The 71,444-nt window shown below is 48.1% G+C and overlaps 4 protein-coding genes across 4 annotated transcripts; 1 reads left to right on the forward strand and 3 right to left on the reverse strand.

Annotated features, from left to right (window-relative positions):
• Nucleotides 1-7,772: 7,772 nt before the first annotated feature.
• On the reverse strand, nt 7,773-10,526 carry LOC117851813 (cytochrome P450 734A4). Its single transcript, XM_034733713.2, has 5 exons — nt 10,050-10,526; nt 9,725-9,948; nt 9,347-9,594; nt 8,859-9,252; nt 7,773-8,684 (listed from the first exon to the last, which is right to left on the reverse strand). Exons 1-5 carry the CDS (start codon nt 10,366-10,368, stop codon nt 8,232-8,234), a joined length of 1,638 nt encoding a protein of 545 aa, XP_034589604.1. The 5' UTR covers nt 10,369-10,526; the 3' UTR covers nt 7,773-8,231.
• Nucleotides 10,527-32,108: 21,582 nt separating this feature from the next.
• Nucleotides 32,109-34,818, reverse strand: LOC117851723 (GTP-binding nuclear protein Ran-3). Its single transcript, XM_034733600.2, has 8 exons — nt 34,590-34,818; nt 34,315-34,384; nt 34,161-34,217; nt 33,888-34,005; nt 33,028-33,117; nt 32,749-32,928; nt 32,563-32,640; nt 32,109-32,443 (listed from the first exon to the last, which is right to left on the reverse strand). Exons 1-8 carry the CDS (start codon nt 34,590-34,592, stop codon nt 32,374-32,376), a joined length of 666 nt encoding a protein of 221 aa, XP_034589491.1. The 5' UTR covers nt 34,593-34,818; the 3' UTR covers nt 32,109-32,373.
• Nucleotides 34,819-35,458: 640 nt separating this feature from the next.
• Nucleotides 35,459-38,960, reverse strand: LOC117851749 (26S proteasome regulatory subunit 8 homolog A). Its single transcript, XM_034733639.2, has 8 exons — nt 38,650-38,960; nt 37,939-38,036; nt 37,186-37,410; nt 37,041-37,103; nt 36,800-36,963; nt 36,411-36,666; nt 36,192-36,302; nt 35,459-35,812 (listed from the first exon to the last, which is right to left on the reverse strand). Exons 1-8 carry the CDS (start codon nt 38,852-38,854, stop codon nt 35,672-35,674), a joined length of 1,263 nt encoding a protein of 420 aa, XP_034589530.1. The 5' UTR covers nt 38,855-38,960; the 3' UTR covers nt 35,459-35,671.
• A 4,140-nt stretch (nt 38,961-43,100) lies between these two features.
• LOC117853666 (putative cyclin-dependent kinase F-2) lies at nt 43,101-43,496 on the forward strand. Its single transcript, XM_034735966.1, has one exon. The coding sequence runs from the start codon at nt 43,101-43,103 to the stop codon at nt 43,494-43,496; it is 396 nt and encodes a 131-aa protein (XP_034591857.1).
• The last annotated feature ends 27,948 nt before the right edge of the window (nt 43,497-71,444 follow it).

The raw sequence follows: 71,444 nt of genomic DNA on the forward strand, positions 1-71,444 counted from the left end.
CAATTATTTTTTCTATACTACATTTCCTGTTAGAAAATAAATGTAGGATTTTTTTAAATTGTGAGAAAATCAATGTTCAATTATTCTTTTTAATCACATCCTGAAATCCAAAATTTTCAGGGTGTGACACCTAAATCCTAAAATTGAAGAAATTTTAAAAAAAGGATGACGTCAGTGCGGCCGCGGGCTGACGTCAGCAGAGTCGTCGCCCGCGACCGTGTGTGAGGGGTGGTGGGTGCTGGAGGAGGGCGTCCGACATCGGTGGAGATGGGGTGGTGGCCGGTGGAGGAGGGGTGCGCGGCGTCGGTGGAGGGTTGGCGCCGGACGGCGAAGAAGGCAGCGGCAGCCGGTTTGGAAAGGAGGGGGCACGCCGCGTCGGTGGAGTAGGGGCGTGCGGCGTCAGGATCATCGGTGCTGGCGTTGGGAGTGCGGGGCGTCGGAGAAGGAGGCGGAGGCGCGATGGGGTGGGGATGTATAGACGTACAGTGCGGCGCCTGGCGCAGGCGGCGGGCCAACAGGGTTGGGGGTCGTGGGGTGCGCCGCGGCATCGGGGCATGCGGCGTAGGGGCGCGCAACAATGGGGATGATGGCGGCGTGGAGGACGGGGCGGCGGCGGTGGACGATTTGGCCGGGGGAGGGGACGGTGGCGGCGCGATGCAGGTGTGTCCGTGGGGACGACGGCACGGCGGCGTGGCACGAGGACGACGGCGCAGGGACAACAGTGCGGCGGCGTGGCGCGGGGATGACGGCGGGGATGAGGAGTGGCTAAGTGTCTGGGGAATGAGGGAGGAAGACGATGGGGTTTTATCCCCCTAGTACAGGGTGTAGCCTTCACCCGGTACTAAAGGCCTATCACCCACCCTACTAAAGGGGGCCTTTAGCTCATATTTGTAAAGGACTAAACTATGAAAATATTCCTCTAACCTCATATCAATTTTTTCTTTGACTAATACAAAACATAGCATCCAAAAAATTGTAGTTTATTCTAAAAATCACAAATATGAGCTCTAAATAACACATGCATATAAATGAAAAATTTCTCCATTGTACCTTATTCTAAAAATCATAAATTACTCTATCCCTAAAGCATAAAACTTAGTATACTAACCATGTATCAAGGGAGGATGAAGTTTCTAACCTTTAGAACACTTGAATGAGTGAAATCCCCGCAAAATGGTCAAAAATCCGGCAGCACCTCCCCTATTTCACCATGAATGGATGGAGCCCGAGCTGGAGGAAATGGCTCAGGTAGGAGGAAGAAGACGTCTAATTTATAGGAGGGAAGTTAATACCGGTTGGGGGCTCCAACCGGTACTAAAGGTCACCCATTAGTACTGGGTGGAGCCTTCTCCCAGTACTAAAAGCCCTCAGGCACAGGGTGGAGGCTCCACCCGGTACTAATGGGTTACCGATTGGAGCTCCCAACCGGTACTAAAGGGGATCACGGGGGCTCCTAAAGAACTAACCGTTAGACCTAGTACTAATGCTCATATTAGTACCGGGTCAAAAACCAACCGGTACTAAGAGTTAGGACCAATACTGAGTTTTCCAGTAGCGTAAGATTTGCTGAGCATACTACATTGTTGTGAGTCTTGAGTCTTGGCAATGCATTATTACAGAATTGAGTCACATGGGCTCCCTCCCTATTCTATGGATAGGAAGCACTGTTGCGGAGACTTGCAGCGAATGCTACGCCCAGGACGAAACAAAGAACTTGTCCTATTTCTACAGTAGCACATGCCTCTCTAAGTCCTTTTGGAACCATAGCAATTGAAGTACACATGCCGAGGAAACACCGCTGCCCATCTTGTGACCTACCTAAGCTAAAACCAGTTGTAGAATAGAATGATTGGATAACCTCCAGAGGAGAGAGGCCTAGCTTTTTTTGATAAGAGGCCTAGCTTTGCTGCATGTTATTACAACTGAACAATGCCTTGCCAATTAATACACAAGATGTTCATGCACGCTGAAACAAACAACTGAACGATGCCTTGCCAATTAATACACAAGATGTTCATGCACGCTGAAACAAAAATGACTCCATGCAGATTTACATGAATTTTCGAGCACTTTTAGGTATTATTATTATTATTACCAGTATATCTATAAATATAAGTGACGATTATCCATAGCAAACCTTTGACTCTTTCATATTTTTTTAGGATATGATCCTATCTAGGACACGTGTCCTTACATACTATTTCTATAGGATTTTTTAAGAATTATTTTACATACTGTAGTTCAAATTGGACTTACTGAGAATAAGTACCTAGAAACTCATTTAATCGTTAGAAAATAACAAATCATTCAAAAAAAATTGAAACAAGTTGGTGATGTGTATCCTTCAAAATTCTTAAGTTTCCATGATCAAAATTGAGAAAAATGGCAACAATGGTGGAGGAGTGGTGGTGGGCGTTAGGTTGGAGAAGAAAGGGGAAGGGCGTTTAATGCCGGACGATTATCACCAGCGGTTCATGTTACAAACCAGCAGCGGAAACTATTTTTACAACGGTTTTCACCGCCCTCTCCAGTGGCCACCGAGCTCGGTCACTTCCAACCAGGTGGTGAAAATCCTTCTGCAGCGGTGATATTGCGGCGCTGAAATCTTTACCTTAACCGGCGTGATATTGCCGGCGCGGAAGACATTTTCTGTACTAGTGGCAGCTAATATGAGAGTCGCTCGAAAAAAAATATATCCGAAAGTCACCTATATCTCGTCGTGCTTCCTGCATTGCTGCACCTGCACATCGTGCTGAATTGCATATTTGCATGGGATGCATGCACGGCACGGGCGCCGGATGAGCACTGACGCGGTGAGCGAGCTTTTGATCAGTGAAAAAAGGCCAGCGCGTGTTATAAAAGCCTCGTTGCTGATGAGTGTTCCTTTGTTGCAGTGCCAGTGGCGCCACGCTGCGGTACTCTTCCTTTGCACTGCATGTACAGTGGCCGGGCACAGTGCTCTAGCCTGCCGCCTGTCAATCATATTGATGCCTGGATGGATGGACCAGTGATCGATCTGGCGAGTCGCAGCGCCAATGCGATCGAGGACGTGCGCCTTTTCCGTGCACTGCTGCTAGCTTCTACTACTACTACTCCGGCGGGTCAGGCTTGGACGCTTGGTGTTTTGCTGGCGCCGGCATGCATGCTCGTATGTCTTGGGACCGTCCGTCTTTTAGCAACCTACTCTGCGTTCTAATGCCGTAGCGTCCTGTAGTAGTCGAGTCGGAGATCTGGATCGATGTATAAGATAAGAGTAGCTTTTGCAAACAACTAATAAACTTCGTCGATCTCCTCCTATAGTGGCTGGTACACGTTGTTAGGTAGCTGTTTGAATGCAAGAGAGCCCTTTGCTAGCAGTCTACTCTATCTTCTTTTCTAAACAAAACATCTCTAGTAAACATTAATTCTTTGGGGTAACAAGTGACTACTAGACCTAGAAACGAAGGTGACGACGTACGACGCTCCTTATCATCATATCAGTACATTCTTTAATTTTATCGTTGTGTGTCGTTAACTATTTTTGCAGATTGTTATTTTCCATGCATCAACGACGTAAATACTCATTCGTCGATCGATCAGTCGCGGAATGTGACGCGCGCCAAGAGTTTCTCCCCAGCATTGACTTGTACGAGCAGAAACTAGAAACCGAAAGGCCGCAACCCGTCGCGTTCAGCATCGACTTTCTTTTTCTGAGACCACTCTCTCTCATCAGCATCGACTTGGGGTAGAACTAACTCGGTCTGCACTCTACACTGCAGAAGCGACAGAATTTTTCAACGGCTGTCGCAACGAACCCGGACTAATCGTGGAGTACTGGCGTCATGTCACTGCCGTCACCCCCATCGGGATTAGCGGCCGGCCGGGTCCATCCCGGCCCCCTCGATCACGCGCCGTTCCCGCGTCGTCGCTCGCTGCTGCACTAACTGGCGGGTCAACACTGAGCGTCAGCCACTTCTGCTTTTGCGTCGGCTTCCAGCTCGTTTTCTGGACGTTCTTCTCGTTCGTTTGAATAATTCGTTTCTCCCAACTTTCCACCATATCGCGGGCGTCTACCGTCGGCGCACCACCGCATGCCGATCTTCAGATCGAAATACAGCCTCGGAAAGTCCGACGAGCGATCAGTCACGGCGGCGACCAGACCAGCGAGTGACAGCGACCCTTCGTTCACTATCATCGCAGGTCTCATCATCAGCGGTCGTCAGTCGATCGTCGTCACCATCGACAAGTACACGTTCAATCATACTATCATTCTACCGAAGCCAGAAACCTGCACGCCCCGCGCGGCGGAGAGGAACACCACCGTGCGGCGCCACCCGTGCCTGCGATGCATGCATGCGACGACCCGCGCGAACGCCCCCCCCCCCCCCCCACCCCCCCCCCCCCCCCCCCCCCCCCCCCCCCCCACACACACACCCACACCCACACACACACACGGACGCCCGAGATCGGGATCGGCCACTAGCCGCCAGCGCCCAGCAGCCGCGGGCTGCGACAAGTACGGGGCGGGGCCATCCGTTGGGTACGCGGCGATCAACTGGGGACGAGACCAGCAGGCCGGTATAGGCCACCACTCCCGGGTCAGGGCGGGTCACGCACGCATGCCGTATGCGGAACACATGCCCCCGCGTTCCCGGCTTCCTCCTCCCGGGCACGCGAGGGGAACCCGGCGCGTGTCTCACACCGTGCCGAGCCCACCGCGGGACTCTGCCGCACCGCGCGCGCGGGCACAGCCACACCCCGGAGCGCCGGCCAGCCAGCGGCCCGCGCCCCCGCCGGATTTTGTGGTTTCTCGCGTCGCGGCTGCCGCCTGCCCGCCGAACCGCGCGTCGGCCAGGCCACCCACATGTCTGCTCGCGCGCGCCTCGCCTTGGCTCCTAGCGCGCGCCGTCGCGTCCCGTCCCGTCGGAGCCGCCGTCTCGTTACGCCATCGACCAAAGGCTGGCGCGCGCAGCTGGGGCCGGCTGGTTTTTGGATGGCCGGGGCAGGACGGCCACCGGTCCGTGACCGCGGCCGGCCTGCGGATTTTACCGGTCACGGCAGCGTGTCAGGCTGGCTGTCCGATCCGGGGGGATTCCAGAACCGATCTGGCGCCCCGCCGTACGTGACGTCCTTTTCGTGCGCTGCAGCCTGCCAGCCTCCATCTCTCGACCTTTTCTGGTGGGAATGAAGGGACGGATCGGGAACGGAGCTTGTTTCTTTGCTTGTGCTCGCATAAAACTTGGATATTTCGGGAGTGATTGGATCCCTATTTTTAATTTTTAGTTCAGGTCATATCGACTATTTGGTATAAAACTAATTGCATAAGTCGTGGTTAATTCGCGAGACGAATCTATTAAGCTTAATTAGTCTACGATAGTAAATATGTGTTAATCATGAATTAATTAGGTTTAATAGATTTGTCTCGCGAATTAGCCTTCATTTATGCAATTGATTTTGTAATTAACCTATATTTTATACTCCTAATTAGTATGTAAATATTTAATATGATAAGGATTAACCTTTAGTCCCTATCTCCAAACAGGATCTTCACATTGGCACATCCGTTTCGGACGTACTCCGTAGGTACTACCACATAACTGCCGTGGAAATCCGTAAAAGTTCTCATCAGGTGCCAAAAGGATGAGAGAAATGCTTAGGTGTATTTAGCGTTCCCGTAGATTTTAAACTCCTTTTCATTATCTTTTTTTTGCCTAACACGAATCTAGATTTAAACACGCAAAACCCCAATACCTTGATGCTCCACGAATGCACGGATTTCGTGACGCACGAATTGCACCGTCTCAAGTTTGAGTACTGTTTTCTTACATCACTCTTTGTTTTTTTAAACGTTTGTCGTAATTTTTATTAGAAGAAGGAAAAAATCACAAAACCAAAGGCAAAAAGAAAAAAGAAGAGAGAAATAGTCGACTAGGCCTCTCCCCCACCTACTAAAGCCAGCACAAAAGCCTGATCAGCTAAGACGAGAGACTAGGGAGGGCAACAACTCAAAGAACCAAAAGGAAAAAAAACAGACGCAACTAGATCAGAGCATTTGACGTAGTCGTTTGTCCATTCTGAATTTTGCATTATGTTAAGATTTGCGTAAAAGAGAGATGGATGGAACAAAAGTGAGCATCGACCATGTGGAGAGAGAAGAGCACTAGGAGAATGTGAAAAAAGCCATCAAAACTTGCGTGCGTTATCACAATAGCTGATCTGGCCACTCCAATCCAAAAGATATAGTAACAAGACTAACTAACGGAACATTTGGTGACAAAGAATCACTTATTAAGAACATGTTGATAGAGAACCAACTTGTGTTAAAAAATTGCTAGCACATCATATATTTGATAGCACGGTAACATCTTGGGTAACCTTGCAAACTGACAACCAAATAATGCGTGGGAACACAAGAGGCAAATATGGGGAACTGATCTGCAGCTCACCCAAATGGAGAGAAAATGGAACATGCACAACATGCATAATACTGGAATCTAAGGAACTGGTTCACCATTTAATTTCTTGCTTATAGCACTCATTCTGGGTTTTGCTCTATGTTAAGGTTTGTGCAAAGGAGAGACGAACAAGATAAAGATGAGCATCGGCCATGACTGAGGGTGGATCTAGTAGTGGGGATGGGGCTCAACCCCCCCCCCCCCCCCCCCAAGCATCCCAAAGCGTGCGGTACCAATGCACCATGGAGACCATAAGAGAGAGATGATGAGGATTGGAGGAAGAAGAAATAAGCCCCCTAGCTAACTATCCTACTTTCGTCACTGCCAAAGATGAAGTGAAGAGAAAGGAATGGAAATTTGTTTCACACTATAATACGGAGTTTCCTAAATAGGGGAGATGTGTGCATAAACTAGTACATCTGTGTGCTAATTTTGTGATCGGGTTCAATCCTTGGTGGAAAAGAGATGTGAGCACATGTGTTAGGTTGGTTCTCAAATTTTAGCTGTCTTGGTGACTCCAAGTTGTCACCTTTCCCTTTTTTAAAAGAAATTAAGGTCTTTGTTGGGGAGATGAATAATAGAATTTTGACTCGTGTGACGTGTGTTTTATCTCGTGACGTGCTCCATGGTCCATGTTTTTGTTAGACCCGCTCTTCTTCCTTATCTTAGCGAAGTCTCCACCTAAATTAGTATTCGGGGGTAAAGGGTTCACCGGAGTCGGGCCGGCTAAACAAGCCTACGGCCGATAAAACTGCTTGGAGATAGTGGTGGTAAGTGGATGCAAGGAATAACGCAGAAGGGCGCGTTAGCAATACTCTTTTGTAGTTGACGGTGAAGGATTCAATGGCGTTAGCTGTTGAAGATGGGGAAGAAGATCGATCGGAGCGAGAGCCAGCTACGGTAGAGCGTGCCAGAAGGAATGAGACTTTGCTGAGAGTGCTTATCCGCGTCAGCGATGATGTCGGCGACAAGGGACCCGACTCCGTGGCATACGGATACACACTAGCCGCAACAGGAGAGTTCAGTTAGAATCTAATAACGTGTATCTGCAAAACCCAGCAGCTGAGGCTGAGAATGCACAAAGGGCGGTCAGGGCGCCGTGTGCCGCTGTGGCACGCTGCAGATTCCCCATCGAACTGTCACGGGAGAGCCACACCCGACACGCGCCGGAACGCCGCCGAGACGGCCGACCACACGCAAAAAGTAGAGGAGCACAGGCCTGCTGGCCGGAATGGGAATACCGTGTGCAACGCAACACGAACACACATCGATCGATCCCGTCCCCATTTCCTTTTGCGCTGGTTCTTGGACTTTCCCCTTCCAATCAATCCCCATCTGTACACTACAAAAACTTTTTTGTAGATATATAAATAAACGAACAAATAAACCTGTACACACACACACACACACACACACGTCTTGCATACACGCACAGTCACGCACGGGGTAAAGGAAGAATCCGTGGAAGGAGAAGCCAACAAATGGAACCGACCCGACAGCAGATGTGGGGTTGGTTTGTTGGTGCTGTTCCACGCCATCGTCAAGTCCAAAAGGCGCTGCCACTCTCTGCTCCGGTCTAGCTAGTCTACCAACGGGGGGCATTTCCGGCAACAAACCGGCGCCGGCCCACAAAGCAGGGAGGTCCGGCCACACCGGCCCCCGGCCAGGCGACGCCACGACAGGACTGGCCTTAGTGGTTTTCCTTGGCTGTTCTATTGCTCTATCACTATTCACTAGCCACTGCTACTACAGTATGGACATCAGGGTCGTCGTTGTCGCCATCTTCGTCGTCGCCGGTCAGTCGGACGGTGGGAATGACGAGACCGACCGGAAGATCACCGGCGCGCCGTACTGCGGGTACAGCAGCATCAGCACCGTCGGCGCGTGCACGTAGTTTGGCGACCGCGCGAGCTCGAACCGCTGGAGCAGGATCGCCAGCGTGATTTTGGCCTCGAGGAGCGCCAGGTTCTGCCCGATGCACATCCGGGGGCCGAGGCCGAAGGGGATGAACGCCAGCGGGTGCGCCGCCGCCCTGGACGCGCCGCCGGCGAACCGGGCCGGGTTGAACTCCGTGGCGTCGTGGCCCCAGAGCGCTGCGTCGTGGTGCATCGCCATGATCGGGATGAGCAGCTCGGTGTCGCGCGGGACGGATACGCCGCCGTCGCCGAGGGTGACGTCGCGCCTCGCGCGGCGGATGGTGGCCACCGCCGGCGGGTACAGGCGGAGCGTCTCGTTCAGGATCATGCCCAGCTGCAGGGAGAGAGAACAGGAACAGGGAGGAACAAACAAAGTGAGACTTTTTGTCGTTGCGGAGTTACCGAAATGCCCATGGGAAAGGGACTGCAGATGTCTGGTTTGGTGGTTTGGATTTGGGAGGAAAAAAAATGTGGAGGGGAAGGGAAGGAGTTCTGGGAGTTGGTGTACCGTCTTGAGCTTGGGGAGGTGGTCCTTGGACGGGAGCTCGTCGGCGCCGCACACGGCGAGGACCTCCCGCCGTGCGCGCTCCTGCCAGTCCGGGTGCATGGCGAGGAGCACGGTGGCCCAGGTGAGGAGGTTGGTGGTCGTCTGCTTGCCGGCGAAGAAGAAGGTCTTGCATTCCTCCAGCATGTCGGCCACGGGTATCGCCGGCGCCTTCTTGCCCCCGGCATTGATCATGAGCCCCAGCAGGTCCCGGAAGCCGTTGCTCCCCTTGTCGTTGAGCTCCGCGCCTCCGCCTTCCTCGGCCTCGTCGCTGCGGTGGCCGATGAGCGTGACGAGCCCCCGCCTGATCTCTCTGTCCAGGCTCCACGACAGCCGGTTCTTCTTGGTCGGCAAGAACCTGCGAATCGATTCAAATCAAATCCCAGCGCAAACTAAACAGATTGAGAAGAATCGTCTTCTGATTCCGATTGCAGCTGGTGGCGTTGACGTACCGGTACCCGGGGACGAGGACCTTGCGGAAGGCCTCAGAGGCGAAGGCCATGAGGCGAGCCTGCATGCGGAAGACGACGCGGCCGGAGTCGTAGCTGCGGCCGAACGTGGCGCGCGTGATGGCCTCCTCGGCCACCGCCTGGAACCACTCCGCCACGTCCACCTCCACCTCGCCGCCGGCGGCGGAGGCCATGGCGCGCCACCGCTCCGCCAGCGCCGCCACCGACCTGCCGACGTGCGGCGCCAGTCGCTGCAACGGAGAACGAAGGACACGGCACGTGTCAGTGTCGCGCTCCCATTGATTGGATTGCCGACAGAGCGATCGGATTAAAACTTAAAAGCAGCCGAGAGGCGGGCGAGACAGCGCGGCGTGCGCGTACGTTGAGGTTGTCGGGGAAGAAGGCCGGGGTGAGGACGCGGCGGTGGAGCGCCCACTTGCCGTCGTGGAGGCTGACGAGGCCGTCGCCCTCGAGCTGCCGGACGACGGGGTGCGCCTCGTAGCGGTCGAACGCGTCGGCGTTCGTCAGGAGGATCTCGCGGACCAGCTCCGGGTCCGCCACCGTCAGCCGCGGCGTCGGCCCGAACCATATCAAAAACATCGGCCCTGCACCGTACCGCCGCCATTAATCAGCACTACTCCGGCGAGAGTTCAACAAGCGAATCAACGGCGACCTCGGACAAGAAACACGGCGAACGCGCGCGTACCGTAGATCTTCCTCCAGTAGTGGTAGAAGGCGAGCACCCGGGGCAGCGCGTCGTGCGAGTCCGGCGGCGACATGGGCTTGGCGGCGGCGTCCGCCATGAGCGCGACCATCTCCGTGACGCAGCCGAGGAGGAAGCGGTACGGCGGGCCCCGCACGCCCTGGCGCGCGAAGTGCGCCTCCAGCCGCCGCGGGCGCCACCAGAGCGCGTCCGCCACCCGCGCTGCCACGTGCAGGAGGACGAGCAGGCACGCCGCCGCCGCCGCCGCCCTCCACGCCCACCACGAAGAACCCGCCTCCTCCACCGCCACCACCCCCATCATCGATCTCGCGACTCCCCTGCTTCCGGAAAACAGAGAGGTGTGGGTGACGATGGGGACGGACGGAAGGAAACACGGCGCCTGCTTTCCCGGTGCGTGTCCCCGGCCACTGGAGCAAGCGGTTTGTTCGGAAGCGAGATGAGATGAGTAGTCAAGGAGGAGGGCGGGAAGCGGAGGCCATTATATAGCAGAGCTGCCGGCGGCGGCGGGCCCCACCGCCCCCAGGCTCTCCCCCACACAGAGGAGTCAACGATGTGGGTTTGAGCCTGCTGGGCACCTTCCTCACTTCCTGCATGCACTTGACCATGTCAGCTTGGTGACGTGGCATTTAGCCTGACCAGACGACGAAGCTGTGTGCAAAGCAGGTGGTGATGACCTGCCATGGACAAGTTGTCTTCCTCCTCCAAGGGCCTCCAAGGGCACGTCCAACGGGCCGGTAAGCCTTACTATAAGGTATCCACGTTGGAGAGAGAAAGAGAAGAGAGAGAAAATCGTTGACTAAGCCAGAGGGTCCCACCGAAGCCGATTGCCGCGCTGAGCGGAGGGATGCGAGGAGCGGGTGAGGCGGAGCTCGGCTTCGTGGGATCCATCGTAGTTGAGCTCGCTAGCAGTCGACGTGTAGCTGGAGCGGGCGGACGCGAGCTCACGACGGTCGACGCGGGCCCAGGCGGAGCAGACCCCAGCCCTGCCTCGCCATGCCGGGCGTGAGCCCCACCCTCCTCTATATAGATACGCGGGCAGGCGCCGTCACAGGCTAGCGTTGGATGCCACCGGTGCTGTGGAGAAGCAGTAGCACTAGCTTCGAGGGCGCGGGGGGCGAGGCGCAGCTGCTGGCACAAGTAGAGACGGCTTGGCCGCCGCCGCGTGGGTAGGCAAGGTGTGGCCCTCCGACGCGGTTTGGCTCCCGGTGAAGGGCAGAATAGGTGCGCGAGGCTGGTGTAGGAAGGATGGGCAAGCGCAGCCGGCGAGGCCGGTGTAGGATGAGGCCTGGAAGGGCCACCGACAAGGGCGGAGGCGAGGCCGCGAGGAACATGAAGACCCTTGAGCATGGGGCAGGGGTGGAGGCGAGGCAGCGTAAGGCTGGGTCACCAACGTGGGGGCGGGGCTGACGACAGCCACGGGGGTGAGGAGCCGTGCCGGCTCCGACGGCCAGTGAGCCTGGAGAAGGGCGGGTGGCGAGTGCCGGTTAGCGAGCGCAGAGGCGGGCTCGGGCCCAACGGTGCGCGAGCAGGGACGACGCACCTGGGGAGGAAGACGCTCGGAGGGCCGGAAGGGCCCGTTGGCTCATGTGGGTCCCATGAAACTTGGTAAACCGTGTCAAAAGATAAATTGTTGGATGGGTAATCTATTGTGCTATCTATACTAGACTTACTTTACCATTGCAGGTGCCCTAACCTACCTATCTTGGCGTGGTTTGTCAAGGCGACTAATGATTGTCATCACCTGCTAATGATAAAAGGGGGTCTGAATTAGTGTGTGTGGGTTGGGAACGCCCGGACCTGACCGTTTATTTCGTTGAAATCAAGAGAGCCGGTTAGTTGTACTTGGACGCTGATACGCAACCGATTTTTAGAATGTCCAGATGTTTGCGTCTGAGCCATGTCCATCAGTTGGTCGACATCTGACAAAGAAACATGACAACGTGTCATTTATGTTTGTATATAGCCAAAGCGTGACCCTGATTAGCCTATGATTTTTATAGTATGATTTTGATGAAATATATAGAAAAGTGGATTTTAATTTGAGAATAACTGGAATATACATTAATTAAGCTTGTAAATACATGATTTATTTTTGCATTTGTTACATTGAACTAGGATTTGTGTTTTAGTGTATATATACATTAAATCAAGAGATGCCCAAGAGACCGAATTTCCTTGTAGTTCCTCACAAAACAAAGAAGGGAAAAAAAAAACACCGAAAGTCGTAGTATCCTTTTCCTCTAAATTGTCACTGAAAGTCCTTGATACTGATGAAACCTTTTGTACGTCCTTTTTGCTGTGGTACAAGTGTTCCACTACGAGGAAAAAAGGTGGTAAACTTGAAGACAAAGGGCAGAGGCATCGTTATATTCGCAGCTCTTTTGTCTGGCTAGCCAAGTACTGCTAGAATATACATGTCAATTGCCGACTTTTGGGTAAAAGACGAACAAATCTTTGTCAAAAGTCAGAAGTACCAACAAGCAATCCCTGCGAGAGCCCACACATTTCCACTTCGTTATGTCGTCCAAGTCACGCTAAGCTCGTAGTACGTTGGCCTTTTGCTTTCTCGCGGTCAGAAACGGGGAGAAATTAATCTTGAGCCGCTGCTGTCGTGTGGTACGCTCTACTTATTTTGTTTCAAAATTGTACGCTACAACTTGGCATTATTGGTAGTAGTTGTAAGCCAAATTTCCTCAACTGTCAAATACGCGAAATTTCAACATAATTTTTTTAAAAAAATTAAAATAGAACTACTAAAAGAGATACCAAAATTTCGGCATGCATGTGTTCGTTTTTTCCTGGATATATGATGAATCGAGGTTTTGTTGGTCTAATCATATGACAATATCTCCCAAGCTTGATTTTGTGATCGTGCGAGAAAACTCTCTTATTAGGCGACAAAGCCTTACGTAACCGAGGTGGCATGTCCAGGTCCAAGTACGAAATCTAAGGGAAAACAAGTACACACACTGCGACAGGGAGAACCGAACGGTAGGTTTTTCCGGTTGGGCCGGCCGGACAGGTGCACGGCGGTTGCGGCGGCAGATGGCGACCGGCCGGTGTGCCGCTGCCGCGCCACATGGAGTCCGCGTTGGCACAGCGCCCAACCGCCGGGATCACGTTCCATCCATAATGTAGATCATTGCACTTGCTAAGCTAGTGTAGTAGTGTAGTATACTGGTGCAGTATCACCACTCCCCCAAGCTTGATTAGCCTACAAATTGGATCGGAGGCATCACTGATGATGATGAAGATGCGTCGTCTCTGTTTGGGCTCTGAAGTGTCTGATGCGTGATGGCCTCGCGCAGAGCAGTCAACGTACGTGGGGGGACGCAGGTGGGCCCGTGACACGTCGTGCGTGCTGCTGCTACCACCTGCCAGCCAGCTGACGTGGCGCGTGGCCACGCTGAGTGCATGCACGTTGCACGGTGATGCACGGCACGGAGCAGCCGCGAACCCGGCGGGAAACGAGGTGGGCGCACGGAAAGACAGGCCGGCCGGCCGGGACAGGCGCGCCTGTGTCGTCGCCGGCTCTCGTTCTCGTGGAAACGGCAGCGAGGGCCGCGGGACGGTGCCGGGCGCGGGCGGAGCACGATGCTCGGGGTCCGCGGCCTCGGCCGGTCTCGGCGCGCGGAGCCCGGTGACGGTTGCTTGCCGCTGCCGCTGCCGCTGGCCTGCCTGCGCGGAACATTCCTGGCCTCTGTTCGTTCGTTAGCACGCAGGACGATGGGGCTTCTGGACGTACACGGCCTTGGATGGAGTTAAGTACAGGTGTTTTTAGCTAGGGTTCATGCATGTTGATCGATGTTGGGGGCCCCGCGGATCACTGGAGAGTATTTCGCGATCGGTCGGTGTGCCACTGTGTCTGCCAGGGAATTGCTAACCATATCCGGCTCTCAACATCGGCGACAGGGAGGTCTCGATCGAATTCATCTTGTTAACAATGGAGTCGATCTCGGCCGTGTCGTGCGCACACATCATGTACGTTGCCTCGCGTCCACAACCTTGGCCAGCCGAACACGCATCTCGTCGCCAACGAGGCCGCCATCGTGCTCACCGCGCCGCCACGCCCGGCGGCCATGTTGCTTCCTACGGCAAGGAACCTGTCCCGGTGACGCCTCGAACGGTGGGTTGAATCATCGACAGGTACAATTATTACTTTCGAATGGTTCAGGTAAAAGTTCACCACTTTAACTGAAATGAGCCTTCAACATCGTTTTAAGTTCTTTTTATCCATTGAAAAGTGGAAGGCCACAACCTGCAGAACTGAGTAAAAGAAATGTCAATTTAACTACACTGAGCAATCCAACTTACCCGCCTAAAGCTCTGAACAAAATTTGGCTTAAACCACCCGTCCACAAACTATTTTAAAATTTGGTTCGATAATCTAACCCCTGATGGGATTTGCCCTTTTTATTTACAAGTTGAATTTTAAGCTAGCTTTTGTCTAAGCATGATAGCCTATGCTAGAAAATACTTTAAAGCTTTTCCATCTTTACTATTTGTGCAACTTTGTATCTCCAGGGTTAATATGTATTAAATGTTCATAACACACGAAGTGTTCATAAAAATTCTTGATGTGTTTTTAATATAACTTATAGCGTCCTCCGCAACTCGCCAAATTTGAACTTATAATTCAATGAGTATGTGAAAAAAGAAAAAAAAGAGAAAAATCCCATTAGAGGGACTACCATTATATATTTATAGCGAATTGGAAGCAAAATGTTTAAGTTATAGATTTTTCCTGTAATTTTAAAGATAAATCTCAAATTTGAACTTAGCGCCCTCCGCAACCTAGCAATTTTTTTTGTAATGGTAAACATGGAAAATTTTGAAGCAAATCAAGTATACTTTGGTTAATTTTCTCATAATGGCATATGTGTAATTTATAACCAAATTAGAACCTGTGTTTACAATCCTTAATGATGACTGAGTTCATCAAATCGATGGCCGTATCTACCATTTTCTGTTGGAATTTGTATCACTCCTCTTTTTTCCTAACACGCTTCATGTGAGGATATAGTAAAAGTAAAGATAAGGTGCAACAAATCCAAGGCATGGCTTCGATCCGAGTGCGTTTCTTCAAGCAATTTCCTCAAGCAACTTTCAGAAAGGCCGCAAACTTTCGGTTACATACAGAGTAGGAACCAGTCTTGTGGTAAAACAACTAATCGTGCATCTTGGAGGATTAGCTAAGCAAAGTACACTGACAAAGTAAGCGATGGATCTCTGCTGGCTCCGGACGGCACTCAGCTGGGTCAAGCTGCAAGTGTGTGTGCCTACGCGATTTCGCGTCTGCTTTCAGTTTCAGGGCCGGCCGGCAGACCGCCCTAGCTTCGTGTAAAGCGAAAAGAGAGGTGGTGGTTGGCGGGTTGCTTGCTGGGTTTTTTTCTCCCCTGCGTGATGCAAGCTCTTGGAGCACCTGAAATCAGTCAAAATGCGACGCCTTTTCAGACTAAAAAACTCCCGTAAAGAGTGCGCCCAACCAAACCACTGTGTCGTCTTGTCATGCACCGCCGGAAGACTGAAGGAGATCGTCACAAGGCAACACGCTGAAGGAACCGTAACGCGCACAGTACAACTATAGACCGATGCATGCCAGCTAGGCGAAACAATGCAGTATGTGTTTTTCTTCTTCCTTTTTTTGCGTCAGACATAGCAGGAAACAGTTTCTTTTTCGAGGCTGATGTAAGGACAATCGTCAGAATGATGGCAGCGTTCATGGCTCGAATTGATCTGCGTGCATGAGACCTGAAGTTTTCTGAACCATTGCAAAGGAACCACCTGACGAGAGGAACAGCCTGGCCGATCGATCGACAGGGTCCAAAAATTTACATGTGCATCGTCTGATCGGTCTCCAAATGGCGACGACGACGCCGATCCATCGTCTACGCGTCGCTGTGGTGGGCGGGTCACGATCCAGAGCTGCTAGCTAGCACACTCCCAACGAAAGTGCATGCGTGCAGGGAGCTCGTCGTCGTTACTCCTGGACGTAACTTCGCCTGTGGCTGAGCCAGGACAGACAGAAAAACACTGCGCGTTACACTAGCAGCTCGGCGACAACAAAATGCCAGGGGCTTTAGGGGACAGCGACGCGACAGGCGTGTCCTAGATCATATGCAGAAACCGGTGGCCATGCATGCAGAGAGGTGTGTGCTCCTCGTGGATCACTACTTTTTCCCTTGATCTTGTTGAATAAGCGGTCAGCTAGAGGGTTTGAATTAAGCAACAGGTGCGATGTCAAAGCCATGTTAGTTCGGTTCGTACTTTGGCACGAGCTGAAGATGGGTACTTTACGGCTCAGTGCATGCATGATTGAGATTTGATCGCTCGTGTTGCAGCGAGGTGATGCGAGGAGTTGATGAGGCTTTGCAGCGGGTGGATCGTGTGTCGTAGGTGGTTTACTACGCGGTGACCCACATGGCGGTGTGATCAGGATGCTTGGCTAATGAAGTTCGGAATAATTTGGAATGGGAAAAAATATACATATGGCGTGTTTTTCTTTCTTTTTTCCGTCACCTATAACCTAAAAAGCCCCCTAAATAGTGACAGTCTCGCTGCTAGTTCATCGTGTCCTAGATAATTCGCCACTAAAGATTGGTTCATGTCTCATTATCATCCTGGATCTGCTAGATAACTGTAATCCAGCATCTACTGCCTAGGATACATCAGTCATGGACTGAACTTTTTAAAAAATGAAGGCACGTACGTGTAACATATCGAATTAAAAAAGGATGTGCGAAATCGTACATACACCAGATCTAAGATCGAGTCAGGTATTGTGCTTTGAGGACCCGAAATCAACCTTTTCTAGAAGACCGTACCGTCAGCTGGTTCCATCCAGATGTTCTTATCTACCTTTGCTTCATCACCTTACCGTATAAGGCCTTTTCTCCTATTGCATCAAGTACGGACTCAAATGATGGTTGAGAGACGGGCAAATCTAATTTCAACAACTGAAAGCTCCAAATGATACTTACATCTAATTTCAACAACTGAAAGCTCCAAATGATACTTACATTATAATTTGAATTTAAACTTTAACTTTCTTGATATATGTTCCCTCTTAGTTGAATTGTAATGAAAGTACATATGAGGCTTTAATGGCAGGGATTAGATTTTTCCGATCATCATCAAAAATTGCTACACCATGCAGGATGATTAAAGACCATGCACGGAAAGAAACGAAGAAAGAAGAAGAAATGGAGAAAAGCATCTAGATGTATTTGGTTGCATTTGTAATCAAATATACTCTATAATGATCCTAAATTTATAACCACAAATAATATAAATATAAGATAAATGAATAGTCAAAGTATAATTTGGAAGACTGTGCCAAGTCATACCATGCCTATAAATAAAAACGGAGGTAAGTCATACCATCACTGCTGGGGAATGCGCCTTTAGTACCGGGTCCAAACCCCCCTTTAGTACCGGTTGTGCAACCAGTATTGCTATTTTTTACTAAAGGTCCCCCCTTTAGTACCGAGTCAAATAACTGGTACTAAAGGGGTATTAAAAAATAGAAAAAGAAATCCACCGACCGGAGCCCCGGCCGCACCCCGCCATCGTCTGCTCGAGCACCAGAGCCCCGGCCGCACCCCGCCGCCGTCCGCCTGAGCGCCGGAGCCCGGTGGCATAGCACCTGAGCCCCACACCAGAGAGAGAGAGGAGGGGAGGGAGGGAGGGAGGCGGCGTACTTACGCTGCTCAACCACCACCGCCGGTTGCCGCCACCGCCGCTCCTCAGCCCGCTGATTGCTGCCGTCGTCGGATCTGAGGGAGAGATGGCCGCTACTCCAAGATCCACGCGCTTTTTGGTCTGCCACGCCTGCCGACGCTCTGCCACCGCGCCCTCCCGCCAGAGCTCCGCCGCTCCTTGCTCCACCACGCCCTACTGACGCTCCGTTGCCTCGCTGCGTCCTCCCTTCTTGCCTCCGCCGCTCCTTTCCCTACTGCCACTTCTCGCCACATGTAAGAGGTGAGGGGCGAGCGGAGGGGGAAGGAGAGAGGCGGCGATGGGAGGGGCAGCGATGGGATATGTGTGGGGAAGAGAGGGAGGGGATTCAGCTGGGGAGAGAGAGGGGATTCGGTGGGGAGAAGAAGAGAGAGAGACGCGGGTGAGAGGCCGGATGAGGGGGACGAGCGGATAAGTGCGGGGAGGGGGGTGAGCGTGGGGTGAGAGAGATAAGGGGGGCTGACACATGAGGGGAGGTACCCCTTTAGTACCAGGTGGATGCTTCACTTGGTACTAAAGGTCACCCATTAGTACCAGGTGATGCCTCCACCCGGTACTAAAGGCCATTAGGCACATTAGTACCGGTTGGAGGCTTCAGCCGGTACTGATGGGTGACCTTTAGTACTGGGTGAAGCCTCCACCCGGTACTAAAGGGGTTCATGGGGAGCTCCTCGGGGACTAACCATTAGGCCTGGTACTAATGCTCATATTAGTACCGGGTCAAAATGCAACCGGGAGGTTAACATACCCTAGGAGCAGTCGATGAAGTGTAGCTCTAAAGGGTAATTCCCATTGAGAGGCGTACACAAATAAGTGATAGTCAGCGCATTGGCCAATCATGTTGAAAACAAGTCAGAGAAAAAATAATTATTAAAAAAGTGACTTAGCTTGATTCATGGATGATTGTCAATGAAGCCGTGGCGGTCGTTGATGAAGTTGCGACAATTGTTGATGAAGCTGACTAGTCGGAGTCGATTCCCACTAGTTGTCGATGGTGTGAAGCCCACTCTCGACTAGTTTCTAATCGAGACGAGGAGTCGAGGTAGTCATCGGCGTTGCCAATTGTTGGTGTTGCTGTGAAGCACTAGAAGTCTTGTAGTAGCCTTCTTGTGCGTGTAGTAAAATTGCGTTGAATTCCCCAAAGGATCAGCGGTGTTGGCCTTGGCTTGTACGCTTCTAGATGCGCGTGTAGCAATCAATTTTTCTTTTGAACATCGCATGTGCCACGACCTAGTGCAATAGACTAGGGTCTTTTGTTTTTTATTTGTAGATATGAACAACACTCGCTGACTCGGATTTGACCACAGCAAATCCGCATGGAGACAGGGTGATGACTTCAACTCGACGACTTCGGATTGGCTCTGAATTAGATGAGAATATTGAATCCAATCCGGCTAGGACTTGAGTACTTGATGCATGTTGAGTTGTTGACCGATCCGAATAGGAAAGAACAACCTCGCCGCGCCAAATATTTTGATCTCGATGATGAGGTCCTTCAAGCTTGCCTGATGATCTCGACGATCACCCTACCTAGCGCATCAGATGTCGGTGTTTTATACCTGGCAACTTACCGAGGGGTATCCCGAGGTAGTAGATTGGTTGGTGGAAAATTGTCGGACCTGAAACTTGAAGGTAAAAGCAAGGACACAAGACACAGATTTATATAGGTTTGGGCTTCCAGAGTAGCGTAATACCCTACGTCCTGTTTGGGGTGTTGTGTATTGCGCCCTGCGCTTGGGTGTTGTTTGGTGTTGAAGATTTTGTCCTCTGTTGTGGTTTTATGAGGTCTTCGCCTACCAATCTAGGGACCCTTGCTCTGCTTTATATACTCAGGGAGTGGGATTACTAGTCGGTTACAAGAAGTTCTAGTAGGATGATAGGGTATGAGTCCTAGTAGGATTACAGGGGAATCTTAGTAGGAGTCCATCTTCTTCCTTCCTTGCAGGTACTAGGGATCTATTCCCGACACACCTTGAGGTCCTTCCATGAGTCGATGGAGTTCTTGTCCAATGATTCAAGCCATGTGAGTGGTGCTACCTCCATGTAGATGGGGAAGTAGAAAATTTTGGTGTCATCATTTCCGCTAGCTGATTGTACTGACAGCAAATAGCACCGGAGCCATGGCACTGGGTCTTGCTTGCCGTCATACTTGGTGATGCCCGGGGGTTTGAACTTTTCGGGTACCTCCTCACACATGTGGAGAAGGTAGGGAACCCATCAGTATCATCCCCTGGGTATTCGACTTCTTGCTCGCGCTTGCGGTGCCATCCTTCAATGATGGTATGGGCGTCATGGCTAGCATTGATCTTACTGCGGTGGTCTCCTACTAGGCGTTCAGACTCTGGGGTGCCACCATGGTGGCTGCGGCCTCCCGAGGGTCTTGCCCGACTATCTTCAACTCTAGCTTGGCTTGGTCTGGTGCCTCCGAGTTGACTTGGTCTGGCACCTCCGACTTGGCTTGGTCTGGGCGGGGGCCTCTATGGCTACCGCCATGTTGACTTTGCTACAATGCAGAATGTTGGACTGACTGTATCGAGTTCTGCTGATCGAGTTATTCGTACTTTAGTTCTGCCAGCTCAGCCAATTGTTGGGTGTAATTGTTCTGGGGCATCGCTCATGTGATGAGATCAATAGATGCAACGGTAGCCAGAGGAATATGATGGTGACGCATTTGAACTGCTTCAAAGGCGTTATCCAGATTCTGGATTGGTAGATTTGTTGCGAGGTAGTGACGGCGCTCTACTCTTGAGGCATTTCTTGCTCGTCGTCGAGTTGTTTGAGCTTCAGTTTCTTCTCCGACAACATCAACGGCTCACTCATCTTGCGAGACGTCATCTGGGTGACGTTCGTGGTGTGGGTTCCTATCCTATCGCTCTTCTTCTTCGTATTCTTGGCTAACAATGACGGTGAAGAGTTTTCGTTCTGGTGAGAAACTTCCTGAGCTGGAGGTGATGACTTCCATGGTGCCTCCCTCTTCGTAGATGGATGATAGAGGAGCTCCCTCTTGGTACAAGAAAGTTTCAAGGTAGGCGATAAGGCATGAGACATCATCCTTGGTGAGAGCTGGTGGCTTCAAGTTGGGCCAATAGACGAATCTGTCTTGCGGAGTTGATGTAATTACCAGGCCCTACTGCGGACCTGGTAAAGGAGTCTCCTCATCCAGATCCGAGTAGTAGTCGAGATCCTCGATCTCATCCGCATCGGATTGTGATTTGGACAAGACCGCTTGGTAGACAGTGGCCATGTTGCGGAGTCTGAACGAGAATCGACTCTAGGGGCAGTCCGACTCGCACGATGGCTTATGCGTTGGCTCATGCGAATCAATCCGACTGGTGGAGAAGTCGAGTTGTACTCAGACTCGTCCCCCCAGCCTTTGACTAGGTCAGAAATTTAAAATCCGCTAAAATTCTTGACGTGATCCTCCAGAGCTTGGCGCTAGAGCTTCATGGTTTGCTGCTTTACCTCAGGGGCCGGCGCAATGTGGTGTTCGAAATTTCCAGCGCTGTCTGTGATGCAAACCCAGGAGCTGAAGATGCTTTGAACACGACGATTGACTTGATGATGACTTGTGGCATCGAGTTCACTAGTGGATTGTCGGCGAGTTCCCCTACCTGACGTGCTAGCTGTCGGTATTTAGACCCAGCAACCTATCGAGGGGGTGCCCGAGGTAGTGTTTTGGTTGGTAGGGCTCATTGAGATCAGAAAGTCGAAGGTAAACACAGACAAACAATTTAGATAGGTTTGGGCCGTTAGATTGTACAATACCCTACATCCTGTGTGTTGATTAGATTGAATTGCTTTGGAGGAGGTCCCTACCTCGCCTTATATAGTCGGGGGCAGGGTTATAGGTCGGTTGGTTACAGGAATACTAGTCGAATACGACTAGACAAATTCTACTCTATTACAACAAGTACTTTCCTAATACTCGACTAGTTCCTATCTTTCCATGTAGACTACGCCGCCCTACGCTATGGTCTCCATGTCAGATGCGTCCCGTGTCCAGCCCCATATCTGGGACCGTCCAAACCTTCCGGTGAGCCCATAGATGTATATACGGCAGACATGCCTATCAATAGCAGAGGGATGTAGTTACTCTATCAATCTCAAAATATGTCATCTTAGTCTAGTTAGAATCTAATGCCCTTGATTATGTGCAGCAACCATTGGATCAAGAAAGAATACGGTGAGTACAATATGACCTTGCACCATAACAAGAATTATGTACATGAACCTCATAGAAAACCCTAGATGATGGAGTTCAAGCAACCACGAAAAATATGAATTTTGGCGAAGTCGACAGCAAAATAGATGAACCTCCTAGTACTGGAATGCAAAGAAGGTGCCAAGCTCAAGCTCCATAGATTTGCCATGTGGAGGACTGATGGATCAAGATCCATGGCCTGCTGACATGGCATGGACTACTTGGAAAACAGATAGAACATCCTAGGGGGGATGGAAGCTACGGTGCAGGATGGCATAGCTGACCAATCATGAGAGAACTAATGAGATAATAACAAAGTACTTGTTTGTAACTAGACTGACTCTTTATGTCTTAACCGACTGGGATTCATGTACAGATGACATGAAATCCTGCCTCCAAATATATAAGGTGAGGCAGGCTCCCCTCCAAAACATATCCAATACCAAGACAAGGAAATACTTCAAACATGATGTAGGGTATTACACTATTCTAGTGGTCCAAACCTGTCTAAACCGTGTCTCGCTATCATGCTCAAGTTCCTGACCTCAATGAAATCCCTCTGACCAGTCTACTAGACAAGGTTTCTGGTCTCAAGACAAGTTTACCAAGTGGATTGAAAACCTTTGGTCAAGTGCATAAGTGACAGGGTTGTCAATTTCATCTGCGACATCATACTGCCTTGTTGTTCGACATTGACACCTATGTGTGCAGTTCAACCACCGTAAACGTCTGTGCCCCTCTCCATTCCTCCCAACAAGCGGCAATCTGTTCCCGACAAATGTTGTCCAGCTGAAGCCCCTTGTTGACCTCATCCCCTTCTGCCCCAAACGTTCCTCTCTTGAACTCGGCCACTGGTGAGACCCGCCCTATGCCTAGCCATTCACTGAGCATTGTGGGATCTGTCTGCGCATTTGCCCCACGAGAATAGATGGCCAGATGGGCCAGGCACGATGGGTAGCCCGGGGCATGGCCTGGCCCAAAAAAGCCTAGCCCTAGCAAAGCTTGGCTCGAGGTGGATCGACCCCGGGCCAGCCTAGCCCAAGGCATCATATGTGCCTAGACCACCACTCCAGCCCATAGTGCTGGCCCCGGCATGGCATGAATTTTGGGCCGGCACGAAGGCAGCCTGGCCTGCCAGACCCCCCCCCCTCTGCCGACCGTTGAATGTGCCCCCTCGCAACCATTGGATCCGCCCGTTGGGAGGCGGCGTATATAAGACACGGCTAGCCTCCCACATCTCTTGCCCAAAACCCTAGCCCCCATTCGCTCGCCCTCTCATCTCTCTATCATCTCACCTCTCTAGTGATCGAGTTGAGGCTCACTCTCATCTCGCCACCCTCTCAACTCTCATCTTCTCCCTCTCCGACGACGGCGAGTGCCACTCCGTGGCTCCATCGTCGCAGGTCGGCATGGCACGACATGGTTCTTGATCTCTACTCCATCTCTCCCTGACTCTCTTCCTTGTCCTCTCCTTCATCATCCTCGCTGGCTTCGATCTTTGTTCGTGGTCCTCACCAGCCACTCTGGTGTCATCTCGTCATCCCCTAGACTAGATCCGTGGTTCATCAACATCACCGGCCACTCTTGTTGGTTCTTCTCTGTTTCTCACATCTTCTTCTACCTTGTGCAGGTCGTCGGCCATCGTGAAGCCATTGAGGAATGAGCGGGGTCGAATCCATCGTTCGCCGGCCGCTTTGGTGCTCTGGATTCGTAGCAGGTAAGCCTCTCTGGCTCTTTGTATCTCCCTCTTGTTTCTGGTCCTTTGTCTCTAATTCTCATCTCACCTCTGACCTCTCTACTTCTCTCTATGTGCAGGCAAGAGAGATGACCTTCGGATGTGCGGCCTGCGTGGAGATGATGAGAGTGACATCGAAGCCGATCAGCAAGTGTTGTTGGGTAGCGCAGCCGATCCTATTGATGTTAGTGATGGCGAGGACAATCATGCTGCCACTGTGAGCACCGGTGGCAAGAAGCGCCGAACGACTACATCTGAAGCATGGAACCACTTTGAAAAGCTCTACGAGGACATCAATGGTAAGAGGGTAAAAACCGGTGCCAAATGCTTTCATTGCGACCATGTTTACGCTCCTCGTTCTGCTATTGGCACTAGCCATCTCTAGCAGCATGTCAAGGTACGCCGAGCGAGAAAGGCAAACCAACTCCAATCTCAATCTTTGCTTCAATTCAATGCTGATGGTAGTGTACATCACTGGGAGTACAGTGCCGATGTAGGTCGTACTCAGCTATGTTGTTTGATTGCTAGACTAGATCTCCCTATTTATTTTGGTGAATATGATGCTTTTGAAGAGTACATGAAGGTCGCTCATAATCCTAGATTTTCTGCTGTCTCTAGACAAACCACAACTTGAGATTTCACCAAGTACTTTACTGCTTGCCATGCTAAGCTTATTGATTCTTTGGCTGATGTTTGTTCTGTTGCTCTTACTTCTGATATATGGTCTGGCAATGCTAAGGAGGATTACCTTACCTAACTGCCAACTAGAGAAGATGATCATTGGGTTTAGGCTCATTGATGAATCTCATAATGGTCAAAACATTGCTGATCGTGTGACTACTGTTCTAGAGGAGTATGGTTTAATGGCTAAGGTTTTTTCTATCACTTTGGACAATACTTTTTCTAATACCAATGCCATTACCAAATTGACTCCTAAATTGTCTGGTTATGTTGGTAATCTGTTCTTGCATCAGTGTTGTGCTTCTCATATTATTAATCTTATGATTAAATCTACTTTGAATGTGATCAGGGCATATGTTGAAGCATTTAGAACTGCAATTTCTTTCATAAATTCCTCTAACCAGCGCATTGCTGCATTTAAGACGTATTGCATTGCTGTGAATTTTCATCCGAAAAAGTTTGGTTTGGATATGGATGTGAGGTGGAACTCTACATACCTCATGCTTAAGCATCTGATCCCTTACAAGTAGACATTTAATGTGTTCATTGAGGCTAACAATCCCAGAGGTGAGGATGAGCCTTTACTTTTAACAGATGACCACTGGACTGTTGTAGAGAATGTATTATCATTTCTTGAACTGTTTTATGATTCTACTATTGCACTTTTTGGTGTTTATTATCCTAGTACTCCACTTATGTTGCATCATCTCATTTTGATATGTAAGCACTTGAAGTGTTATGAGAAAGATAAATTGCTTAGGCATGTGGTTGTTCCTATGCAAGATGTCTATCTTAAGTATTGGAGGGACATTCCTATGATTTACTTTTTTGCATTCATCTTGGATCCTAGAGCTAAATTAAAGGATTTTCACAATATCCTTAGGTTGTTATCTAAGCTTACTAGTACTGATTATTCTTCTTACCTAACTGAGGTAAGAGCTCAACTTTCTACCATATTTAAGCAATATGATGACAAGTTTGGTATAGTTAAGTTGCGAAGGCCTTCAGAACCACCCAGTTCTGGTAAGAAAAAAGTGCTTGGGATGAAATTTTTCAAGTGCAAGAGATGATGATGATACATCTGACATTTTCTCAAGTCCTGGTAACTCTTTCTGCACCCTCCCCCCTCTCCCTCTGTCTAGAAGAACATCTACGAGTGCCTTGCTGCAAGCAGCAAGCACTAGTGCAGTTGCTGGAGCTTCTATGGGTGTTGGTTCTGAACTCTCTACCTACTTGGACAGTGATATTGTCACCCAATTTGCTAATAGCTTCAGCATCATCAACTGGTGGCATGAACACAAACTTACTTATCCATTACTTTCAATCTTAGCTAGAGATGTTTTGACTGTGCCTGCTTCTACCATATCTCAAAGTCTGCTTTTAGTACATCTGGAAGGATTACCGAGGAGCGGCACGTCGATTGAGCCCGGAGATGGTGGAGATGCTCACCTACACCAAGGACTGGGAGGCTGCAAAAGCAAGGCTTCAGCAATAGGTGGAGGACAAGGAACTTGAAGAATCTTTTATTGATTTGTATCTAGATGCTCCTTCTGATTCAACTGTGTAACTGGATGTAACTGGAACTTGGACTGTAATAACTTTGAACTATTTCATATTTGAATTGATTGAGTTGGGCTGCACTCTTTTTTCCTATCTAGGGTTTCTCACGAGGTGTGAGTTTTACCTACATATGTTTTTAATGAGGCTGTCATTGCACTAGCTCAAACTTTTGAAAATGTGTGTTCTCTCTTGTCTCTGACTCTGGTGTGAATGTGTGATCTATCTGAGTTCTTTTGAATGATAAATTTACGGTTCTTTTGAACTTTTCAATGAAATTGTTGAAATATTGTGCATGTACAAGTATTTCTGAGTTGAATGAGATGTTATTTGTCTAGCTGCTTGTTCGTGCCTGATCCGGCACAAGCACGTTAGTGCCTGCCGTGCCACCGTGCTAGCCCGGCACGAAGAAGAGGTCGTAGTGCCAGGCCTGGGCTGCTTAGTTAGGCACGACAGTCCAACACGGCACGGCACGGCACGGATAAGTCGTCGTGCCTGATAGGGCCGGTCCATTTCGTGCTAGAGCCGGGCTAGGACCAGGCAGCCCATCTGACCATCTATACCCACAAGCGGCGACACTAGCGTGGGAGAGGGAGAGGTGGGAGATCCCTACAGAAAGAGGAGAGAAGAATTGACGTAAGGACACTCCATATGGTAGTGTGTGTGCAGAACTTTTTTGGGAATTGGATTTTTGAGGAACTAAAAAAAGTATCTCCCTTAATAACCATAAAACTGTTATTGGGACAGCCCCACTAACTACTTATTGAGGATGGGATATTGGGGGGAACTGCTAGAGATGCAAGAGTCCACCACCCCGATCGGTAGCATCTCACCGAATTGATCGAGCAACAAAACCAGCAATAGAGCACGGATATTATAGCAGAAAGCGACAGCAGCATACAATTTGCCAATATTTGTTTCCCTTGATTCTGAGATTATTAGTAAAACACAGCAATGATTATTGATTTAACGCCCGCCCTTCCACATCTGTTTCGTCAGGGGGGGCATTTAGGGTCGCAGGTGAGGCAGTTTCGTTGGCAATCTGATTGTGTTGGCCAACACCTTTCGGGCTTCAAACAGCAGTAGCACTCGAGGAAACAATCACCCAGTTGTCTTCTGCAAAAGGCCACTATGAACTTTTTCTCATGTAATGTCGAGTTGGCTGCAGTAGCATTCGTACTTGTATTGGCAAGACTACTAGGAGAATCACTTCTTGTACCTCCGGCCTTGAGCAGCTGTCGGCGACCTGTTAATTGTAACATTTTGAGTTTTTCAGTATGACAATCCATGTAAAAAAATTCATTGTAAAGGTAGTGAGACAAGCTAGGTTTGCGAGGAGACTAGATGGTGGTGGGTACTTACACTGTGTTGGCAAAGAGAGGCATCCACAGAGCACAAGGAACAAGACGGTCACCTTGCATGATAGACTGCCACTGCCTATACTCCTCATATTGAATCGCAATGTACCAGCCTCTCACTCGATTAGTGTCTAGATGTGAGCAATGGCCTTGTGCCACAACATACGCAGAGGAGAGTAAAATCTTCTACGTGAGATCTTTTGAGATTTACTTGTTTATGGACATTATCAAACGAGATATATTTGTAGGATTTGGTTGATAATTGGAGATTACACACTAATAATAGTAGTATATGCTTTGCACAAAATGAGGCTTTCATATGTACCTTTTATAGCCCAATATAAGATGAGCTATTTAAGGTAGTGACTTTGTATTTGTATACAGGTGACACTTTGACCATTAATTTTTGTAAAAAAATATTATATTTCAAATAAATGTTTATATGTCATGAAAGCCAGTTTATGGACTAGCACCGCCAATTTTAGGCTGCCAACTGTCATAATTATTTATATAACAATGACCAAAACTTAAAATGTTTGACCAACAAAATTGCAGCAAGGACTTGAACTTTGGAATCGGGCATAACATTTACAATCTAGTCCCTTTGTTTTTAAATATATATGTAATACTAATGATAAGATAATGAGATCATTTCAAACTAATTAGATTTTGACCTTATCAAACACATAGTTTGTCCGGTTTCGGTCAGGTTGAAAAAACATATGGCACGGTCCTGACGTGAGGCCAAAAATTTAGGCACTGCCTCATGGATGCATCAGGCGAGGTTTCTTCAACTAAGGCTGACCATAGCCCGAAGTATTGGGTTAGGTTGTTTTTGGGGCAGGTCGAGTCGGGTTCGTCGTCTCAAGCAGCTCGAGCCTAATTAACTAGTCCTGAACGTCATAGTTTGAAAACAGGGGAATTAGAATACATGTTACTGACAATCCAAACATGACCAATGAGCTAGATAATTTAATCAATATATGGCGGGTATAAGACTTTTTTTTTGCATGGTTACTATATTTAAGACATTTACTCCTCCAAATTGTAGGTCGTTTTGGAGTCCTTAATGGCGACACCATAGTCAGCTTGGAGCTATGGTGGTGCCCGATCTGTTTGCGTGGTAGAGATCGACTCTGTGCGGTTTCTAGATGACAAGGATTACCAGATAGTACATGACCATCAACGATCCTTATATCAAAAGTTTCTAAGAAGACAACTGATGTAAGACGTTTGTTACAGGGACCGAAGCACGTAAAAGAAGTTCGAAACTTAGTCTTTCAAACTTTCTTTCTTAATTTTTTTTCTTTCTTTTCTTTTGTGTTCCTCAATTGGATGTTTGGAGTCTAAGTACTCGTGTAGCTTCTGGCCATGTGGCCGGATTTGTTTCTTTATGGTCGTAGACATTCACATGTGAATGTTCAAGACTGGATGTTTTTCCTTAATTAAAAAAAGATACATAGATTTTTCTATGTATCTAAATATAATATATATAAATCATGTATCTACAAAAGGTAAAACGACCTGCAATTTGAAACAGAGGTAGTATATAATTTCTCCATGTAAACAAATAAAAATATGTGGATGTGCCTTACATATCTACTAGTATGGATTCGGTATCATAGGAAACACCCTTTTTTACTTAAAAAATTGGTTAAAACATTCAAGCATGTACTGCAATAGAAAAAGGTCTAATCTGGTTAAATATGTGCTACTTCTTCTTTTGAGGAAACGTACTCTCTACCCTCTTTTTCAGGGCCTATTTGGCTCACTAGTGTTAAAGTTTAACATCCGTCACATCGGATGTTTGAATGCTAATTAGAAGTATTAAACATAGGCTAATTACAAAACTAATTGCACAGATGGAGTGTAATTCGCGAGATGAATCTATTAAGCTTAATTAGTCCATGATTTGATAATGTGGTGCTACAATAACCATTTGCTAATGATGGATTAATTAGGCTTAATAGATTCGTCTCGCGAATTAGCACAGGGTTCTGCAATTAGTTTTATAATTAGCTCATGTTTAGTTCTCCTAATTAGCATCCGAACATCCGATATGACACCGTTAAAGTTTAGCACCTCGTATCCAAACACTCCCTTAATATAAGAGGGAATGAGCTTTGCATTAAGGCACCGGTATAAGCTGCGCGTGCCTTATAAGTGACCATGCACTTGGACATATACACCGTACGATCACCCCGTTGGCAGCCATCATGTGCATGGCCGGTCCTTAAACTTATCTTGCTGTATCACTTAGATCCCCGTACTCTTAAAATGTATATATGGCTCCCTAAACTTAGGCTCAGAATGCAGATCTCACTCCTTAAATTTGGCTTCGAGTGTCATATAGGTCCCTAAACTCTTAAAATGTAGTGTCATCCTACTAATAAAACATGATAAAACCAAAAATTTATACTTTCAAGCAAGCCATTACTTTCATTGGCACATTTCTAGACTTGTTTTTTTGCCCCGTTAGCTTCTCCCAATATTTGATCAGGAATTTATCTTATAAAACCCTGATTTTAGTTTAGTAAGTGCAACAAGTTATTTAAATTTGAACAATCTTCCAAGAATAACAGAGTATGCGTATAATGCGCACCTAAAAGATCATCAACCTTTCTAGGTTTACCACATCAATATTCTCCACATACGTTGAGCTGAAATTCACTTTAATTATTTGACTATAATTAAATTATATCTGTGTAAAATTAAGTTTTTATCAATTTAATTGAGACGACAATGCTTCTAGAGAGTATATGGATCTAGATGACACTCGAAGCCAAATTTAGGGGGCTAGATCTGCATTCTGAGAGTATATATGGATCTAAATGACACCTGAGTCTAAGTTTAGGGAGTCATATATGCATTTTGAGAATACAGGGATCCAAGTGACAGAACGAGACAAGTTTAAGGATCGATCATGTACTTTACCCCTTACCAAATTGATCGAGCAACAAAACTAGCAACAAAGAACGGATCTTATAGAGCAGGAGGAGACGTTATAACAATAACGAAATTGCTTGATCCTGAGATCATTCATCTAACCTCTTAGTATACATTGCATCAATTATTGATGTAATGGCTGACTTTCCATAGCTGTTTGGGGTGGGCATTTAGGGTCGCAAACGAGGCAAGTTTTGCTTGCAGTCGGATTCCGATGCCGGACATTTTTCAGGCTTCAGACAGCAGAATTAAGCACAAACAATGGAGAAAACAATCACCCGATTCTCTTTTGCAAAATACTAGTTTTAACTTTCTCTAATCTAATGAGTAGTTTATTGCGGTATCATCACTACTTGTGTAGGTAAGATTATCCGAAGAACTCCTCCTTGTGCCTCCTCCGGCTTTGAGCGGCTGTGGACGACCTATTATTGTCATGTTTACCGATGTGATAATCCATTTAAAAATTTATCATAAATTTAAACACACAAACTACACCCTTTATATTGAACCTTAATTTACCTCTTACTGCTCGATTAGTGAGGAAATGTCCAAGAATCAGATAGGATGGGAGAAATAACCTTGTGTCACATATGAGGAGTAAAATATTGTATGCAAGATCTGTTGATTGACATTCTTATAAACATTGTCAAACGTGATAGATTTGTAAGATATATGGAGATAAGTGGAGATTACACATTAGTAGCAGAATATGCATGCATGATATGGTAGATAATGGCATGACATGAGGCTTTCGTATGTACTTACTCTGGTCCAACATAATTGGGTCATTTAACACATATAGTATTACCAAATATTTTTTGTAAAAATATGTATTTCAAATAAAAAAGAAACTTTGGACGAGAGGGGAGAGGAATTACAATCTAGAAGGCTGGAACATATGTTATGGACCTTCCGGACATGGTCAGCCAATCAGATACAGTAAAATCAATTTCGAGAAAGCACAATTAATACTGGAAGATACATTCATTCTCTAAGATATTTTTTTATCATAGTTATTATTTGCAAGACTTCTAATAATTTCTTCAGGTAAGCAAATAAAAAGATATTGATGCGTCTAACCGTAGGGATTTCTATTAAAGATAATCATTTTTTTACTTCAAAAAATGCTCAAAAGCTTTCAGACTGCAATATGCTAAAGTTCACTGCAATTAGAAAAACTAGGAATGTCATTTTCAAATGCTCACACTCAATGCATAAAAAGATAATTTACGATAAACAAGTTTAGATTGTTTGAATTGAATGCAGGTAACCCAAAACGTGACCTTCACTTATAGAGGGACGTGATCAAATAAGAAACAACATGACTTGTTTTTTATAGCGATACAAGGGCCTCCGCGAGGATATGTAGCTCATAGATGAACAAAAACACCTTTTGCCTCAATCTTTTGGAGGGGCGCATTCAAGACTTGATTATGAAACAGGTAGAGCTTTTGTTTCTTTTCTTGTTTTGTTTGTGGATCATTCGGATAAATGAAGCAACACAGGCACAAAATGCATTCAAAAGTTAACAGTATAATTTCGTAGTGTCTGAAAACTCAACAAAAAATTTATCTTGGTGTTTACCATTCCCCTTCAGGTCTTGTCCTCAGCTAAGTTTCTGACTGCCTAACAAGCTGCTCAAAAGCTCTTCGGAAGAGTCTTCAGGCGGTGGTAGTACGCGGACTATGCACTTGTTGGTCCTACACTTGTCTACTGATCGACGCCGGTTGTCTGTGCTTCAGGAAATAGAGGGTACTCGGTACTTAGCACTAAGGCATGCCGAGACAACGCATGTGGCCATGCTTGCAAGAACGGCCTCAACCGAGTGCCAAGTAGAACTACCACATATATATATTTCTCCAGAATATACCAAGAAATAGCTTGACCATCCAAATACAGTAGATCCTTGAGACGGAATTCACATCGGCAACCACTGAAACTGACGATAGCTAGCTAGTACAGAATTAAACCAGCTTCACCTGACGCTACGACTAAAATTCTGAAACGGAGATAGATGTCTCTCTTAAAACCACCAACTAGTAGACCTAGAACTAAACTATGGCAGCCTGACAGCATCTTGCTGAGCTCAGCTCAGTCCATGATATCTTCGTCCTCGTCCGGCAGGGGCATCGACGCTGCAGCTGTAATCTCTTCCTCAATCCTGCATGCCACGAAAACCATTCCAGATTCAGAAGGCGCTCAGCATTATATAAACTGTATATTCAGCAAGGGGAGTCACTATCAGCGTCGGATAAACATAATGATCGATTGCTCACTTACTTCTTCTGTGCAGCAAGGTCAATGGTCACGTCGGCAGGGACGAGCGCGATCTCCGCCTCGAACCTGAGGTCCATGTTCCTGCATTTACAGCCATCAGTCATGCATTGGATTGTTAATCGTTTGGTCTCGGTATAACATTGCGATCAAGAGGAAGCCAGGCATGTATAGAATGATGACAATACCCACCCTGCGAGCTTCCTTGCAAGGTAGAGGAAAGGCTTCTCGAAGTTGTAGTTGCTCTTGGCGGAGATCTCATAGTACTGAAGGTTCTTCTTCCTATGGTAGGTCACCATCTTGGCCTTCACCTGCCGGTTCTTCACGTCCACCTTGTTGCCACACAGGACAACCGGGATGTTCTCACAGACCCTAATATGAACCAATGGAGCAATTATTAAAAGATGCATTCAGACCAATTAAGGACACTGAAACAAGTGGCAGGTGAGCAATTCAAAGCATATTTTTTACCTGCTGATGTCCCTGTGCCAGGTGGGAACATTCTTGTAAGTGAGCCTTGAGGTGACATCGAACATGATGATGGCACACTGGCCATTGATACTGCACAATTGAAACATATAAGCAAAAACCTTTGATGATGGCATCTATCTGTACTGACACACGCCTGACAAATCCTTAGTAAATCATCTAGTCTTAGTTCTTGCAGACATCTCTACCAGCTCTAGTACAATGTCACTCTATGGTTACCACAATGGACTTGGACCTACTCCAGCTGTCAAGGCTGCTCTACACATTAATTTATATCATCAATTTTTACTTGTACTAGCTTGTTTAAACACCTTTTTTTCTGAGCTTATTAGAAAGAAAAATCAGGGATCAACCCACTGAATTTCAAATTACATCAGCCAGTATGGTTTGAATTCAAGAAAATCACTTAATGACAAGTCCCTCCAGGGATTTCTACCACTTCGTGCAGCATTGTCTACCAGCATTGGATCATTTGAAGCTATCCAAGCTGGTCTCCACGTTGACCTTTCTGAGTATGAGTGATGCTACTGAATGATTGATTTTTGTTGTTGATAAGACCAGACAATGTGAACCAAAAGATTCTAATGCAGTCATTTGGATAATTACTTATAAATACCGGTGCATTACTTGTTACTCCCTCCGTCCGAAATTACTATTCGTTTTAGCTTTTTTATGTACATGGCTTTTCTAGGTATCTAGACATAGCATATATCTAGGTGCATAGCAAAAGCAATGAATCTAGAAAAACTAAAACGAATAGTAATTTGGGACGGAGGAAGTACTAGCTACAAAAATCAGGATAGCAACATCTGAATCAAGAACTAAGGTTACAAGGATCTTACTAGTATCCATCGCGGAGGCCACCAAACTTCTCCTGGCCGGCCGTATCCCAGCAGTAGAATCTCAGCTTGCCATGGCTCGTGGTGAAGTCCAACGGCCGCACCTCCACACCAATGGTTGCTGCAAAATGTCAAGCACATCAAGAACGACCAACTCAATCAGACAACTGGCGCACATCTTTAACAGCAAAAGGAACAGGTTCTTCTATTCCCTTCATGAAGAACCCGAAATATCACTATGCAAACGAGAACAATGCGGAAAATTCTGCGGCTCACGTTCGTATCGCTTCTCGAACTCCCCACTGATGTGCCTCTTCACGAAGGTCGTCTTCCCTGCAAGAACAAACAAGCACAGATTAACAAAAGTTCAGACACAGGCAACATTGTGGTGTGATTGATACGCGGCCCGCAACAAGGTCAAGCGTCTCACCGGTGCCGCCGTCGCCGACGAGGACGAGCTTGAAGCTGGGGTAGTCCACGGGCTGGGTGTTCGGCAGCGCCTGCGTCCGTACACAAAGACAAACTAATTAATCAGCACGTACGAGAGAAAGATGTCGCGACGAACTCGACGATTCCGAAGAGCGAAACGGATCATCAGGTATCCAAGAACGACGTCGATCTCGCTTGCACACTAAATAAACCGAAACCCTCGAGGGAGACCGAGACGAACAAACAATCAGCAAAGGTTCAAGAGCGGAAACGCACCATCGGGGTCGTCGAATCCTTGGGCCTGGGGTTCGAGGCGCGAGGCAGCGAGGTCTCGGAGACGGCTGGTGGGCGAGGGGATCGGACCGGATCGCCGGCGACGGGGGGTGCTCGGGTTGGGAGGATGCGGCGGTGCGGCCGTGGCTGGGTGGCGACCGCCTTATATGAGCGTCGGCTGCTTGGGTTCGACGCGACCGCCTGCGCCCCGGTTGCCCGGTGCCGGTGGCCGCCGATGACTTTCTAGGCCGTCGGATGGGGTAGCGTGTTACCAACTCTGCCGTCCACGTGTCCCCGGGAAAGCTAGCTTCCTTCCGACGCGGTGCCGTCGCGTAGGATTCACGCAGGGGAAATCGGAGCCCGACTGACTTGAAATTCATGTGTACATTGATTCACGTGCTTAGTTCAATTTTTGCTTCTTTTCTATGTAATCCTTTGATCAAACACTTGTAACGTTGCATACTTGCATTCATATGGACCTTTTTCTAGGAAACATTCGTATGCGCATGTATAGTTTGTTTTTTTTTTGTTTTTTGCATGATGATGAAAATAGGTAGGGTCACCCTACCAATTTCCTCCAAAAAGAAAGAGCTTCTGAAGGGGAAAAGAGATCCAGGTCCGGCTCCAGCTTTTTTTCAGGCCTAGTCAGATAACGCAGGCTTCATTCCAGCCTCAGCGGCAATTTGGCAATTCATATGGTAATATTTGGCAAAAAAAAAAATGATTAAATGTATTCAAAAGGCATTCTTAGCACGACTCATTTTGACAATGGCACACTGGCGATTCCCAAACCCGCATGATATTTGGGCGAAGGATGGCAAAACAGGGGGGGGCGATTATGCGACACGATAAAGCACAACACGAGAAGCATCTGAAAAACTGATTTTTCATCCCCCACACCTCTTTGATGAACCAATGAACGAAATTTAACTTATAAAGCTGTTACACGAGTACACGTCATCGACAGGTTTGACAAACATTTTCAGAATCTCACAACAGTTAATCCGACAACGCACGGCCATTCGCTTCAGCCCTTCAGCTGTCTCAGCACGGAAGCATTGGCCCTGGCACGAGAGGTGACCACCTCACTTCCAGAGTTTCCGCAGTGACATGTTCTTCTCCGTATCCTTCTTCATCACCTTTGCCACTGCCATATCAAAATCCTCCTGGGTGACGTGCACTCTTCTCTCGCGAAGGGCAAACATTCCCGCTTCTGTGCAAATAGCCTGCAAAACCCAGAATCAACTTGGGAAATTCATGTATACACACTACAGTATCTGTAGATGTCAGACTTCCAGTACACAAATGACAGAGCAATACTGGGGACACGGAACTAAAGTTTTGCCTAATTGTACAGCTAAAATCGTGAGGGTGAATCAGGACAACTGCTAATTTTTGCACTCGCTATCCGGGCTGAGTCTTGCGTAGATGACATTTTAACTACATGGACTAAAATGGTGCTAATAACTGAACCTGGAACTGCTTAAAGTAGTTTTTGTGTTCACTGATCACTGTGCACTGTCCAATTCTGAATGTTTTTTTATTCTTACTTAAGACACATTTTCTAAAGTAGAATGTTGGCATATCAGTGGAACCAATACACACCTTCAACTCTGCTCCTGATGCTCCATTCATCTTCGCAGCGATCTTCTTCAGGTCAATGTCACGCATCAAGTTCATTCTTCTGGAGTGGATCTTCAAAATATCAAAGCGAGACTACAAGAGAAAATGATTAAAGGTAAGTCAAAATTAGCAGCAGATAATTAGGCAGTACTACGAACATAATTGATAAAAAACTAGTGTGCTTAGTACTGCACCACTTACAGTTTCATTCGGATTTGGAAATTCAATCTTCCTGTCAATGCGGCCAGGCCTCAGGAGGGCTTGATCCAATATGTCTATCCTGTTTGTTGCCATAAGAACCTTAATCTTGTGTGTTGCCTCAAAACCATCAAGTTGGTTTAGAAGCTCAAGCATGGTTCGCTGAACCTCACTGTCACCACGACCACCTCCTGACCCCATCCTAGCAGATCCTATGGAGTCTATTTCGTCCATAAATATAATGGATGGTGCATGTTCCCTGTCAAAATAAAATGAGGTACTAATACCTTAGACTACGTACAGTATGCACACATTTATCTCAAATCTTAGAATCCCATTGAAGTAACACTGACAGTGATGATTTGATTGCAACATAAACTGAGAGTGTTTACCTAGCCATCACAAAAAGTTCGCGAACCATCCGGGAGCCCTCTCCAATGTACTTCTGAACCAGCTCAGAACCTGAGACCCTAATGAAGGTGCAGTCCGTGTGATGAGCAACCGCACGTGCAAGTAATGTTTTTCCTGTACCTGGAGGGCCATAGAGAATGACACCCTGAAAGATGAAAAGGTAAATATTAGTATATCATCCACTTGATTGATGGCATAAAGGGGTAGTAAACAAATCCTAACCTTTGGTTGGGCAATTCCAAGACTCTCAAACAACTCAGGATGCTTAATTGGAAGCTCGATCACCTGAAGATTGAGTTTTTAAGCCAGAGTGCTAACAGTAGTATGAAACAACAAAATGTACTGTGCCATGAAACTCCTTACACACCTCTTTGATCTCTTTAATTTGCTGATCAAGACCACCAATCATATCGTATGTAGAATCAGGAACCTTCTCAACCTTCATAAGATTAACCAATGGATCGACTTTACTGGGCAGGATAACATGAAGCATATAGCTGCCGCTTCGAAGAGCAACTCTTGTGGAAGGCATGAGCTTTGCAATATCTATGCTTTTATCAACATCTACGATGTATTTGCCTTCTGGATGCACCTGAGAGATTGCGATAACCAATTAAATACAGTAGGATGAATGGAAAACTCAGTCTCGTTCAAAGCATACATGCCAATACAAATACATCTGCTTCAATACGTACTTTGAGCCACCCTATGAAAAAATAACAGGAAAAGAAAGGGAGAATCGAAACAGAAATAATTTTAATAAAATCTCTTGGCATTCTGCAACTATGTATCATCTTTAAAACTATGGATATTTTTCCACAGAAATCATTAGTATGCTGTGTCAAATGAGGAGTGCCTGGCTCTGAAATCTAAGATGAATTCTATAGATAAAACATCATTTCAGTTTTTATTCTATTCCCAATTTAGACTCATCACCAAGTACTACTAGATATTTGCATAGCATTAGAAATAGAAGTCCACATATATTAGTTCGCATGTAGTTTTTTAACAGCATACTTTTGGAAGTTGCAGAAAGGACATAATTGTTCCTCTCCACGAAAAGGTAATGCTCCATCAAGTACAGCACTTTAGAAAAGCAAAGCAAAGAAAGGAGATGTACCTTCACTAGAACCTTTGATTTGCTCATCACCTTCACAACCTCACCAACATGTGAAGCCGGTTCTTGAAGCAGACGCAACTCATCCCGGCAAAATTTGACTGCAATGCAAAATTTCGCAAGACAGAAAAGAGTGATCAACAATAGTAAGAACAAACATAGTTCATTCCAAAATACCCATTGCCAATTTATCTACACAATAGCATCTAGCATCAGCACCTCATCTAAAGCAGACTCCATGGATGCCCTACACAGAATGCATAATACATGCTAATGTCTAGATACAATGTAACATTGAAATTTAACCATGGAAGCCGCAGCGAATTGTTAAAGTTAGAAATTTTCAGCAGTTAATTAGACCAGGGTACTAGAAAATAGGCAACTTTCAATTCTGAAAAGAGATGCTAGCATCTTCAGGACTACACGCACAACAAAACTCATCAATCCCCAGCATGAAACACAAAGAACAAAACAGGACCAGAAAATTCCCTGCGGCAAGCGAGACCTGAATCTAAAACCTAACCGATGAGGCCTTGGATTAAATATGAAAAATTCCGAACACAATTCTATGTTTTTCCTAAAAAAGAACGAAAGCATAACTCAGCGGATCGTCTTTTGGGTACACTCCACACGCCCGAATTAAACCAAACAAGGAGTCCGGCCTACTGCGAGACCAGGGTTTAGGGTTTGGGGGAACCGGCGGCGCTTTGATACCTCGGGAGTTGATGACGTTGCGCTGGGCCTCCTGGCGGCGGAGGTCTTTGATCTTCTGCAGGAGCCCGAGGTCCACGTCGTGGATCTGCTGCTTGTAGTACCGCTCCAGCCCCTTCCCCACGCCACTCCCCTTCGCCGCCGCCGCCTTGTCTCCGTCCGCCGGCAGCGCCGACGGCTGCGAGACGTCCATCGCCACCGTCGCCATCGCGCGATTCGCTTCGCCGCTTCCCTCCCCGCGGCTGGATTTTGTTTGTTCGCGTTCGGTTTCGACGAGGAGCTCTGCTGCTTTCGTGGGCTGGTGGGCTTCGATTCTGCTCTGGAGCCTGGGCCCGTGCGGGAATATATATAGGACTGAAGAAGGAGCCGCCTCGGATGCCCACACGATCTTCTTGTGGCTGAAGTTGAAGTCTCGGGCCCACCGGATTCGATTCAAATAGAATTTGAATACGGATCGGATTAATCTCGAAGCTGCCTTGCCTCTTGGTCTCTTGGAGGAGCTCGAGATTCAAGCTGTCAGGGCCTAGGTTGTTCTGAATGCCACCATAGGTCTCAACCGCAACAAGTTTTTTTCTATTTCGTTTTCATAGGCTAGATTACATTTAACTCTTGCATAACTTAGTATTTAGTGCTACAATTCATTGATTATCTCCAGCAATTCTTCAATAAAATTTCTTAATAACTAGTTAACGAGGATATCTCAATATCTCTTTTATTATTACTGGGAGAGTTACTTTTGCAGTCTCCCAATAATCTCATCCCAATCCAACTACCGTTTTAGGAGAGTCACAACTTCTCCTTTATTTAGGGAGAGTTAGGGTGAATTATTGGATTGTCCCAATAATTATTGGCAAAAGGGAAAGTAGAGTCTGCTGCAGCACTATTGTTTCAACGACTCTCCTAATATGGTAGTTTAATTGGGGACTGGGGTTCCGCTGGAGATGCTCTTAGTGTATATTTTCATTATTAGACCCCTATGGTTGGGTGAAACCCACTTTCTTAATATATATCTATATACCTATTATTAAAGCAAGCAACGTCTCTGCCAGCTTTTTTTCGTCCGTCGTGGTCATTTTGCAAAAAAGTCCCTTGACTTTTTAGTAATCAATCCGCAGTCCAAATGCTGAAAAGAGGGGAGCTCGGGTGGAAAAGAAGGGAAGGGAGGGGGTTAAAGGGAAAAAGACTTCTCCTTTCTTCACAACAGAGAGGCGGAGGGAGATTGGGCGCGGGCGGTCGGCAGCGTCGGTGGTGCGGCGGCCGGCGGCCTGGGCTCAGCCACGGCCGTGGAGAGGGGGAGGAGAGAGAGTGTGAAGGGCGGTCCGACCGCGGGTGCGGACTGCGAAGACGAGGTCAAGCGAGCTCCGGCGGCACGCGATGGACGGGGCGGCCGTGCTGCGCCGCTACCCCAGAAGCCATTTTCTCCGACCGAGCTCCCTTGCAGGGTCGCCGTACATGTAGGGCTGCGGGCGGCCGGAGCCATGATGGCCATCTACAGCATGAGCCGGAACGTGTCGCGGATGTTGTTGGCGCTGAACTCCTTGAAGCTCTTGGCGTAGTCGCCGCCCTGCAAGAGGAACACCCGGCCCAAGGCCGCCTCCCTGAGCCGCTCCTCCAGCTTCCGCGTCTCTCCCGCGGACACCAGCGGCAGGAACGGCTCCAGCGCGCACTCCGTGGCCTCCAGCGTGACGGAGTGGCAGCCGGAGCGTCGCGCGCTCGGAGGCGGCGGGGATTGCAAGCCGCCCACCAGGTATAATCCCACCTCGCCAATTTACACCCAAAATCGTGGGCTTAAAACCCGGGATGCGGTTACAGGTAATATCTCCAATTAATTATGGGCTTAAAATCCGGGATGCGGATACAGGTAATGTCTCCAATTAATTGACACCCGATGCGGGAGCGAGGAGGCCGAGGAGCAGGATGAGCGCGGGCGGCGGAAGTGGCAGCGTAGGATGGGGGAGCGGACGCATCGGGAGCGGGCGGAGGCCGTGGTGGCATGGAGTGGCGGCCAGAGAGGGGCGACGGCGGGAGGCATGGCAGCTGGCCGGAGCCGGCGGCGGTGATGCCGACTCGGCAGGGGGAGAGAGGCTGGGGTTAGATATGGCAAGTTGGTGTTCGCCGTCCAACGCCGACCAGCGCTAGCGCTCGAGGCGTGAAGCAGCGGACTCCCACGCGGCAGCGCTTGGCCCCTCAAGGCCATTCGAAGCCACCACGGACAGGGATACAACAGCTCCTACAGCAGCCCAGGTAGCCGGCTAAGTGAATCTTGATGCTATTGTTGATTTGGTTGAACGGCCTTGACTGTTATGTGATGTAACATGCACTGCAAATTTCAAGCGTGTATCAAGCAGCTGATAGCATCATTTCTTAGTGCTGTGTGCCTAACCAATTCAGTGAGATTGACAGGCTCTAGAGAATGATTAACAGAGCTAGGCTGTAGATGCTCTTGGTTGTACCTCTACCGAGTATGCTGTACCGGCATTAATTAGTAGCATAAGCGTTTTGGTTGTTGCAGGATTGACAGTAAGCAAACGAACCTGGGGAGATTGATGGAAGCAAATGGACCGAAGCTGTTAAAATCATCATGGCACTTTTACAGGTTTTCAGTAGAAAATCAAGAGGTCAGTTGCTCTAAATTAATAAGATAAAATGCTCCATGTATGAGTCAACAGACAAAAAACGACACTTCAGAAGTTCTCCCTTCTTTATTTTGGATCCAACAGTATGATCCTAGCCTCCTGGTGATTCCCTTTTCAGGTCTACTGGTCAATGGTGCTAAAGCAGCTCGCACTCAATTTGTATAATCTTGATAAGCTGGATTGGTTCCTAACCGAACGGACCCTAAGCCAGCCTAGCTAGAAACGCCTAGTTCACGCCAATCACGCGCAGAGAGGCACTTGCTGCAATGGCTTTCCCGCGTGTAATCCGCTACCTCCGGCGTCCCGCCGGCCGTCAGGCCGGGTTGGACGGCCGCATCCCCGCGAGGCCGCGATTGGTCGCCACCAGCAGCCGCTGCTCATCGACTCCGGGCGCGTCCTGATGCTACTCGGCGCCGTCGTTCTCGTGCATCTCAGCTGCTCGGCGAGGCGGTCGCCATGCTGACGCTCGCCGCCCGCGGCGATTTCCCGGACTCGTGGCCGCCGTCGCGGCCGTCGCACTGGCGCTCCGCGTCTACTGCTTGTTTGGTGGCGTCTAATCTAACGTCTAAGCCTCCATGAATAGCGGTGTAGTGCCATTTTCTCCTGCCTTACGTGTTGAATGTTGTTGTCGCTGCTAAGAAGGCTATCTAGTACTCCATCCGTGGTTCATCAGCGGTTCCCCAGCTAGTGAGCTACATCCCGACTACCTCGTTTCTCATTGTGTGGCCGTCCTGTAAATTGTACCCTCCGTTCCAAAATGTAATAAGTTTTATGCTAACTCAAGCGTTTTTTTTTACTTTGAGGAAATTTATAGAAAAATACATTATATAAGCTTGAACAAAATTTGATAAATTTGGCTTAAGACAAAATAAAACATCATACATTTTGTAAACGAAGGAAGGAGTAATAGCTACGTACTGAATGCAAGTCTGTTCTCCATTCTTCTCTGAGTAGTGCTACTTTTGAATAATGAACTTCAATATGAGATGCATTATTGTGATATTGTTGTCATTTTGTCACAGCTTTGCCTTTAGAATGAATCATACTAGCGAAGATTAGTTCGCGAAAAGTGGATCACAAACTAGTAACAAGAGTCAAGAGCCTGACAAAGCTAGATCATACGGCTGATCACTAACTATAAAGTCTTGAGGACACGCGCGCAGGCCGCCCAAATCATCCCAATCTGCAGTGCTCTCTCGTTCTCCACTTTCCCTAGGACTCCATCCCGCTCAGCTTTTCGATCGATGATGGCGGCGGCGTTCGCAGCACACAAGCGTCCGGCGGCGGATGAAGCTTGAAGGCCGGCAAGAAGCGGGCGCGCTACCAGTCCGACGACGAGACGCTCGAGGAGATCGGGGAGGGCACGTCCGGCGTGGTGGCCGAGGAGCGGGATCGCCGCACGGGGGGAGACGGTCGCCGTCAAGCGGATCCGCGGCGGCGAGGGTGACGGCGGCGGCGGCGCCACTCCGAGCCTTCCCGCGGCCGCGGGCGAGGCTGCCGCGTGCCCGCCGCGGGCACCCCGCCGTCGTGCAGATCAAAAACGTCGCCACGTTCCAGACGACCGGCCATCTGGCGGACATCGTCACGGAGCTCGCCTTCGGTCCCAGCCTCTGCAGCCGGCTCACGCGGCCCTTCTCCGAGGACGAGACGCGCGGTTCCATGAGGTAGCTCCTGCGGGCGGCGGATGAGCTGCACGCCACCGGGACAGTCCACGGCGACACAAACCCCGGCAGCATCCTCGTCGGCCCCGACGGCAACGGCGCGCTCAAGATCCGCGGCTTCGGGTGCGCGTGGACGGTGAGGAGCGTCGGGAAGACGATGCGCCCGGAGGATCCCGTGGGCACATTACGGGACCGCTCGCCGGAGCAGCTGATACGCAGCAGCGGGTGCTACGGGCCCGAGGTGGACATCTGGGCCCTGGGGTGCGTGATGGCCGAGCTCCTCACCGGCGGCGAGCCCCTGTTCACGGCGACCACGGAGGAGGACATGATCACGATGGGGGTGGAGGCGTTCCACGGGATGGTGGAGCTGTCGGTTGCCGGGCGCGAGGTCCTTGCTGGACTTCTGGCCTTCCACTCCGAGGAGAGGCTCACCGCGGCGGACGCGCTCAAGCACCGGCGGAGGAGGATGCGGAGGCGATGTCCCCTGCGGCTGCCGAAGCGGAGCTCCCTGGCTTTGTGCCGTCGTTCTCTGAAGCGTAGGAGAGTCCAGTAGCTTGCTGTGGTGTATGATGCGTTGCAATGTTCTTGGCTCCTAGCTCTGTAATCTCAACAAGTTGGCAGAGAGGGATACATTGTTGTTGCTGTTGGTTCCATATCTCATTTGCCGCAGATTGCCAGCACCGGCGGCTAGAGCCTCCCCATGTTGATCCCCGAATGGTGAATCCCCCATCCACCGGCATTTGTGTTCTCCCGGAAAGCACCGTTAATGTTTATCTTCAGGTACAGTTTCTTGCGAAACATAAAAAGGTGAATTGACTCTCTCTAAAGAAAGAAAGAAAAGCCGAATTAACACATGATCAAATCATCATCCAAGGCATGGCAATAACCTCACCTCACCTCCATGCAGTCGTGCAGAAGTACTATATATTCTATATATCTGCTCTGTTCCATCAAGATAGAAGTGTGTTCTGCTTCTGCACTTCTGCTGAAGCAACTGATCAACCCCAGCAACACGTACGCTCTACACGCTGTGATGGCGTGATGCCCCCGCCGGAAATGCGCTTGTGGCGGATGGGCCGCCGCCACCACGGCGTACACGGTGGCTTGCCACGGCTGCCCCTCGACTCCGGCTCCGCCTTTTCATGCTGATCCGCGCGCTCGCCTTCATGTCTCACTGTCTCAGGACTCAGGTGGCGGGCTGTAGCGCCGCCGACATGTTCGTCGCCTTCTCCCTCTGGCTGCTTGGCGCGGCGCTCGCTATGCCTTCTCCATCGTCGCGCGGCAGTTCCCCTGACTCGCCGGCGCCGGCGCCGCTCTCGCAAGGGCGGTCCGCGACTACTTCCTTGGCGGCCTCTGAGGCTCTCCGTGATCGTCCAACGTGTCCAGCGCGGGCAAGAGTTCCGTCTGGTGCAGTTTGTTCGTCGCTTGTTTTCCAGCTGCATCGACATCCATGATCCATCGTGCCTGCCACAAAGTTACCTCGCTGCAACACTTTTCGACTGCCTCGGTTGAACTATTTTCGGCCGTGTCCTCTGCTGCTCTGCGCCATAGCCATCACACGCAGCAGCAAAGCAGGCAGCAACGCCGAGCATGTGCTCCTCGCCTTCGTCCTCTGGCTGCTGCTGCCTGATGGGGTCCCGATGCGCTCGGTCGTCGGCTCGTCGCCCGGCTGTTCCCACGGGCTCGCGGCAAGGAGACGGAGCACCGGTGGGCCCAGTTCATCATTGCGTCATATCCCAAATACCACATGTTACCGTCCTGCAGTTTCTTTCGAATGTCACTTCCCTATTGTCCTGCTGAACGCAGTGGATCCCCCCGCGTGAGGCGTCCACGCCGTCGACAAACCAGTGATTCCGAAGCCCACGTAGCTGCACGAAGAACAATCCCACCCAGCGGAGAGAAAAGTAAGTAAGGTGCGGCATACTTTTGGACGGGACGACCACCCACAGCACACGTCGGCGCACTGGCGCAGATCGCCCACTTTTTTATTCATTGCATTTCCGGGAACGCGACGTTCCACCTGTTCACGGTCCATCCTTTGTGCCCACATCTTTGTAACCATGAGTAAGCTGTTGTGACACAACAACGTTAAGAGACTATCGTGGACACTAGCCAAGTGATGGTGTTTGGGCAATACGCACGCAGGGATGCAATGCAAGTGCGTTTGTACATAGAGGGTTCGCTAACAAACTAACGGACTATATACATCTCTAAATACAGGTCTTCGCAACTGGCCTGTCCGTGGTTTTTATGGGACGCAAAACTGCTACTCATCATGTAGAGCTTAAGACAGCAGGGGTCAAATACCTACCGACGAGACTTTATGCTTCAATTTCCACATCAAGATAGTATACACTCTGGGTATTTCACAGCCACAATGGATCTCTGTCCCTTGTGTAAAAACGACGACTTTGAACCAGATCAGATTGTTGGCACGTTGGTGGGCGCGAGTGGGACAAACAGTTGCTCGAAAGGGGACCAAAACGACGAACGTCCGACCGCTATAAAAGCCCTGCGCGAGTGCGCACTCTTCAACACTCATCGTCACGTCCAAAAAGGAGTCCTACTTCACGCAGATACAGCGGAAGACGACGATGGCAGCACCGCTCGCCCGGTACCTCCGACGTCTCGCGGCGATGGCTGCCATGGACGGCCGCGCCCGCGCGATCGGCGGCCACCAGCAGCTGCTCGTCGACTCCGCCCGTGTCCTTCTGCTGCTCGGCTCCATCACGCTCACGCACCAGCTGACCCGGAGCGCGCCCTCGTCCGGCAACGTGGAGCTGCACCTGGTCCTCGGACTCGTCATCTGGCTGCTCGGCGCGGCGCTCGTGACACTGTCGCTCGTTGCCCGGCGGTTCCCAAGGCATGCGGCTGCTGGTGTTTGTATTGCGAGGGCGCTCCGCAACTACTTGCTTGGCGGTCTCTGAGCCCAGTTCACAGGATCCAAACGAAACGAGGCAGAGCACCGGTGGGTCTTGTACTCTCGTTCATCGCTGTATCGTCCTACCACCACTTTCGTTCAACTATTACCTTTGAAAATTCTCCAACTAGGCGGCCGTTTAATTACGTGTATACAATAAGTTGCTTCGTCAATTATGATGATTAAGCTCCGCATCCAAATATTGGATAAAATTAACTCTATTATTATTATGTCGAGGGCGCAGTGGGCCGTGAGGCCATCCGCCGGGGGGGGAGAGAGAGAATCGACGAAAGAAAATAGGAAAAAGGTCCTCTTAGACTCTTAGCAACTCCTCATCCAACAAGTAGTGATCATCGCTCTCTCCATAACAACAGAAGGCCCATAGAATGGTAGTGCATTTCGGCCCAGACCAAGTCCCACCAAAATCTGACAAGGCGACAGCTTCCCACTCGCGCAGTTTGGCAGCCAAATTTCGACGAAAATTTCACGAAATTCCTTCGTTTTCACTGGTAAACGAAATAAGTCAATTTTGATAAAAAAATTGTCATAAATTTTGAATTTTTGTACCTTTATATGCCTTCTATAAGCTTCAACATCGTTACATAGCGCAGTGGTGGAGCAGCTGTTGCTCACACCTTGGCCGGGACTCAAAAAGGAAGTAGAAGCATTGTGGGATCGAACCGTGCTCCTCTAAATGGCTTCAAACCTACAGAACCACCGGTGGAAATGCATGTGCCACACCCACATGATATAAAAAAGAATTACATATAAGATGTTTATATAATTATAAGACATCATATTTATTGATATGTCAACATTCCATCGTAATCATAATTAACTATGATACTTATTTGCATCCTTTCACTTCACTTAAACCATTACAAGACTCATCACGATACAGACCTGGTTCCAACCATTTATTGAATGTTTACTATATTATTAAAAATTATAACATATAACAATTCAAAATGAAACTCTACCTCTAGTGGAATCATTAAACAAGAATTTATATTTATAAAAAATCAAGTAAACAATAATTTTATATCTTTAGCAAAGATATACATACGGTGAGAACATATTTTCAAAAAACTTGAAGAAACTACAATATTAAAAAACTTAATCCATACCAAGTATCTTTTTTAAACTTAACTTATGATTTATACAGATCCTCGCACGTGATTTCTAAAATTCTAGTAAGAACATCCTAAATTTCGGCAGCACTACCTACTATTCTAGTATTTTTCTCATAACACTTTGAACGGAATTTCTAAGCACATGCAAATCATAATGCTCTATTTGGCAGAGCTCCCAGAGCTGATTCTCTATTGAATCCATCAGGAGCTCTGCCAAATAGTTTTTCAGAGGGAAGTGAATCAGAATCAGATGGAGCTCTACCAAACAAGCTCTAAAATATTTCCATTTAAATTAGAGGCATGTACCAGAATAGCATAAGAATAAAACAATACAAATTTCAATATCCATGTACACACAAGATTCAAATAGCAGAGAAGTTTAAATGCACACATACATATATCCAAACTTTGACACAATTACTCTTTCCATATCATTCGCAAAGCCAAGTCAGCGCAAGAGGTTCCACACCTCTAAATCCTAACCACCATATACTAAAATAGACTGCAGATATGGAGATGCCGATGATCCATAGAATGTTGAATCCTTAACTCGAATAAAGCTAAAAAAATCTGCACTTTCTGATATCCACTCCCTAGTGCTTTGTCCGCCACCTTTTCCATCAATATCACAAATGTTCCTTGAAAATGTAGATGACAAATTATATCACAAAGTAATTAGGAAACAAAATATTACTTGGTCGAAAACTTTTATGTTCCTCTCTCAAGCACCTCTCTTCGTCTACCCCCAGAATGAAAAGGTGAATACACCTCTTCTTATTTATAAATATTATTTATAAAAGGAGTTTTATAAAGCATGTGAACCTTTTCCACTTAAGGAAAAGTTGATCATTTTACGAATGCTATTTTAAAAGAAGAGTAAATTCCACAAAATCCAGGGTAAAGATGATGCATCACGTTGAAGTTCTAGTGTACTTTCTCATCATGCTTCATGCAGAAACCTACAATATGAAACCACCATCTAGATTTAAAAAGGCATAACAAGTGGACAAAGTTTATAATTTAACTCAAATAAAACAAATTCTAACTGCATAGTTGAACAACCAATAGAATTATTGATATAGAACTATTGATTGTGAAAATGATAAAAAATAACTATTGCAACCTTCTTATCTCCTGTGTGTTCAAGCCAAAAAAAATAATACAAGAAGAAACTGCATCTAGAGAGCTACCTTAGGCCTTTGGATGACTAAACTAAATTGGACACTGGAAACGGAATCATACTTCAGTTTTAACATTGTGATATGATCAAATCAACATCCTAATTCCTGCAAGCAACAAGCATCCCGATGGGACTTAACACTAAGGGGTGTTATAGGGCAGGTGGCTTGGTGCGAGCCTCTAACTCCAACATGAAGCTTGGCTTTCTTTTCTGTTCTTTTTTGAACGATTGGAGCTTGGCTTTCTCCTAGAACACGTACAGGTCATACTGCTGCGTAATGTCAAGTTTGCACTGCCACAAGCTTCTTCTCATGTTCAAAAAAACAAGACTGGAACATGCAAAAATAGCTTACATAGAAAACACTCCTTTAATGATTACAGCACTGACAACCACCTAATAAGTAAATAAAAAATAATAATGTTTTAGCCATTCTTATTGTTGTTGAATTGGGTAGAGCCTGGCATCAAGAAAAAGAAACAAAAGAGGATCCAAGGAAGCTTATGAACTAAAATGTTAACCTACAACCTCTTGAAAAGGAACTTGGCGTTGAGATGGAATAAAACCTGACAGGTCCCTATATGTCAGAGTATCTTCCTTGCTTTTGGAATGTCATACTTCATACTATGAATTAAGGAGTAAAGCATGCAACAAAACTGAACATGTCTCATAAAAGTATGAGCCTGCAGAAATGAAAGGAATTGTTATATTAACAACACAAAGGATAAGCAAAGTACATTATGCGATTGCAATTGATGTATAAGGAACTATCTCAAACTGGTAACAAAGTGCATTAAATTTCCATGTTGCCAACAAAAACAAACCGTTGTTAATCCAGCACAACTGCATTTAGTAATAACTCTAATTGTCATACTATATTTTTATTTTTGTTAATCAGATATATACCTCTTATCTTAAAGGAAAACAAACTATGATTACTGAGTGTGATGCAGTGACAAACATAGCCCAATTCTTGGAACCAACAAATTGGAGGAAATACCTCCACAAAATGCATGAAGATTTAGATGTCATTGAAATATGTAGAAAAATGTGTATTAATATAATTTTCATACATACATGCGGGAATACAAAGGAATCATTACCAATTAGCCAACTGAAAAATTGGAAATTATTAATCATATTAGTATCTAACCATGCCCTCTCAGGAATATCTTACAACAATGATCAGATGAGAAAGAAACAAGTTTATGGAATTTATTTGAGATGTTTCATATCCATTTTCATGACAAGATGAAAATTAGAGAGCAATTCGGGGTATTCAGGCAGAAGCTCTTTATTGTTGGACTTCTGTGAGTGAATATTGATTTAGAGAGCCATTGGAGGTATTACAACATACCCCAATCCTAAATCAAAGTAATTGTGAACAATTCTTGGATTGTTGTGAAACTGAACTACTCTTAAAGAAGAATATACAACCATGCTAAATACACAAAAGGTGAGCAAATAGCATTGTTTGTTGTGGAAGAAATAGGAAGGTCAATGTTGAAGTTCAAAGATTCGATAAAAAAAATGCTCCATCTTTAATTGTAGTTATAGTCTCTACAAAAATCTTCAAAGCTAAGAGAAAAAATTGTAGTAATTAGTAGTTAAGAATGTTCAGAAAACATTGCCTGCCATCCATAATCACAGCATAGACCATTGTTGCATATGAAAATTTGTTGTAGAAAGAAAATGTACATGTGCTGAACTAATTACTTATATGGATTTGCCCTTCAATATTTTGAAAATAGGTTGGATAAATTGATCAAAAGCTCCATTAATTCTACAACAAGTAGACACGTTTTCAACACTATCTTCCAATAAATCCACAAATAATAAGAGCTCCACTAATTGTGTATTTGTGTGTGACAAAGAGCATAAGCCTACAAATGTAAAGAATCAGAGAGCCATTTGAGATATTCTGTGAGGAACTCTCCATTGTCCAACAAGTTTTGGAAAACTGAATATTTATTCAGAAAGACATTGGAGATGGCATGACTGTGGCAGGGCACAACATTCAGTAAATAGAATGCGCACAATGGGATAATGGAAACAAAATTCTGTACAAGCATGCTTCATATTGAGAAAAAATATTTAATATTGTACTTTACATGTACTAAATCTAGCCATTTTAATTTGTATTTCAGTTCAACTTCTAGGCATCTGGTATCCTCACCTCTAGATGAATGGTGTTGGCATGTCTGTCAGCCATCAAAGATTACGACTGGACTGGTTTCTCCAAACACAAGCCATCCTCGATTTTCATTTTGATGCATCCTTGTTGCTTCTCTTGTTCCTGAAAATAAATAGACTGATTTTTTATATCTACAGTGAAATACTCCTACATTTCTAGTAGGTGACCAGAACACTAACTAATTCAATTAATCATTCATCAAAAGATCATTCAAGAACTACGACACCCGGGAAAAGAGCTAAACTAAAAATTGTACAGTTCTTAAGAGCATTAAACTGAACATGAACCCATTTGGTTCAACTTACCACATAATGCGATTTATCTTTTTTGTTTCTTCATACACAAGTTGAATTTTAATTTGATACTTTGCAGGGTGGTAGTGGACATCATAATGTAGATTTTTTCTATTCCATGTTTATCATGCAAATTCAATCAACTCATTGTGTAGCCTCTTCAACTCTTAAAATCAGTGAAGTTTTCTATCACAATGAATTTCTTCAAATACTCTCTACTAGAAAATAATATTTCTATCACTAAAAACTGAAGAAACCAAAAGGACAAGAGTAGCAAACCTCTCTAACATCCAGAAGTCACAGAAGACATTCGTTCCTCTTGAGATGAGAGCCAAAACCAGCGTAAACTCTAATGACAACAAGAAGGTGTTGATTCAATTTGGACTTGGAGCTAGTCCTGTTCTCCCACAGTTACCCCTCGCTCATGGCCTTGATCAGGTCATCTCCACCTCGACAATATTCCTCCCATTCTCTGCCTCAAAAACATTTCGAGTTAGCAAACCAAGATGTAGCGTAACAAACCAAATTCACTTAGAACTAAAAAATGCTGCTGTTGCTACTGCTGAACCAAATTCACATAAGCCTGCAGGCACACACCAATTTATACAAACCAAGATGCATCCCTTTCAAACTGATGCTGTTGTTGCTACCCAGTCCAATTTGCGCAATGCCCAGGCGACCAGCCAACACACCGACCTCACTCACTTCTTCTGGGCCCGAACCAATTTTTTCCAACCTAAAACGCTCACGGGAAATCCAAACCGTCCGCCGATGAACATATCCAGTGCTCTCGTGCCATCACACGCTCCTATATTTCAAAAAAAAGAACATCAAAATGCGCATGGCAAAATCAATGCAAAAATTTGATTTGGTAGACGATTCTCAAAGTATTCATGCAAAATTTGAGGTGAACAAAAATTCTAGATTATGCGGCCCATAGCCCACGTACCTGTACAACACACTTGGGCCATCCGAGGTCAACTCCAACTGTAACGTCGTCGCAACTCGCAGCAAGCAGCCAACAAAGATGATGTCTATAATATTCCAAAAATTGTAATATTTGTATGAGTGAAAAATTTCAAAAATTTAAAACTTTTTGTTTGGATTGTGTGCTCATTTGAAAAGCTATATATTTCTCTCTCTTACCCTAAATTTCATTTCAAAAATATGTGTGGCATGATTTTGATCTTTTTGAATTTTATTTGGAATTCATGTTTGAGTGTTGTTTAAATTTTGAATTCAATTCAAAATTCAAACTAAGTTTAAATCAAACTCTTAAACCAAATAAAACAACACCTAAAATCTAACCCAATCTAACCTAGCCCGCTAACTTGGCCCGCGCTCGCCAGCCCAGCTCGCGCCGCCTCACCCGCACCTCGCACCCGCGTAGCCGGTCGCTCGCCCGCGCTCGTGCTCGCCCTGGCCCAGCAGGCCGCTGCCACCCCGCTCTCGCGCACCCGCCGCACGTGCCCGCACCGCTCTGCCCTCTCGCTGCCGCATCAGGCCTGTCCGTCAGCCGCGCGCATTGTGCTTCGTCCCCGGCGCGCCCGTACGTGCACGCGCGCCGTACGCACTGCCACGCTCGCGCCGAGCTGGAGCGCACTTCCGCCCTCGCGCGCGTGCTTGCAACCCGCCGCACCTTTTCTCTTTTGCGCTGGCTGCCTCGGATGCGCTCAACGCCGCTCGCCGCCCACGTCGCCGGCGCCGCTCGCCACCAACCCCTAGGGCGCCGCCGCCGCTCCAGGAGCTTCTACAACCTACCCGCGCCCAAACCCTAGTAGCCCCGGGGCTATAAATAGCACCTTCGGCGCCTCTTCTCGCCATCCCCTCCGGGCGCTGCCCGTCCGCCGCCGCCACTACGAGAGAGAGAGAGGAAGAAGAGGGCCAGGCCCACTGACAATTCGGGCCCACCAGTGGGTGTCGGCCATACATCCCCGGGCCCACAAGGAGCTCTGTACGGACTCACACAAAGGACGTACTCGGTCACGTATTAGGACATGAAGACTACTACACAAGGAACGTAGACTACATGGACTCCTGAAGAACTAGTCGGAAGATAATAGAACTACTCTGCCGAGTTAGAGTAGGACTCTCTAGTCGCATCCAACTAGTACTCTTGTATCAAAGACTAGCCTGTAACCTTACTCCCCTGATATATAAGGGTGGGCAAGGATCCCCTCCAAACAGGTTCAATCGAATACAAGCATACAACACACAGGACGTAGGGTATTACGCGATCTAGTGGCCCGAACCTGTCTAAATTGTGTTCCTGCATCACCATCGACTCTATGATTTCAGAGACACCCACCAACCAAGGCACTATCTCGGGTACTCCCTTGATAGCTTGCCGGTTAAAACACCGACAGCTGGCGCACTAGGTAGGGGAAGTCACCAAAATTCTCAGCGCGAGATCGATGGCTCCAATCATCATCAAGCCTGCGTTCGTGTTTGAAGCGGGCGTAACATTTATTTTCGGCTCCTGGCTCTGCATCAATGACAGCATTGGAGGTTTCCAATGCTGCATTATCGAAGAACTGGAGAAGAAGCATCTCGGCGGAAGATTTCATCAAGAAATTTGAATTTTTTGATCTGAACAACACTGGGTTCGACCACAACTCGGACTCAACCACAACTCAGACTAGTTCGCATGAGCAGGCAATTTAGCCATCGTGTGGATCGGATACAACTCCAGGCCGATTCCCGCTCGGACTCCGAAACGCGATCATAGTTCATCAAAAAGCTCTATCCAAAGTTCAATCCGAACTAGAGTCAATTGAGGACCACGAGTACGACTCGAAGTCTCCTGAAGAACTCTCCTTATCAGGTCCGCAGCAGGGCCTGGTAATCACATCAACACCGCAAGGCAGATTCATCTACTGGCCAGGCATGAAGCCATCCTTCCTTGCCCAGGACAACGAGTCACGTCTCGTCGCACACTTGGACATCCTCCCATACCAAGAGGGTACTCCACTCTCACCAATCCGCAAAGAAGATGGCTCCACAGAGGTCATAACATCCAGCTCTAAAAGCTATTCTCCGGATAGAGAACTCTTTGTTGTTGTTTCGCCAGCTGATGGAACAAGAACCAGCGATCAACACCAACATCAGAGAACTCCTCGTCGGGAACGCCAAGTCGAAGAAGTCTCCCAAGATGAATTATCAGCTGACGCCCTGGAGGGCAAAACTAGCAGCCAAAGAACTCAAAGAAGAGCAAGAAACACTCAGAGAGCGGAACGTCATCAACTTCTAGCCGCAAGACTTCCCATCGTGAACCTTGATAGAGCACTCGAAGCAGTACAAACACGAGAACACAACACGCCACTCACCACTATTGCCTCCATTAACCTTATCGCCTGTTCAATGCCTCCGGACAAGTACAGCGATCTCCCGTCATACTTGGCAGAACACGCATACAAACTCCTCGACAAGGAAACACCAATCCCATCCGTGCCTCGCAACCCAAGTTAGCATGGCAGCAGCAGAGACCATGCAAGACATTCAAACCAACCACACGAAGAACCAAGACAACATGGGGGCGTACTCCAAGGCCCAAGGCAAAGTAGAGACGCACGTGAAGCTCTAAGACGAAACAGAGATGCAGCCGAAGGTAGTCGTACAGCCTCCGCGGAAGGCTCACGTCACCGAACCCTCGCACATCAGCGATCTTAGGAAAAGACTAAACCACAACCATGATGCTCGAGATATAATCAACAATCGCCGCGGTGAACGTGAAGCTAAGGGTAATGACAATGACCACTTTTCCGCTTTCACAAGACGAATCATGAAGACTACTCTACCAGAGAAATTCAAACCATTGGGCATCAGTAAGTATGATGGCAAACAAGACCCAGTTCAGTGGCTCCACTACTACTCACTAGCAGTCCAAGCTACGGGCGGAAGCGATGATACAAAGGTCATCCACTTCCCCGTATGCATGGAACCCACGCCACTAACCTGGATTGAATCTTTGAAGCCTAACTCCATCGACTTATGGTCTGATCTAAAGAAACCTTTTATAAGCAACTACGCGGGAGCTATGCAGCGCCCTGGCAACAGAATTGACTTGGCTCAGGTTAAGCAGCAAAAGGATGAATCCCTACGCAGCTACCTATGCTGCTTTCTTGACAAAAAGGCTACAAATGTCGACATCTCAGAGGTAGACGTGATAGAATGCTTTGAAAACAGCCTCTAGGGCCGACGCCGTCCAACGGATGTCAAAGAACTCAAAATTATGGCTCAGTCATGGGCAGACAAAGAAGATAAGGAACACGAAAGGTTCGACTCACACCGCAATCACGGGCGTGACAACAACAACCACGGTAACAACCAAGAACAAGACAGAAACCACAATGGTGATCACCGAAACAACTACTCGTGCAATCAGAATCGCAAGCGCAAAACAGACAATACCGTTGCATCAATGTCAAACTCAAGCAAGAAAGGACCAAACAAACGAAATGATGACCCTTCATTCAACGAACTACTCAAGAATGAATGCCCATGGCACCCGCACAGCAAACACGCTGCAATAGACTGCTACAGCCTTCGCAGAGTAATACAAGAGTTGCCAGAACCTCCCGCCAACAACAATAGCAATAACAACAATAAGGACAAAGGTAAAGGCAAGATGGATGAAACTGAAGATGGTGAAGACAAGTTCCAGACAGCATCTAAAACTATCAACGTCATTTTTGACGGAATTCCAAGCACTGCCTCCAAGCGAATCAACAAATTGGTACTAAGAGAAATCATGGCTATCGAACCAGCCATCCTCACACCTCTCAAATGGTCTGAGGTACCCATTACCTTCAGCAGAAAGGATCAATGGACTAACTTCACAGAATCAGGATGTTTCCCTGGGGGATTTTGCCCTAGGAGCTGAATAGCTCATTAGGATTACTGCGAACTTGCTTCTGCAAGCCACGATAAGGCAGAAATAACTCGTCAAATTACGATGAAAATACGACTGCTTTATTGAGTTGTAATTCTACAACTAGGGCCGATGGTCGATTTACATAAATATGCAAATCTAAATTAGGGATAAAATTGACAGAGTTGCTCGATGTTCTACGAGTTGTCGACGTCTTCACCTGAGGGGTGTTGTAATCGTATGATCCAGATCCAGTGACATTGGAGATGATAAAAGGCCCCTCCCATGATGAGTTGAGCTTGTGCAGCCCTTTGGTGTCCTGGATATGGTGAAGGACCATGGCACCTATGTTGAACGATCGTTCTTTGACGTTTCAATCATGGTAGCGGCGAAGGCCTTCGAGGTATCTTGCGAACTAGATGAGTGCAGCGCAGCGAGCTTCTTCGAGGTTGTCAATGTCTTGACGTCTTATTTCTTCTACTGCACCTTCCTTGTAGACAATCCGCTTCCTCGACTGTTGGACATTTCCAATGTGCTCGTCAGCTTCCTCGACTGTTGGAGATTTCCACATGACGTCGGCAGGTAGGACAGCTTCGGATTTGTAAACCAGGAAGTAGGGTGATTGCCTTGTAGGCTTGCATGGCTAGGTACGAAGCCCCTAGAGTACATTGGGTAGCTCCTTGAGCCACTTGCCTCCCTTGGTGTTGGAGATGTCATGTAGCCTTTTCTTAAGAGTGTCAAGCACCACCCCGTTGGCACGCTCAACCTGGCCGTTGGCCCGCGGATGAGCGACAGAGACATACAGAACGTCGATCCCACTGTTCTCGTAATATTCCTAGAACCCATAGTTGTTGAAGTTTGAACCCAGGTCTGTGATTATGCGATTGGGGAAGCCGTAGCGATGAACAAGCTCATCGAGGAAGTCGAGTACTCTATCTGTTTTTGGGTAGGTAACTGGATTCACCTTGATCCACTTGGTAAACTTGTCAATGGCCACCAGAACTTAGTGGAATCCTCCAGGCGTGGTGGACAGTGGGTCAATCATGTCTAACCCCCAGCATGCGAAGGGCCAAGAGGGTGGTATGGTGATCAGCTTGTAGGCACAAATGTGCTGCTGCTTGGCGAAGAATTGGTACCCTTGGCATCAGCGGACTAGTTCCTCGACGTCAGTGAGAGCTATAGGCTAATAGAACTCTGATCTGAAAGCATTACCCATGATTGTTCGTGAGGACGTGTGGTTGCCGCAAATGCCGTTGTGGATCTCCTCTAGTATGTCCTTGTCATCTTGTCGTGAGACGCACTTCATGAGTACTCCTGATGATGCGCCTCTTCTGTAAAGCTTGTCTCTGATAGACCATAGCTCTTGCTGCGTCGTAATGCTTTCTCTACTTGTCTTGTCTAACGTTAACTTGTGATCTTTGATGTAGTCGATGAAAGGGACTCTCGAGTCTACGTTGATCATCATGACCTCCCGATCTAGCTCTGGACGCTCTGCTAGCGTTGGTAGTTGATTCTTCCGCCACTTTGCCATGAAATCGACTAGGGCCTAGGACTTGATTGTAATCCTTCATTTGAATTCTAGGAACAATGCTCCGAGTTCTACCATCCACTTAGATATTCTTCCTGTTGTATCTCGATTGTGGAGAATTTCTCCTAGGCGAAAGTCGGTAACAACAGAGATCTTCTGCTTCTGGAAGTAATGTTGTAACTTGCGCAAGGTGAGCAGTATCGTGTACAGCAGCTTCTGGACTGATGGATATCTGGTCTTGGAATATGACAGCACCTTGCTTACAAAGTAGACAGGCCTCTATACTTTGAATACATGGCCTGGTACCAGTCTTTCAACCACAATCATCACGCTAACAACGTGAGTTGTTGCGGTGATGTAGAGCAGCAAGTCTTCATCGGGGTTTGGTGCCGTGAGGACTGATGCCTTTGATAGTAAGTCCTTTAATTGTTGTAGGTCTTGATCTGCCTCCTCGGTCCATTAAAACTTGTCTTGCCGCTTGAGTAATTTGAAGAAGGGTAGGCCCTATTCTCTAAGCCTTGAGATGAATCTGTTGAGCGCTGCCATGCATCCAGTCAGTCAGCTTCTGAACGTCCTTGATGCCTGATGGGGCATGCATGTTGATGATGGTAGAGATCTTCTCGGGGTTAGCTTAAATGACTCGATGACTAATGATGAACCTGAGTAATTTCCTGGAGGGCACGCCGAAGACGCACTTTGTCGGGTTGAGCTTCCACCGGAACTCTCGCAAACTTGCGAAAGTTTCTTCTAGATTCACAATCAGGTCATCAGGATTTCTGGTCTTTACGACCACATCATCCACGTACGCCTCCACGTTGCGGTGTAGCTGCTTCTTGAAGCATTGCTGGATTACCCGTTGACAAGTAGCGCATGCTTTCTTCAACCCAAAAGACATTGTTGTGTAGCAGAAAACTCCTTATGGGGTGATGAACGTGGTCTTGATCTGGTCTTCCTCCTTGAGAGCTATCTGGTGATACCCCGAGTTGACGGGCATACACCCCAGGCCCACGAGTAGACCTTGGACGGCCCACCGTGGGGCGTACTCAGACATGATCAGAACAAGGATGGGCGTATCCTACTCGGACTAGTCAGGTATGTTTATGGAAAACTACTCGGGCCTTACCGAGTAGAACTCTGTAATAGTACCCGACTAGGACTCAGACTTGTAACCCTGCCCTCCCGTGTATATAAGGGCGGACAGGGACCCCTCTCAAAAAACAACTCCAGTTCATCAAATACAAACCAACACACAGGACGTACGGTATTACGCGATATAGCGGCCTGAACCTGTCTAAATCGTGTTCCTTGCGTCACCATTGATTCCTCGATTCTCGACGACCCTTACTGCATAAAAGACCACCTAGGGTACCCCCTAGGCGGGTTGCCGGTCTAAAACACCGACAACTGGCGCACCAGGTAGAGGAATTCATCGAGTTTCTCAGCGCGAACTCAATGGCAAAAGTCATCATCAGGCCCGTTTTCTTCATCGAAGCCGGCGCCACCTTCGTTTTTGGATCCTAGCTTTGCGTCGCCGAAGGCTCGGGTTCGTTTTGGCGTCAGATCATTGACGTTCAGGAGAAGAAACCAGAAAATCTGATCAGAAAAAGCCAAGATTTCAAAATCAACGAGTTCGAGCTCGACTACGCGTCGGATTCGACTTCGCCTTGGACTACTCCAACCCCCTGCTCAAGGGTCGGGCGCACCCGATCCCAGAACTCAAGGTCGGGCGAGGCAGAGTTTCACCCCTTGGGGTCGGGCGAAGCGAAGCTACTCCCCCAAAGGGTCGGGCTTAGCCGACCCCAGGACTCACGGTCAGACTCGCCTCGGACTAGTCGGTCCCAGCCAGTGTCCAAGTCGGTTTCGACTTCAAAGCGGTTCCCGCACGGACTCCGCAATGCAACCAAAGTCCACCAAGGTTTTCTTACTCAAACCCGATTCGAACTCGGGCATGACGAAGACGTCGACTTCGACTCGTCCTATTCGCCAGAGATACCATTATCTGGTAATAACTTCAACATCACAAGGCAGATTCGTCCACTGGCCGGGATTGCGACCATCACTTCTTGACCGCGACTACGACTTGCGCCTTGTCGCCCATATAGACAACCTCCCATATCAAGAAGGCATTCCACTCACTTCCAACCGCGAGGAAAGCTCCACAGAGATTGCAACATCAAGCTCCGGAAGCTACTACCCGGTCAGAGAAATACTTGTTATTACTCAGAATAACAACCCGGGTACTAGCCAAAACAGAACCCCTAGACGACTAGCACAAATCGACAACATCTCCGAAGATGAGTCTACAACTGACGCCCCTCACGATGAAACCTCCGAGCAACGTAACCAAAGAAGGATGTGCAACGCTACTCGAGCCGAGCGACGACAATCGATGGCTACAAATATTCCCATTACAAATCTTGAAAGGGCTTTCAACGCAGTTCAGGCTCAGGAGCACAATACTCCACTCGCGGCTATCACCTCAATCAACCTTTTAACAACATTGATGCCTCAGGATAGGGCTAACGAAGCTACAGCTCAACTCGTGCAGCGCGGTAACGGACTGATTGCACAACTCGCGGAGCAAGCTTACAAGTTACTCGACAAAGAATCACCAATTCCATCTGTTCCTCGCATCACAGCTCACCAAGAAGGCAGCAGGGGAGCTGCAGATAAGAACAACACTCCAAAAAATGGCAATGAAGTTAACCAACCCCGGCAGCATAGCCAAGGTCTAAGCAAACACAAATCCCAGCTCGCCATAAGGATGCTGGCGAGGTCAGCTGCACCAACTCGGCTAAAAGCATCCGCCCTACTCGGAAGAACCACGAAGTGTCCAACTTCAGTGATCTGCGAGAAATTCTCAATAGTCAACGCGAGCGAGAAGTCGACAGCTATAACCACTTTCCTGCTTTCACAAACCGGGTAATGAAAACAAAATTGGCCAAGAAGTTCAAGCCAACCGGAATCACCAAGTATGATGGAAAACAAGACCCAATTCAATGGCTACGATGCTACTCGCTAGCCGTCCAAGCAGCCGGGGGCAATAACGATACCAAAGTTATTCACTTTCCCATATGCATGGAACCCGCACCATTAACCTAGCTTGAGTTGCTCAAACCCAAGTCCATTGACTCCTGGGCAGACTTGACAAAGGTTTTCACCAACAACTTCACCAACTCCATGGCTAGACCAGGCAACAAGATTGATTTAAGTCAAATTAAGCAAAAAGAAGGCGAGACCTTACGCGACTTTCTACGACGGTTCTTCGAAAAGAAGGCTACCATAGTTGACATCTCCGAAGCAGACGTCATCAACTGCTTCCAGAATGGACTCTACGATCGACGAACATAGCAAGACTTCGGTCGCCGACGACCAACTGATGTCAAAGAACTCAAAGTCATGGTGCAGCAGTGGGCGGATGAAGAAGACAAAGAGCGAGAACGGTTCGGCTCCCACCGTAACCGTGGACGCGACAACAACCACAACGACCAAGATAGAACTCGGCATAATGACGCTCGAAACAATTATTCGAGTAATCACAATCGCAAAAGGAAGCCCGACAACACTGTTGCTGCCATGACCAACTCCGGGAAAAAGGGACCCCGTAAAAATGATGAAGGGCCAACCTTCAGTGAACTACTCAAAAAGCAGTGCCCATGGCACCCGACTAGCAAGCATTCGGCCATAGACTGCTACAGCATGCGCCGAGTCATGCAAGACTTACCCGCACCACCACCTCCTGAAGAGTACACCAAGAAAAAAGATAAGGGCAAGAACAAAGCCCGCAATGATGAAGACGAAGAAGGCGACTTCCAAACCGCCTCAAAAACCGTCAACATCATTTTCGGCAATATCCCAGGCACCGCATCCAAGCGAGCCAACAAACTCATACTTAGGGAGATCATGGCCATCGAACCAACGGATCCAATACCGTTAAAATGGTCAGAAGTTCCCATTTCTTTCAGTAGAAAAGATCAATGGACCAAGTTCTCGGAACCAGGCCGTTTCCCACTAGTCCTGGATTCGGTTGTGGCAGGCTCAAAGTTAACCAAAGTACTCATCGGCGACGGAAGCGGACTCAACTTTATTTTCACCAAGACATTGAGGAAGATGTGCCTCAACGTTACTGAAATGCTTACTCCAACAGATTCACCCTTCTACGACATCGTGCCTGGAAATGCGGCTATACCACTAGGGCAAGTTGTCCTTCCAGTTACCTTCGGAACTAAGGAACATTACCGTACCGAGTACATCAGATTCGAGGTCGCCGACTTCGAGACATTTTACCATGCTATACTCGGAAGGCCAGCGCTCACCAAATTCATGGCCATACCACATTATGTTTACCTGGTACTCAAATGCCAGGTCCCAAGGGAGAACTCATGCTGCAAGGAGATCTACGGAGATCCTACGAATGCGACACCGAAGCCGTGGGAATTGCTACGACTACTCAATCACCTAGTCCCATGCAACAAATCTTCACAGCTTCAAAGAAGCTCCATCTAATCGAACTAGAGATCCCGAAAAATAAGTTGGGTCCACAAAGGTGAAACCCGCCAGTGAGCAAGACATCAAATCAGTTGACCTCCAGACGGGTGACCCTTCCAAGACAGCCCTGATCGGAACAGGGCTAGATCCTAAATAGGAATTCGCGCTCGTCAGCTTCCTTCGGGCTAACCACGATATCTTCGCTTGGAACCGGCTGACATGCCAGGTGTGCCCAAGGAGCTGATTGAGCACTCCCTCAATGTTGATCCCAAAGCTACTCCAAAACGGCAATGACTACGCCGATTCGCTCAAGACAGATGAGAAGTAATCAAAAAAGAGTTAGCCAAGCTACTCGCGACAGGGTTCATCAAAGAAGTCTTTCATCCTCTCTGGCTCGCCAATCCTGTGCTCGTTCGTAAAAAAACAACGAGTGGAGAATGTGTGTTGACTATACTGACCTCAACAAACACTGCCCAATAGACCCTTTCGGGCTACCCAGGATCGATCAAGTGATCGACTCCAGCGCTGGGTGCGCTTTACTATGCTTTCTCGACTGCTACTCCGGCTATCACCACATAAGCCTCAAAGAAGAAGATCAGGCCAAAACAGCGTTCATCACGCCTTTCGGAGCTTTCTGCTACAAAACAATATCCTTCGGACTAAAAAATAAAGGGGCAACTTATCAAAGGGCCATACAGATGTGCTTCGAAAAGCAACTTCACCGCAATGTCGAAGCTTATGTCGACGACGTCATCGTCAAAACAAGAAACCGGGAGGAACTCATTGCTGACTTGGAGGAAACTTTCTCTAGTCTACGCGCTTTCCAATGGAAACTCAATCCTACTAAGTGCGCCTTTGGAGTACCTTCCGGTAAGTTACTCGGGTTCATCATTAGCCATCGCGGCATTGAGGCCAACCCGGAGAAAATATCTGCCATCACAAACATGCAGGCACCAGCCAGCATTAAGGATGTGCAGAAACTCACAGGCTGTATGGCCGCTCTCAACCGGTTTATCTCGAGACTTGGAGAACGGGGACTACCCTTCTTCAAGCTTCTCAAACGCCAGGACAAGTTCAAATGGACGGGAGAGCCAGACGAGGCACTAACGCAACTCAAAGACTTCCTGTCAAAGCCTCCTGTACTCACTGCTCCTTCTCCGAACGAAGACTTACTCCTATACATTTCAGCTACTACTCATGTTGTCAGTACGGCAATAGTAGTCGAACGGTCTCAACCGGGCCACGCTTACAAAGTCCAACGATCTGTCTACTTCGTCAGCGAAGTACTCTCGGACTCCAAAACTCGGTATTCACCGATACAAAAGCTTTTATACGCAATTTTGCTCACCTCCCGGAAACTGCGCCATTACTTCCAAGAGCACAACATCACTGTCATCTCCGATTTCCCGCTCGACGAAATTCTCCACAACAGAGATGCCACGGGTAGAATCTCCAAATGGGCAATTGAACTCGGAGCTCTCTCCTTCGACTTCAAGCCAAGGACAGCTATCAAATCTCAAGCTTTGGTCAACTTCATAGCTGAATGGACTGAAAATCAAGTGCCAACACCAGTCGAACAGCCAGAACATTAGGTAATGTACTTTGACGGAACCCTCAAACTTGAAGGGGTCGGCACAGGCATATTGCTCATCTCCCCCAGGGGAGACCAGCTCAAGTACGTGCTGCAAATATTCTGGGAAGCATCTAACAATGAAGCCAAGTACGAAGCACTGCTACACGGCCTTCGCCTTGCAATCTCCCTCGGCATCAAACGACTACTGGTATACGGCGACTCTCTAGTTGTTATAAACCAGGTCAATGACGAGTGGGACCGGAACAAGGACAACATGGATGCTTACTGCAAAGAAGTCCGCAAACTAGAAAATAAGTTCTCAGGCTTGGAATTTCATCACATCGTTCGCGACAACAACGTTGCCGCCGACGTCTTATCTAAAATGGGCTCCACTCGTGCAGAGGTTCCAGTAGGAATTTTCGTACAGGAACTGCGCAAGCCGTCCATATCCGACCAAGTCACACCGCCAGCAATCCCGACTACTGACGTCTCTAGTGAAGTCATGATGATAGAAGTCGACTGGAGGACACCCTTCATCGACTACATCAAAGATCACCAACTACCATCCGACAAAAATAAAGCTAAGCAAATCTCCCAGCGAGTAAAAAATTACGTTCTAGTCGGAAACAAGCTCTACAGGAAAGGTGTATCATCTGAAGTACTCATGAAGTGCGTCACCAGAGAAGATGGCCAAGAAATCCTAGAGGAAATTCACAGAGTAATCTGTGGTAATCACGCCTCCTCAAGGACACTATTTGGCAAGGCTTTCAGAGCACGTTTCTACTGGCCAATGGCTTTGGCCGACGCTAAACAACTAGTTCAGAAATGCAAAGGTTGTCAATTCTTCACAAAACAGCAACATGTACCGGCCTACAAGCTAGTCACAATACCTCCAACATGGCCGTTTGCCTGCTGGGGGCTCGACAGGATAGGATCATTACCAACTGTGCCAGGAGGATTCAACCGAGTACTCGTGGCAATCGACAAATTCACCAAGTGGATCAAGGTCAAACAAGTCACTTGCCCCAAGGCAGACCGGGTCCTCGACTTCTTGGATGAAATTGTACACCGCTACGGTTTTCCGAACAGGATTATCACAGACCTAGGGTCAAGTTTCAACAATCACGACTTTTGGGAATATTGCGAGAATAGCGGTATCGACGTCTGCTATGTCTCGGTTGCTCACCCGCGAGCCAATGGACAAGTCGAGCGTGCTAATGGCATGATACTTGACGCCCTGAAGAAAAGACTACATGATGTTGGCAACACCAAAGGTGGCAAATAGCTCAAAGAGTTACCCAATGCTCTATGGGGCCAACGTACCCAACCATGCAAGACTACGGGGCTATCGCCCTATTTCCTGGTATATGGCTTGGAAGCCATACTACCCACTGGCATCATGTGGCAATCACCATTCGTTGAACAATACGACGAGGAACTGGCAACAGAAACAAGGCGAACAGATATAGACAGTCTAGAAGAAACAAGATGCGTAGTCCTCGTGCAATCTGCCAGATACCTTGACGGTTTAAGGCGTTACCACGACCGCAACCTCAAGGAAAGGTCTTTCAACTCGGGCGATATGGTCCTTAAGCGTATCCAAGACACGTCAGGGTTGCATAAACTCAATTCACCATGGGAAGGTCCTTACATCGTATCAAAGGTTACGGGACCTGGATCTTACAGACTCCAAGAGCTTTCAGGAGAACAAGTACCAAACTCCTGGAATATAGAACATCTTTGTCGCTACTACCCATAGCAGCATCCGAGTAACTGCTTTAAGGTAATAACTCATGATGACTACTCGGGCTAACTGCCCGACTACCGATTTCAAGATACCTCAGCTTTGAACAAGAGTTGTCAACTCAACAAAGATTACTGCCTTGGTACAAATTTTCCGTAAAGTGTTTCTTTACCAAGAAGATGATACATCAGGTTACATACAAGTACAAGTACAAGTACACGGAATACACAACGACTACAAGCAACTGCCTACTGGCGGACTGCATTTAAGCCTCAGACTTTTACTCTATCACAAGGCCACTCAGGTCTGCCGACCACAAGGGGAAGGGCCCACACGCAAGGAAGCTGCGCAAAACGCAGCCATATCCAGGTACTCTACCCAAGGCAATACCAGGAACTCCAGCATTGCCACTGCCTTGACAGCGGCAACGATGAATCCGGCACGACGCGCCTAGAGGGAACCAAGGCTGCTCTTTTGCTAGCCTTGCGGAGCCAATCTACTCTACGGCCGCACCTCCACCTCCCAGAGAGCGGGATAAAGACCGCGGCACTCATCACCCATCACTCGTGAGTTCCAGCGCGTACTCGACTGGATCACGAGCTGCAAGATGAGGCGTGCGACGAAACCTCCTACGAGGATTCTTCTAGCATCGCGGCTATCCCTACGAGCGCAGGAGTCTGTGGAGGGAAGGTGGCCTCAATCTACGAGGAATCTTCTAGCGCCGGTGCACTCTTTGATGGCTCTCTACACTCAAACAAAAGCAACCGAAGGCAATCCATTGTCACTCAGAAACTTGGTTTGGTTCGCTCTCCAGATGGCTCTATTTATAGCCGAAAGATGCAACTACCACCTACCCAAGAGTTACTATGCGCCCATGATCAATGAGTCTGACGACCCCTGACTCTGCCCATGTGATGGTACTTATGCCACAAAGGACAAAAGAGCACAGTACACCCGTGCATCCACAAAGGACAAAGGAGTACAGTACGCCCGTGATCCTCAAAACTAGAGTACTCGACAGCATTATGACTACTCAACACTCGGAACTACTCCAAGACACGCACGGCCTACGCGCTCCCCATTATCTCGGGGGCTTGGACTACTCCAATCCTCCGCTCAGGGGTCGGGCGCGCCTAACCTCAAGACTCAGGGTCGGGCGAGGCGGAGTTTGCCCCCCTCAAAGGGTCGGGCGAAGCGGAGTTTTCCCTAAAGGGTCGGGCTCAGCCGACCCTGGGGCTTCGGGTCAGCCAGCACGGAGTAAAATCACTCTTCGCAAGACAATCACCTCAAGCAATGGGCAAGTATTCATTTGTCCAAAAGTATTGTTCAGATTACTCGACACAAATACAAGAGTGCATACAAAGCTCAAGGCTCTTCTAGTGAGACAAACTCCGACATCTTCGACGCAATAGGCTCCGCCTCCTCGAGGTACTGCACATGTGCCTCTTCTGAGCAGTTGCGAGCCACGCCATCACCAGCTGCCGTCAAGTCTGCCCTCGGGTAGTAGGACTTCACGACTGCAAGGACCTGTTTGCAAACAGTTTTGTAGAGTCCCGCCACTTTACTCGAGGCAGCCTTCAATCGCTCGACTAGTGATTGTGGCCCTGCGCCTTCTTCAACGGGGGCTATGGCGTTCACCAAGTCTTCAGCCACTACAGTCAGCTCCTGGAGTTCGCCTCGAAGTCTTCCCATGGTCTGGGTATGATCCCTGCATGCCACCATGGCCATGGCAAGCATCACGCCATTCTGCATCTTCCTGTCCCGCTGATGCTCGCAAGCAGCCTGTGCTTCCACCAGCGCGGCCCGAAGATGTTCAGCTTCATCCGCCACTCGATCATGCGTGTTTCTCCAGTTGAGAACTTGGCTCCTTGTAGCCATCTCTTGCTTCTTGAGCTCTACAATCCAAAACAAGTTCAACCACAGCCGACTACAATCGGACATACTCGGAGTATGCAAAGTGCTTACCTTGATACTTCTTGTTCAGCGACTTGTAGCGGCTCTCCAGTTTTTGCTGCAGGACTGCGTGATCCGTACGTTCCACAGCAAAAGACTTCGCCCCAACCTCCTGAACCCTCAGAGCTTCTGTTAGACGGGCACACTCCTGCTCCAGTTGATGACTTCGTTCCTGAAAAGGTCCAAGTATGCAAGGTACTATGGTGAGTCAAAAGCCTCACAACTACTCGGTCCATGTGACAACTCAAAAAACAAAAATTTACCTGGAAGCTCCGGAAAACATCGATGGCCTTCTGGAACTCCAAGTTGGATGGCAGGCTGATCACCGGTCTTTGAGTACTTTCCGCAAGATGAGGAGTTGTACCCAAAATGGCTCCTACATCATTTATCATCAGTCAACTGCCTGCTATGAATACAATAACAAGACTACAGAAACATACCCGGAGCAGTCGTCTCTTTGGCTTTTTCAACACCCACTACGGCCAGCGATCCGCCAGTAAATGTTGATAAGGCAGCACTTCCTGAATCCGATGCAGTGGCGGGAACTTCCGCCAAACGGATGACGTCTTGAAGCATCGACATGGTAGCTCCAAGACGACCGGCGTCAACCCCGGGTACCTCCTCAACAATTAAGTCCTCGAAAGGAGAAGATAATGTAGTCGGGGGATTCGGCCCTACCCCTGTTTCTACAGGGATAGTTTCCTCTGCATCTCTGCACCAAAATACGTCACTACATGATTTCAAGACAACTTAACGACATTCAACAGACAAGAAAACTCACCGGGTTGAGCGTGGCGGCAATCGCACACGTTTCTTCTCGGCGACCGACGGCCGAGTACTGGGCGCCGCAGGAACAGCTGCCGGCGCTGTCTTCTCGCCAAAGCCTACGAAGCAGAAGTCAGGACTACAATACAACTCAAACAAATACATTTAGAAGGGACAATGCCTACCACTGGCGATTACATTAGACAGCGAAGTACCAGTAGCAAGTACTGGTGACACCTCCTTGGCAACACCCGCTACTCCGGCAGGCAGCCCCAGGACCGCTTGGTCAGTGACGGGCATCATGGCAGCTGACGGAGCCGGTGCGGATAACTCGGGGGCTACTCCAACTTCTGTTGATGGCACCTTCTCTAGCACCATATCAACAGACACATCACCGACATCCGAGTCGGTTACGTACTTCTCCAGAAGCAGTCTCATCACCACCAAGCGCTGTGTCAATAGCTTTTATGACAAAGACGAATTGGTCATAACAATAGCAAGTTCAAATTTATCAGTTAAAGATAAGTTCACGACTACATACCTTGGTACCCCGAGACTTCTCAGGGGTTGAAGAATACTTAGCCGTAGACATCTTGCGGACTACTCTGCATTTCTTGACAGGAGGAGAAGGTTTGTCCTCCGACTCCTCAGCAACAGCCTCTGACTCTTCTTCCGACTGCGCCAAGTAGCCGGCCAGAACTCGAGACTACAAAAAAACAAGTCGATATCAACAACAAATATCACACAAGTCAAAAAAGTACAAGTCAGGTGCAAAGACATACCACTTCTAGCTCATACCAGGCGTCATACTGACGAAGGGCCGCAGGGATTACTGGTACTCCCTGATAGTTCCTGAAGAACTTGCCCAGTAGTGCCTCTACGTCATCATCGGATATATCCTCATCGGACATACGCGACGGATCCTTAAGACCTGCGTACTCACTTCCCGAGTGAGCACGTTGTTGAAGCGGCTGGACCCTTCTCTTCAGAAAGCTAGCCGTCACATTGATTCCAGTTAGACCGAGTGCCTTCAACTCGGTAATCTGCTGCATCAAGTGATCAAGCTTGGGAGTGTCTTCGGGTTCGCTCACCCAGTTTTCCGTGTGCTTGGGCGCATGACCAGTCACCACAGGCAAGCAAGGATCATGGTTCCCAATGTAGAACCACCTTTTCTTCCACTCCCCATGTGAGTCAGTCAAGCTGTACTCAATGTATGCGCCCGAGTTCTTGAGTTGGAACCCGGCACCTCCAAAGACTTTGGTTCTATGGACACTTGGTTGTGGCTTACAACGGAACAGTTTCCTAAACAACTCGAGACTTGGAGGAACTCCCAGATACACTTCGCAGAGGTGTACAAATATTGACATATGCAGTACACCATTGGGGTTCAAATGCACAAGTTGAAACTGATAGTAGTCAAGAATACCTCTGAAGAAGTCGGAGGTGGGCACTGCCAACCCCCTTTCCACAAAGTGCGCGAGCATCACGGTCTCGCCTGGATGTTCCTCAAATTGCCACGCATTTGGAAATGTGGGGCGCCACTCAAGAATCTCCTTCGGCTGTAGAAGCTTTGCATCGACTAGTGCTTGTACGGCTTCCTCCTTCATCACTGAATGTTGCCACGTTGCTCCAGGCGGCGGCGGCGGCGCAGTCTGGTTCATCGGCCCCACCTTCGGCGCTGGCAGCACCAGCTCCTTCCCCTTCTTGGATTTTGCCTTGCCCATCACCGGAGCCTTGCCCTGAATCTTCTCGGGTTTCTTGCCCATCTTCTTGGTGCGCATTCGATGGACTCAACCTCAAGCTAGAACGGCACCCTTCCTCGGATCTCCCTCAAGAGGCGGCAGTGGCGGCGGTGGCACTGACGGCGGCGCAAATGTGGAGCAGGAGGACAGGGGAGGCAGAAGAACAGATCTGATTACCATGGGCGTAAAACCAACCGAAAGGGGGATTTCCAGTTTTATCTCCGCCAACTCCGGTTTCCACGCGTCGGTTACGCAATGGATGGATTCTAACAGATTAATTGCAGATTAATCGCCTTAAACACTCAACGGCTACTCTTTTCAACGGACTGCTGACCACTTCAACGACAGAGATCGCCTAAGTGCTCGGGGGCTGCGGGTACCGTACCTGTTGGTCGGATTTTTTTTTCAAAGACTGCCAAGGGTAAAAAAAGACAGAAGACTGATTTTGACCCTAAGCCTGACTATTCGACTCAACCTAAGGCTCGGGGGCTACTCCATATGGAGTGCGATTGACATCGCACTACCATATAAAATCTCAGAACAGAAACAACTCGAAGGAACAAAAAGAGTACCTTCCAGTCACGCGACAGTACTCGAGCACTTCAGTCTGCAACCTCTACGACTAGCTACTCGGATAGTGCCCGCAGTGCCCAAGACTGTGGTGCACGACTACAAAGTACTCGGGGGCTTGATGGGCATACACCCCAGGCCCACGAGTAGACCTTGGACGGCCCACCGTGGGGCGTACTCGAACATGATCAGAACAAGGATGGGCGTATCCTACTCGGACTAGTCAAGTATGTTTATGGAAAACTACTCGAGCCTTACCGAGTAGAACTCTGTAATAGTACCCGACTAGGACTCAGACTTGTAACCCTGCCCTCCCGTGTATATAAGGGCGGACAGGGACCCCTCTCAAGAAACAACTTCAGTTCATCAAATACAAACCAACACACAGGACGTATGGTATTACGCGATCTAGCGGCCCGAACCTATCTAAATCGTGTTCCTTGCGTCACCATTGATTCCTTGATTCTCGACGACCCTTACTGCATAAAAGACCACCTAGGGTACCCCCTAGGTGGGTTGCCGGTCTAAAACACCGACACGAGTAGCAATCGAGGAAACAGAGGAGGGCGCATCCAGCTGTGGAGTCGATGACTTGATCGATCCTAGGGAGTCCAAAGGGATCCTTTGGACAATGCTTGTTGAGGTCTGTGTAGTCGACACACATCCTTCACTCATTGTTGTATTTCTTTTGCACTAGGACAGGATTGGCGAGCCACTCTGGATGATAGACTTCTTTTATGAAGCCTGTCGCGAGTAGTTTAGCCAACTCTTTCTTAATGGCTTCCCTTCTGTCTTGGGCGAATCGTCGTAGGCGTTGCCTTTTTGGTGTAGCTTTTGGATTCACGTTGAGTGAGTGCTCGATAAACTTCCTAGGCATCCCTGGCATGTCCGCTGGTTTCCATGCGAAGATGTCTTAGTTGGCCCGAAGTAAGCTGACGAGCATGCTTTCCTATTTAGGATCCAGCCTTGTGCCAATCAGAGCTGTTTTGGAGCTATTACCAGTCTCAAGGTCTAGTCCGACTCGCACGATGGCTTATGTGCCGACTCGTGAAATTCAATCCGATAGGCTGGAGAAGTCGCGTTGAACTTGGACTCATCCCCTAGTCTCTAACTAGGTCAGAAATTAAAAATTCGCCGAAATTCTCGATGAAATCCTGAAGAGCTTGGCGCTGGAGCTTCATGGTTTGCCTTCTCCAAGGCCGACGCAATGTAGCAGTGGAAATTTCCAGCGCTGTCTGCGATGCAAACCTAGGAGCTAAAGACAAACGTCACGTCTGCTTCGAACGTGACGATTGGCTTGATGATGACTTGTGCCATCGAGTTCGCTAGTGGATTCTCGGCGAGGTTCCTACCTGGCGCACCAGCTGTCAGTGTTTAAACTCGGCAACCTACCAAGGGGAGTGCCTGAAGTTGTGTTTTTGTTAGAGGGGCTCGTCGAGATCAGGAACTCGAAGGTAAATGCAAACACACGATTTAGACAGGTTCGGGCCGCTAGATTGCGTAATACCCTACATCCTGTGTGTTGGTTGGATTGAATTGCTTTGGAGGGAA

This window comes from Setaria viridis, chromosome 4 (genome assembly GCF_005286985.2).
Source record: "Setaria viridis chromosome 4, Setaria_viridis_v4.0, whole genome shotgun sequence".
NCBI classification, from domain to species: Eukaryota; Viridiplantae; Streptophyta; class Magnoliopsida; order Poales; family Poaceae; genus Setaria; species Setaria viridis.

Excerpts from the sequence above, each read along its gene's own strand:
- LOC117851813 (XM_034733713.2), bottom strand. The coding sequence starts at position 10,368 with ATGATGGGGGTGGTGGCGGTGGAGGAGGCGGGTTCTTCGTGGTGGGCG. Across the intron at positions 9,949-10,049 it reads CTACTGGAGGAAGATCTACG|GGCCGATGTTTTTGATATGG; the intron begins GTACGCGCGCGT and ends GGTACGGTGCAG. Across the intron at positions 9,253-9,346 it reads GTCCTCGTCCCCGGGTACCG|GTTCTTGCCGACCAAGAAGA; the intron begins GTACGTCAACGC and ends ATCGATTCGCAG.
- LOC117851723 (XM_034733600.2), bottom strand. Across the intron at positions 33,118-33,887 it reads GGCCTCCGCGATGGATACTA|TATCAATGGCCAGTGTGCCA; the intron begins GTAAGATCCTTG and ends TCAATTGTGCAG. Across the intron at positions 32,929-33,027 it reads TGGCACAGGGACATCAGCAG|GGTCTGTGAGAACATCCCGG; the intron begins GTAAAAAATATG and ends GGTTCATATTAG.
- LOC117851749 (XM_034733639.2), bottom strand. The coding sequence starts at position 38,854 with ATGGCGACGGTGGCGATGGACGTCTCGCAGCCGTCGGCGCTGCCGGCG. Across the intron at positions 37,104-37,185 it reads AAATTAAAGAGATCAAAGAG|GTGATCGAGCTTCCAATTAA; the intron begins GTGTGTAAGGAG and ends CTCAATCTTCAG. Across the intron at positions 36,303-36,410 it reads TTCCAAATCCGAATGAAACT|TCTCGCTTTGATATTTTGAA; the intron begins GTAAGTGGTGCA and ends TTTCTCTTGTAG.
- LOC117853666 (XM_034735966.1), top strand. The coding sequence starts at position 43,101 with ATGCGCCCGGAGGATCCCGTGGGCACATTACGGGACCGCTCGCCGGAG.